At 31.7% G+C, this 52,705-nt stretch overlaps 5 protein-coding genes across 6 annotated transcripts in view; 2 read left to right on the top strand and 3 right to left on the bottom strand.

Annotated features, from left to right (window-relative positions):
* Positions 1-1,229: 1,229 nt before the first annotated feature.
* LOC111694704 (leucine-rich repeat-containing protein 26) lies at positions 1,230-18,474 on the bottom strand (the record flags this gene model as incomplete). Its single annotated transcript, XM_023463693.1, has 9 exons — positions 18,330-18,474; positions 10,263-10,325; positions 9,215-9,302; positions 7,951-8,031; positions 6,983-7,014; positions 6,633-6,750; positions 4,344-4,442; positions 3,515-3,595; positions 1,230-1,304 (listed from the first exon to the last, which is right to left on the bottom strand). Coding segments are annotated over exons 2-9 (579 nt in total), but the record flags the coding sequence as incomplete, so codon positions are not given.
* A 3,466-nt stretch (positions 18,475-21,940) lies between these two features.
* LOC111718483 (keratin-associated protein 10-4) lies at positions 21,941-35,090 on the top strand. Of its 2 annotated transcripts, none has more exons than XM_023494100.1 (12): positions 21,941-22,060; positions 23,493-23,539; positions 25,100-25,219; positions 26,260-26,442; positions 27,383-27,555; positions 28,222-28,485; positions 29,060-29,323; positions 29,893-30,156; positions 30,521-30,662; positions 31,162-31,280; positions 33,328-33,564; positions 33,878-35,090. In XM_023494100.1, the coding sequence occupies exons 1-12, from the start codon at positions 22,038-22,040 to the stop codon at positions 34,007-34,009; spliced, it is 1,968 nt and encodes a 655-aa protein (XP_023349868.1). In that variant the 5' UTR covers positions 21,941-22,037; the 3' UTR covers positions 34,010-35,090. The 2 variants fall into 2 exon arrangements, with proteins under 2 accessions (XP_023349868.1, XP_023349869.1); XM_023494101.1 differs by having other exon boundaries at positions 21,942-22,060; positions 25,103-25,219.
* Positions 35,091-37,439: 2,349 nt separating this feature from the next.
* On the top strand, positions 37,440-42,522 carry LOC111694710 (uncharacterized). Its single transcript, XM_023463699.1, has 7 exons — positions 37,440-37,667; positions 37,776-37,838; positions 38,982-39,136; positions 39,745-39,798; positions 40,129-40,204; positions 40,443-40,522; positions 41,309-42,522. The coding sequence occupies exons 1-7, from the start codon at positions 37,641-37,643 to the stop codon at positions 41,343-41,345; spliced, it is 492 nt and encodes a 163-aa protein (XP_023319467.1). The 5' UTR covers positions 37,440-37,640; the 3' UTR covers positions 41,346-42,522.
* A 2,933-nt stretch (positions 42,523-45,455) lies between these two features.
* On the bottom strand, positions 45,456-51,475 carry LOC111694703 (salivary glue protein Sgs-3). The gene is made up of 6 exons (XM_023463692.1): positions 51,350-51,475; positions 50,609-50,654; positions 49,367-49,476; positions 47,523-48,063; positions 46,596-46,647; positions 45,456-45,574 (listed from the first exon to the last, which is right to left on the bottom strand). Exons 1-6 carry the CDS (start codon positions 51,401-51,403, stop codon positions 45,511-45,513), a joined length of 867 nt encoding a protein of 288 aa, XP_023319460.1. The 5' UTR covers positions 51,404-51,475; the 3' UTR covers positions 45,456-45,510.
* An 86-nt stretch (positions 51,476-51,561) lies between these two features.
* The window catches only part of LOC111694702 (uncharacterized), a 12,513-nt gene continuing 11,369 nt past the window's right edge, over positions 51,562-52,705 (bottom strand). The window contains exons 15-16 of the mRNA XM_023463691.1: positions 52,322-52,394; positions 51,562-51,579 (exon numbers count right to left, since the gene is read on the bottom strand). Coding sequence (XP_023319459.1) covers positions 51,562-51,579; positions 52,322-52,394 — 91 coding nt within the window. The remainder of the gene's footprint in view (positions 51,580-52,321; positions 52,395-52,705) is intronic.

Raw genomic sequence — 52,705 nt, 5'->3', positions numbered from 1 at the left:
TCACTTTGGATTTTGAAATCTCACTTTTTATTTTTTTCATGAATCTCACTACCTTAGATCTTGACACTTTATACTTTTATTTTATAAAACTGGGGCATTTTATACCTACAGCCCACCCTTTCCCTACCCCTCCCCAACATCTCGGCTTCTGACCATCAAGAGAAATGAAACTTCGTAAGATCATTTTCATTTATTTCAACTTTAAATTTGGAACGGTTTAAACTTTAGTTATGTCTTTAAAGTATAGTGCTACTTTCCTTGTTCACAATAAACTTGGTTTTAAGTTTATTTTAAAGACGAGCGGGGAAAGGCAGACGGTCATAAGCCACAACATTTTCCCCTTCTATGCCACATAATAGCTTTTTTGTCTTCCGGCAGCCATAAGCAACAACTGTCCGGTCTTCCATGTCACAAATTTTGAGTCTTCTGGCAATTACTACGTTTTTAAAGGGGATAAATTTAGTGTTTTGAAATTGCGATTTTTTAAAAATACAACTGCATTACGCGAAAGATGTATAATATAAGTTAAAGATCAATGAATTGTGTATTCAGTTGATAAACTGCATTACATTTTACAAAGAAGATTTTACATCATTGGAGTATTTTAAAGAATAAGAAAAGATGAGAAAAATCAAAATATTTGTCATTACCTGCAGAGCTTTACAGATGTTCACAAAAAAATCTATTTTCTAATTTTCTTGCACTTTGAACTTTAAGAGTAAGTCATTGTGCATAATTTTTATTGTTCGAAAAATGTTTTAAAAAATAAACCATTTAAGAGGAAAGATTGAGTTTAGTTAAGTATAGCACTTCACATTAAGAGGAATCATCATTATTTCAATTTAAAACTTAAAAATAATGATCTTTATATATATATCTTTTGCATGACGTGATTGGATTTTTAAAATTTACCACTTGAAAACTTAACAATTACCAGGTAGATTCAAGTGTTGTGGCAGGGAAGACCGAACAGTTGTGGATTATGGCTGCTGGAGGACAAAAAAGCTATGATTTGTGGCATGGAAAAAAATTGATGTGGCTTATGACCGCCTGGCTTTTCCCGCTCTAAAGACATTGTTCACCCATTTGTTCACCTATCTATCTATCTATCTATCTATCTATCTATCTATCTATCTATCTATCTATCTATCTATCTATCTATCTATCTATCTATCTATCTATCTATCTGTCTATCTATCTATCTATCTATCTATCTATCTATCTATCACCTGTAATCCCTTCAGTTTATTTCCTTGAAGTTTAATGGCCTCAATGCTGTTTCCCAGATTACCAAAAGCAGAAGTCTAAACAAACATATCTGCAATATTTTTATGCAAAACTTCTTCATATATGCATTAATTTCTTATACAAATATTTCTATGTTTATACTATGCATGCACGTTTTTGCATCATATTTGCATGGCAAATGTAATATTGGGGAGAAGTGCGCTTATTCTTCGTTGCCGCATTAAATTAGAATATTGCTTAAAGAAATAGCTTTTTTGATTTTTTCCTATGTAGTATTATTTTAACTTTTACACAATATGGGTTGGGCACAATATTTAGTTAATGAGTTAAAATATAATTCTTACGTGAAGTATATTTCTATTTAATTATGCATTTTACCGTCTTTTCGACACCAACATTACAGACAGCTATGATTCCCCCAAAAAAGGGAGAGTCATGTACCCGTTCTGCGAAGTTTTCAGGAACAAATTTGCTCGTTTTTATCCCAAAAGACTATGAAATTGTGTACAGGTACTTTTTCGGGAAATTAAAATTTTACTTAACCACGGGGTCCCTCGACCAAAATTGGTTTTGGGAACCGTTGATAAAGTAAACTTCACTGTAAAGTAGAATTATAAATAATCATTAATTTCAGTATTAAAATTAACGACATTTAAAATAATAATGTAATCGTTTGTTCTTTTTATTTCCAGTTGTTATTTACGGTTATAACTGTTCTTTAAAGGGAGTGACCGGCTATGTAAGGTAGTTGAACTGAGTATGCAATGTTCTGGAAAACTTCTTTCGGATTCATTTGAGACATATTACACTTCTTAAAGATCTGTAAATCCGGAGTTTGAGCGCAAATTCGACGTTTAAAACTCCTACTTTGGGGGAGGATACTTGCTGGAAAGCATGTACTGCACGGGCAGCCGTAGTACATTTGAATTTCTGAGCCGGGTCAACCTTTCCGGTCCCAGTTTGTACTATATCGCCCTGACATTGGGTAAATAAAGCAGACACTCAATAGGACTAGCCGGTGCAACAAGGTTGACGCAGTCAGACTTTAAGTTGAATTTACTTTTACTAAAGAGTAAGGGGTGCGTGACTGTATGTATAGTGTATATTTAATCAGCCGTACTATCCAGTCTGAATTACCCAATGTAAAGTCGACCCAGCCCGTTTTATGCAAAAAATGTAACCTGGCAAGATAACAGTGAATGTACATTTATTCTTTTAGGCTTTTAGGGCGCTTCGCGCCCATCTGCCATTTGAAACATTTTTTCTTAGTATAAAATGAAAGACAATATAGAAAAGTTCGCAATTAAAAAAATTGTAGATTTTTAAAATTTAATGAAAATCAAATTTTGTTGGAAGCTACGTTTTGGAACTTTGATCATCCATAAACCTTCCCGGGGGTCACGTGAGGTCCCACACATAATCTGGGCTCTGTCAGTTCAGCCGTTTTGACGTTTAGTGGATACAAACACCCACAGTCCCACACGGATTAGCAAAGCAAATGTATAAATGAAATAAAGTTTCTAAGACCACCAACCCTGCAGGTTAAATTATTGAATAATGAATAAAATGAATGCAACCCCGGCTAGAAATTAGTTCACTAAATAGATATTGTCTCAGAAAGGAAATGGAACAAAACTTTCTTTGCTTCAATTACTTGCTGTAACTGAGTTTAAAATGTAATAAAAGTTTAAATATATTCCTCAATAGTATTACAAATACAAGAATTAGTTGTGTCACAAAAACAGACAATATTAAAGGGATTGTTTTGTTGCTTGAAAATACATAAAATGTTCAAATTGTTTAGATAATTGTAAATAATCTATAATTATTGACAACAATAAATATACAATAGAATATAAGTCTAACACGGGAAAACGGAATCCGGATTGCCAGTTGCGAATTTCCCGGGGGGGGGGGGTCCTGGACGAAATGACAAGTCGTTCTAGTTAGTTAACGGGTTAAAACTATCTATTTAAGAAATAAGAGCCTCTGCCATGAGCTAACGGAAATCATACTGTCTCTTTATCTTAAGTTTTTATTTTATCTTGTGGAACTCAATAACATTTTAGTGCAGTTTTAAATTTTGCTAGTCATTCAAATAAATGGAATATAATGTCACTATGAGCTTTTCAACCAAACTACATTTTTCTTGGTTGGAAAAGTTATAAGGTAAAATTTTGGAAAAAATGGATTGATTAGGAAATAACAAGATATAAAAAGAAGAAGAAAAATTACAAAATATAAAATTAAAAAAGGATTGGTATACCTGAATAGCGTTAATTTGGCAAAATGAAAAATCTATAGTTTTCAGGTGAGGTAGTACAGGAAACTGAAAACTTTCAAGAACCTAAATATTTATATACTTTTGACAAATTCTTAAACTTTTCTGTAAAATTATACTTTTTAATTTCTATAAGTTGTACAACTTGAACAATGCTTCAATCAAACATTGTCTAAAAAAAGAGCGTGCTTGAAAATACTTTTGTTTGTCTGTTAAAGGGACTGTAAGCTACATTTTAAGTGACCCTCCATGCAAAGATACCAATTCAGATTCACAACGGTACCCTTGAAATCTTTATCTGATGACTATTGTGGAGGATATTGTTGTTTTTCTAGGTTTACCAGTGTTTAATTCTGAGAATTTTATATGTTTTTTCTGCAGTACAAATGCGCAAGTTAATTTTGTGAAGTAACTATAATTGAACATAATAAGTTTTCAAGTTGTAAACATGGATAACTAGTTCATTCAAAAAAAGCTTTTAAGAGTACTTTTGTGAATCCGGCATTTCCATCTGTACCTACGTGCATGAAGAGTCATGTAAAAGGAATTGAGTCGTTGTAACAAACTCTGATTTTCTAATACCTATATTTTTTCCACCTGATGGTGTAAACCGTTGATATTTCAAACTTAGATTTTTTCATCTAACAGAATTCATAGTTTGAAATATCTAAGGTCTACGGCATTGGATTACAAAGATATAGAGATTAGAAAATCATAGTTTGTGAAAAAGACTCAATTCCTTTGTAAGCTGTTAAACTTTAGAATATCTTAAGTTTCCCATTTTAGAGGATTGACTTTTATTTTTTTCATTCACCTGAATCGGATTGTTTGCAAAAGAAACCATTTTCAGTCTTCCATTTCCATCAAATGTTTTTTTGTCCAGTTTTGTTATACTGTTGTAGCTTAAGTCAACCTAGTCCGGATAAGAATGTGATGGATTGAACAAGTTTGAATGAAAATAAAAATATTTCTTCAAATTGTAAATATTTCTAACATTTAACCCCGATTTCTAGAACTTGTTGTTGAGTTGTAGCCAAGGGGTGATAGAGAAAAACATAAAGATGAAACTGTTAACCTTATTGAATTGAATAAGAAATATGTTTTATGAAACTATTGTGTAATTATCGTTCTTCCTAACTTCATCGGGAATTTTATAATAAACGTGCTATATATTTTTTTCAATTAAATGAAAATAAAATTGGAATTAACTTTACTTGACTTCTGCTTTGTTTCAAATCTTATTTGATCTAGAAATAGCCATTGAAATAACACAAGTACACAAACGTTTCATAAATCAATTACATATAAAACTTTTATTTTGGACTTAAATTTTCTCTGTATCTTGCAGGTTCTCGCCTTTTATGATTATATTTTGTCCCTTGCTAAAGCTCGGGACAAAATTAAATCTGAAAAGGATTGAACCTTCTCGATAAAGAGAAAATTTCTGTCTAAAAACTTTATAACACTTATACGAACCAAAATCAAACTGCTAAAAATAGTTATTAACATTTCATTTTACTGTAGTGTGCACCGTACATGGTTTTAAACATTTGATCTTTTGTAATTTCCTTCCAAGATATTACTTCCTAAATTCTGTATCAATCTTCCAATTTCCAGCCAAACATCAAAAGAAGGAAGAAATTCAAAAGATACCGTTCTCAAATATTTCAGAATGTTAGGCCTAAACTTAATTTTAAAGGGATTGTTCGCGAAAAATGAAAGGGGGTATAGGCTTACGGCCGGCGATAAATAATCGCTTTTGATCGCTACTAATCTTACTTCCATCTGTTGCGTCTATAAGGTGAAAATTGTTAAAAACGACTCATACCGAAGAAATATAGTGTCCATACAATTGAGAAAGTTGCAACATACGACTAATATCGTAGAAAAATCAATTTACTTTCAAACAAATCATTTAAATATTAAAATCTTTAGACATCGACTATTTTTCGACGCATTCGAATATAGTTAATATTTCATAATATTTGTTATTTGTTTATATGCAATGCCCTTAAACCGACGTTTTTTCCGCTAGGTGTCTCTGCCACGTGAAATCATTCAAAGCATCGAGAGCAGAGACACCTGGCGGCCAACTATTTCGGCGTTTTAAGTGCATAAAAAATGAAAAAATATTATGAAATGTTAACTATAAAGAAACGCGTCGAAAAATAATCGATGACTGTAGGTTTTAATATCTGAATGGTTTGTTTGAAATAAAATGAATTTTTTTACAATCCGAGCCGTATGTTGCAACTTTCTTACTTTGTATGGACGTTATGTTCTTTACTATAAGTCGTTTTTAACAAATTCTTCCTTATAGGCGCATCAGATAGAAGAAAGATTAGCAGCGATCAAAAGCGCTTATTTTTCGCCGTAAGCCTATACCTTTCTTTCATTTTTCGCGAACACTCTCTTTAAGAGTGGCATTTTTTATTTACTAGGATTCATTAAACTGTACTTAATTAAAATTCATTCTTATATTTGGCGGGAATCACAGAAGATGAAAAAATGTTAAACTGACATAATTGGATAATTCTGTTTTCTTAGCTTAGGAGTTCGAGAACAATGTGACATAATTTGGATGAAGTGTATAGTTTTCTACTAGAAGACACGTTAGACAAATGTTTAAAGGATTCTCTTCTGCATCTTAAAAATTAATACAAAAGCTTCTTTAAAACTCGTTATCGCCAAATGAAAGTTACACTGGAGTCTTAAAACATAAAGATCAGAAATAACGCATCTAAATTAAGATTACTACAGAATAAACAAATTTTAACAGAAAATCCTAAAAAAGATTAGTGCGTTTGTTTCGTAAAAAACGTATTTTTTTATGCACTAAAAGCTAATTGAGTCTTAATTTTACAGAAGTTTATAAACAAAATCTGTATATTTTCAAAAAAGAGATAATGGAAGTTTATAAAAAGAATGTTTTGATAATAACTATAAAATCTATTTTTAGAAAAAATAATTTAAGTTCATAAACGGATTGTTTAGATAATAACTTAAAAACATATTTTCAAAAGAGATAACTGAAGTTAATAAACGAAAAGTTTAGATAATATACAAAAAAGAAGAATTGAAAAAAATGTATTTCACATCCTGCCTCGATTAGTATTTTAAGATTATAGAACGCAGTAGGATGGATAGTTCTCAACCCTGCGTGACGGATAAATATTTTCTGAAGGTTTGGTAGACTATCTTGGAATACGTTCTCTCCTAGCCTAATCAAACACAACCATTTTAAGAAATGTTTAACAAAAACCATGTGACATTGCAAAAAAAGAAAAGAATCAAGGTATGTTAAAATCTTATTTTTATTAAGGTGTTTATTTTTAACGTAAAACATGCGACATTGCGAAAAAATGTAAAAATTTAATCATTGCTTGAACATTTCGGAAGTATGTTAAAAATTTATATTTTGTTTTAATATTTATTGAATTTGTGTTTTTTTTCCTTGTTATAGTGTTATTGTCGAGAATGAGAACCTGAAAAATAAAGATTTCATTTTCAAGATAGTTTTCATATTAGAACGATTTGTACCATAATAAAATGAACTAGATAAGATACACGAACAAAATGATTTTAATTGAAAATATTGATCAATATCTTTTTAAAAAACCCAGAATTTAAGGTTGTGAACCTACAATGATGATTAACAAATTTATGAAGTGATTTTCCGCTTCGTTTTATTGTTCGAATTTGCCAACAATTAGTCCAGAGTTTTCTGGAAATTGCTGTATTATTATTTACAAATCTCTGATGAACATACTAAAATTAAAATATCAAATAAGTTAAAAGTAAGAAAACTTATAATAGTTTTAAAATTAGGGTATAAGGATTTTTTTGTTAATTTGGTTTTTACGGTATCATAGTCCTGCTAGATTATCAATTAAGATGATTAGGATTATAGGTCTCTGATATTGTAATATTATTCATTATAAATTATACCAGAAACTTGAAAACCAACTTAATAAGTCTATGTATAACAAATAGCAATGCACAATTTCAGTGTTTCTCGTTAGCTAGACTATATAAAATCCAAGGTTGTATAATAAGGTTGCTTACTCTCGATGCGCTCCAATGGACGGGAAATGTCGTCTCCTAAGCGTAGATAGATAACATCCGTATATGACATCACCGCGAGAGTGACAGCACATGCAAATTCTATCTATCCATGCCAAGAAGACAAAATTTTCAGTACATTGGCGCGTATTGGCGCGCCCGAGAGTAAGCAACCTTATTATATAGCCTTGATAAAACATAGATTGAATCATACAGTCGTCTTCCTGATTCAAATTTTTATAGATCACACACTATGATTATCGAAAAAGATTTGTTTAACTGACATATACCTAAGTTTTAGAAATATATAATTTAATCTGAAAATGACAGCTTTAATAAAGGAATGTTTGTTGACTGACCTGGATTTCTTTGTTTAGATTTGTTGGAACTTGAGTTAGTCCAGCACTACTACAGTTTGCAACCTTCTTACCCCCCATCCACTAAACAACACATTTTTAACTAATTTTCTTAAACGGCATGCTCGCAATTTAGGACATGTTCGCAAAACTGAATAAATCATAAAAACCTCCAAATTCTTTGCCTGCCCAGACACGGGACTAGGACTGGGTGTTTTCCTACTCGTTCTTTCCGTTCATCCCGAGAAAGAATGATCTTTCCCCAGATACGACGCTGCAGCCATGAGCTGGGCGTTTTCCTTCTTTTTTGAAATAGTTTGGTTCTGCTCCTTCTCGTGAAAGAACGATCGGCGCCCAGCCATAGGCAAGACGTGCAGAGACTACGCTGTCAGAACGCATTTGCTAATTTAGGATTTAAAAAATTCTTGTACACAGTTTCACAAGTAACATGGGCATTAGATTACAACGTTGATATGGTCTTTGATTTTGCAATTTTAAAAATAGTGATTGTATTTAACAATATTACGTCTCGTGATTTTTAATTAATTAAAATCTGAACATTTTGGTTGTTATATGGTCAAGATTTTTTTTGATAATTGTTCAAAATAAAAAAATAGTATAATCGATGTAAAGTCGCAATTTAATTTTCACGCATTTTGGGACAGTCAATGTTAAACATTTTATCGAAATTCATATTTTATTATCATAAGTCAAACGTAATCATATAATTTATTAATGAAAATGATAAATATTGAACAGTTTCTATCCTTTTTAAAGTTTTTTTTAAAGTTGATTTTGTCATTGTGGGTTTGAAATGTTTCTGGGAAAACTCTTTCTCAATTCTTAAATACTGCGGCAAACTTGCTTTCTGATATTACAACTTAAGTTTTACAGCAAATTATCATGAATCTAGTAAATATCCTTCATGTTTATTTTTTTTGACATATTTTAATAGAGGGGGGGGGGGGCGGTGAGGAGCCTTTACAATGAATATAATTCCTCACAAATATTCAATCTTTTTTTATATAGGAACCTCTTCAATTTTCACATTATATTCTTCATTTTGACCCAAAATAGCCGAAGCCAATATATGGGAAATTCTTGTAAACGGAAAATGAAAATCTATGAAAAAAGGCACAAAGTCAGACTCACAATTGGAACTAATTATACTGGCCGTAACTCTAATTTTCTAACTTACAACTTTTTGATGCAATCCTATGGTATAATTCTTTGATATTCGTTTGAAAAATTGTTCGCAGATTTTTACCTTGCATTCACAATGGTGGCAGGAATTCGCCCAGTCCGATCTACTTGGCCCTATTAAACTTGATAACAAGCAAATCAGAACAAGAAACCTTAAAAAAAGCATATTTTATCTTATTCATCATTCCTATAATTTTTTGTACGCATATTTAGCATATTAAAATGATATCTTGTTTTTATGATAAAATGTAGTTTTTAGTTTTAAAAGTTGTTTTGAAATACTTCGAACTTGTATCTTCTATATTTTCTTATTTAATTCTACAACAAAACATTTCAAGAATCTAGAATTTCAGAAAACTTTTAGAAATAAAAGTTATTGACAGAATTGTTCTACAATAAAATAAATACTACAATTATTGAATATTCAGGTATTAAAATCAAAGAGACGCAATTTCAAGAATTTTCCGGCCATTTGGTTATAGAGTGGCATGTCCGATTCGGAACGATACCCTTTAAATTTCTGTCTTATCAAGAATAACACAATTGGTCAAGGATAACTTTTAAAAAAATTCTTAACCTATATCTGAATACTAATTACTTTTAATTGTGAATTCTTTATTTTAAAATAGCCGTCTCTATAGTCTCTTCAAGATTAGTTGATATTTTTCAAATAGATCGCATAATCTAAGTTTAGAATATCAAAGGTTTATACCATGCTGTGTCAAAGATTAAAAGTTTCTGGCAGTGACTCTATTCCTTTGAAATTTAGGTGGTCGGCTTTTAAATCTATATAATAAAATAAAGCTCTTCGCTCATGTATATATATAATATATATGTGTGCAAAAGGCTGGATCGAATTAGCTAAAATTTGTTTAGAAAACCCGGAACCCGGTTGGTAACACAGGTTAAAATACTTTGAAATTATTTTTTTTCAAAAATCATTTTTAGATTCCACGGGGACGGGCAAAGCCGGGTACTCCACTTGTATGATATATTTGAATGAAAACAATGCCTCCAACTTGTTTAAGGCTGGTCTGACCCGGGTGGTGGTGTGTTCTCTGTAATTTTAAAAATGTAAACATTTTGTGAAAGTTTAAATTAGGTTTACTTGCCTCATCCTCTGCAGTATCCTGGAGCTTGTAAATACCGAGGTTAAATCTTCATTTTCTCTCTTTCTAAACAAGCACTTTTTTATTTCTTCATCCTTTTATCTACTTTTTGCACCAACACTATTTGTCTGTCTGAAAAATGGATTTTCTTTGACAATTTTATCTTAAATTACTAACAAAATTATACACAATGTGTCTCTAAAGTGTAATTTAGGCTCAAAGAATAATTTTAACTTTTTATTGTTGCTTTACTATCTGTGTGAATTTTCCGTTGTACATTATTTGCAGACTTTTCTGTTTTTATTGGTAAATTCAGAGAATACATTTGCTGAGCCCGTTCTCTCCATAGAAAGTGGACGTGCAGTTCACGTACTTTGGGGGACGATGTGTTAGTCGCTAGATGTCTCATGCTAAATTCTTATCTGATAGATAGATATTTCCCCGTACATTTGACGACCAATATAGGAGAAAGGTCAAGTTGTCGACCAATGTAGTCTATGGAAGGAACGGCCTCTGGGTGGATTTTCGAACATTCTGGATAAAAAGAAACCAACCTATTGCGAACGTTAAAAAAGTGTTTATTTTTGCTTAAAGGGACTTTAAGCGTGATTTCAATTGACCTTCCATTTATAGAGTGTCATATCCGATTCACAACGATACCCTTTAAACCTTTGTTTGATGAAGGATTTCGTAGAAAATTAAGAGCCAAGAAACCGCGCGAGTGTGCATTAGCACGGAGAGTACAGTGTACACTGTAACCTTAGGTCTCCCGGCACTCAATATTTAGCTATACAAATGAGGGTATCTACCCATGGAGAATAGAATATATATTAGAGGGGAATTTAAAGAATCTCTCGGTATGAATTTTTTCAGTCCCTTTCAGCCTGAAAGGGAGTTCAAAGTGTACAAATCATGTAAATGTTCACAAATTATATGCAGTAGAGTACATTAATACAGTATGTTCCCTAAGCCCAAAACTTAAGACAGGGTATCGTTATGGAAACCAGTTTTAAAACCCGGGTTTTACGAATGGAGTTTGGCAGTTTTGTGGATATCAATATTTTTGTTGTGAAATATTTTTTTATTTAGTTTCTTCATATTCTCCATTTTTTCGAATTTCTTAAATCAAAATCTACAAAATGTTAAGACCCCTAAAAGGAAACTCGAGAGTTTCGTTCAACGATACTCTTTTAAATTTCGGGCTCTAGACTCAAGGAGAATTGAATACAAGGAGGGGGCAAAAGGGTTTCCGTACACTGCTGTGACGTATTTGGACTGCTGGAGAACTAGTTTCAACCTTTAACAAAATTAATATTCTTTTGCATCCATAAGATAGATATTTTTTATTTTTCGAAATATTATAAGAAAGGATAACCTCAAAACTCTATTTTTGTTATTCTTTGAAGAACTAGTTTACGCCAATTAAGTTCTTTGAATAAAATATCCTAATTTAAATATATGAAAGGGTTTATTCAATATTTTGGGACTCATGAAATACATTTTTCCATCTTTAAAATTCTTAACTTAACTAATTTAAAACTTATGTTTCAGCTTTTTACATGCAATTAAAGATCTTTTACTTGAACAACAGAATATCTGCATTATCTCTCGACTTTTCCACAGTTTTTCCATGTTTTTGCGCATTTTCATTAGGATTATCTTAACATTGTTAAAAATATGCAAACTCGCAAATAAAGAAATATTTAGGCAAATGGACAAAAATGCACGAAAGGAAAAAGGCTGCATATTTAAAGTTAGACTTCAGATTGACTGTTAAAAAAGGGTGATCAAGTTTCATAATTAAAATGAAATTAGAAAGACATTTTCAGGGATCTTTTAAAGAAACAACGATTTTGCCACAAAACTAAATTTTGATACCCAATATCGAAGACCTTTGATATTTCAAACTTTGAATTTTATTAGATCAAAATAATTCAATTTTTAAATATTAAAGGGAGTGTTCGCGAAAAATGTAAGGGGGTATAGGCTTAATGCGATAAAAAAGCGCTTTTGATCGCTACTAATATTACTTCTATCTGTTGCGTCTATAAGGAGAAAATTGTTAAAGACGTCTCATACCGAATAACATGGAGTCCATACAAATTGAGAAAATTGCAACATACGACTTAGTCCGTAAAAAAATCAATTTAATTTCAAACAAATCATTCAGATATTACAACCTTTAGTCATCGATTATCTTTCGCCACATTTGTATATATTTGATATTTCATACTAGTTTTGATTTTGTTTTTTAAAATAATATTTAGCTTACAACTTTTTTTCGAACATTCCTGGAAAATATGGAAATGTCGTCTTCATTACCAAAAATCCTCGAAACAGGAATAAATGTTTTTATAAGTAACTCTCAGATCATAACAATTAAAACATATTATGAAAAATCAACTATATATAAATGTGGCGAAAGATAATCGATGACTATAGGTTGTAATATCTGAATGATTTGTTTGAAATTAAATTGATTTTTTTACGGTCTAAGCCGTATGTTGTAATTTTCTCAATTTGTATGGTCGCTACGTTCTTCGGTATGAGACGTCTTTAACAATTTCCTTCTTATAGACGCAACAGATAGAAGTAATATTAGTAGCGATCAAAAGCGCTTTTTTATCGCATTAAGCCTATACCCCCTTTCATTTTTCGCGAACACTCCCTTTAAAGGCTTACAACTTCAAGAAAGATTGCTAAATTTGAGTTTGTGGCAAACACTTAGTTTATTTTCTCCAGCTGCGTGCCTGTGATGTTTGTGTCCGCGAGTGTGTGTGTGTGTGTGTGTGAAGAGTTTGATTCATAAAAATTTAATCCAATCTAAGTTTTAGTTTGAGAAGGCCCTACAGTGTATAGGTTGGACGGATTATGCTGTTTGAAGAATAGGATCAAACCTAGAGGAACACTCAACCAGAAATTAGAATCAGAAAATCTCCGAATCATCATTGACTCTAAACTAGACAGAAAGAGAAGGTTCAATTTCTGTGACATTACTGAAACAACTTTGTGACCTCATGGACTCTAAACTAGACAGAAAGAGAAGAATAAATTTAGGTGACATTACTGAAATAACTTTGTGACCTCATGGACTCTGAACTAGACAGAAAGAGAAGATTAAATTTATGTGACATTACTGAAACAACTTTGTGACCTCGTAGCTCCTCTATATAAATTGAGAGAAATGTAAGAAATCAAATTTATTCAAAACATTTTGTTCCTCTCAATCTTCAATAAAAGAAGTTTTGATTGAAAACACTAAATATAGCATATTTTCACTAAAGGAAACTACATTTCATGCGATGTCTTCACTCCCAATACGGCAGCTATGCTACAATCTTTTTTATCTCTCAAACCTTATATATTTGCAACCTAATATTGTAACCTTTTTTTATTGCAAAGTCACCCCAGTTTGCAAAAATATCGGGATGAAAGCCGTTTATGAAATAAAAAAAATCGAAAACACGTTTTTCATTTTTCCTGGAGGAGAGAAAAACTAAGAAAATTAAGGTTATTTGATTCACGGTGATTTAAATGTCTTTGATTAAAATTTTCCTGGCATTTTAATATGTGACTGGATAAATTTGTTATTCTCATGTACATAAAATCAAAACTAGGGGAGCTACGATGTCACAAAGTCATAACAGAAATCCTGCGTGAATTTGACCTTCTCCTTCTGTCTAGTTTGCAGTGCTGAGCCTGCACTTTAAAATTAGTTACCCTCCTTTTGATGGCATTATTACTTAAATTTGAAGATTTGTTATAAAATACATATCAAGAGAATGATTCATTTGTTATACCGTCCCGAATAAGCTTAATTTCACCCTTATTATAACTTTACGGCAACATCTAATCCAATCAGAGCTCACTCACGTGCTTTGTGATTATTCAGAACCAATAGAGATAGGAATTTATTCACATCTTATAATCCTACAGTGAAAGAAAGGTGATGTATCTTGTAAACTGTGCAGTGTATACTACTTATTCTATAGCTGCTTAAAAATCGGGTCTGTACATTAACAGAACTGAAGTTTTCAGTGCATTTAACCAATTCATTTTTTAATTGTAAAGTCAAAGTCAAATCTTTGCAGAATATATTCCGATACAGCCAGGACATAACCAGCTCGTTCTAGTTTTGCGTGAGTAGAACTCTGTTTTTTTTTTCTTTTGTATGGTAACACCATTGTGGTTGAACAGTTAAACAGTTGTTGACAGATAACAGCAACACGCTAGACAAATCCGGATAATAGGCCGGTTAGGATTTTGAAAGGGGTGTTTATTATCCCCAGACGATTCTTTCCCGATGGCCGAACAATACACACACAACAGAGTAACCTGACCTAAAAATATGAGGAAATTGATCAAAAAAAAGAGGAAACCATTCAACTCTAAATATTGGGAAACGGATACAAAATATTCGGAAATCCCTCAACAATTCTGAACTTTTGAGGGATTTCCTCGAATTTCTAAAAAAAACGGAAATGCCTCAAAAATAATTTTTGATCTGTTTCCGTGTTGAGTCGTTTCCGTGTTGAGGCGTTTCCATGTCACCACCTCACATGACCCCAGAAAAGGTTTATGGATGCTCAAAATTACAAAAATATGTTTTCAAAAGTACTCGACTTTTGTAAAAGTCTAAAGTTGCTCGAAAAAATGTTAGTAAATCCGCAAACTTTTGTTTGTTTTTGTTTTATATTCTTCAAAGAGAAGATGCTCACAGATTAAAAGTTGAAATATAATAGTTTTCTAAATATTGGCCGTATTATCTTTTTGGTTTAGTCTTTTTGCAAAGATGGCATTTTTGTAAAATTAGATTTTTAAAAGTTTTTTATTCAAATTTTAAACTTTGAAAACGGTAAATAATTCGAAAAATACCAAGTATAGTGTTCACATTGAAAGTTTGAAGATAAATGCATCACATGTTTCTCAAGTTTACCTTATGTAAATTTGTGACAAACAAGTTCTGCAAAAGTATATCTTTTCTCATCAAACATTATGTGAGCAAACTAAGTAGGAAATGAAATGTAATTTGTCTCGTCATTCTACAATATCGATTAAAAATGGTATGGAATGATTATCATTTTCTGACAGTTTTAAATTTTTTAATTCAATCAAATCTGGCCGATAGTTTTTACCTTTCACTCTATCCCGACTAGGCTATTACTTATTATCTGGTAATTATAATTTTCCTTATATTCGAGATAAAGGATGGATCACTCATCCTACTTTTTTCAAGCCAGCTTATTGAAAAAAAGACCTCTAACTTTAAATGTTAGGGTGCTAGACAGGTTAAAACTAATTAAAAAAAGTAGGCCAATAAATGTGAAAAATCAAAATAAACTGTTTTTGACCAATATTAATATGTAACTCACATGTTGGTACATACATTTTTAAGTACTTTAAAAATGTAAATGTTAGATCTGTAACTTAAATAGTAAACATGTGTTTTAAAAAAATCTCTCGATTGATAATGATTTGTATTCATCATAACGAAGATCGCCTTCGCATATGATATATCAAAACAGTAAAGACGACTTTCAATTTAATTTCGATTTATGATAAGTTATACAGCATGCAAAATGCAAATGAATAATCAAATAAAAAATTCGTCTTCATTGTGTTGATGTAATCGCCCACCACTGTAGAGTATCCAGCAACTATCTAGTAGTTATAGAAGTAATCTGGAGATTAAATTAATGCATTTGTTTACTTTGCCTGTTGTATGTTTTCCATCATTTTGTTTATTTCGCAATCATTTCAGACTATTCTTCTTTCTAGATAATACAAGGAGAATTGGCTCAAGAGCTGTATCCATAATGTTTCACTGCATCAGGCAGAGCCTTCCGAGCACCCTCCTGTGTATTTGAATGTCGAATTTGGATAGGCTTAAACTCTTTAGGGTTACCTTACGAGCACCCTCCTGTGTATTTGAATGTCGAATTCATATTGGATAGGCTTAAACTCTTTAGGGTTACCTTACGAGCACCCTCCTGTGTATTTGAATGTCGAATTCATATTGGATGGGCTTAAACTCTCTAGGGTTACCTTATGTCAGGTAAGGTAACCCTAAAGAGTTTAAGCCTATCAGTTAGAAATTTATAAAATATTTTGAAATTGTTTAAATAAACATAATTTGTTTTATTCAATTCTGAAATAAAAAAAATATAATTGTATAGACTCAATGATTCCTAGAGCTTCCCTTATTTAAATTTTGCACACCAATGTAGATCTTTTCTATTTTTTTTGCGTCGTTGTACGATTGTTTTATTTACTAAATACCCAACTATTTCTATGGAAATTCCTGAATTCATTAAATGACATATATACTTATATGTCCGTGTTGACATTGATAGCTGACGAGATCGTGCCCATTGGTTTGGAATTGATAGTTCAAGAGCGTATGTCCGTATGACATTGATATCTGAGAAGTTGTGTGTACCTGGATTAAAACGTGTCTGAAAGCAGTAGGGATTGGAAAATTTGGGTATGTGTCAAAGACTCAAATTAAATTTGATTTTATCAACAAACGAAGAAAACCTTTAAGCTGAAAGCTAAAAAGAAACGGAAAGATCTGAAAATAATCGACTTTTATAATATATTAGATTGATAGCAACATAGTGGGGCCGGCCAAGTTCTGTTGACTTTAATGAACGGAAAGAATAATATTTTGATAAATCTTAATAAATAAAGTTAACCGCCGAGAATTTAATGTTCAATCATGTCAATGTATAAATTATATATCACCTGTCAAACCGGCAAAGTGCTTGTTGCTTATATCGTGAAAAGGAGTATTTAGATAATTCTGATAGATTTTGTGTCAGATTGCAAATTATTTAAGTTTAAAATATCAAATGTTTACACAATCAGGTTGCAAATATTAAGGGATTAGAAAATTTGATTTTGTGGGATTTCTACTATACGTTACGATCGATGTTAGCTGTGATTAATGGGCTATTAAGGCAGAACACCTTAATCATTTCTCTAAAAAGAAATTGATATAAAAACATTTCCTTTCAACCAGATAAACTAACATGTCGTAAACTGTGCACAGATTTAAATTACATATGGAATTATTCAATAAATACTAAACTGGTTCTATACTGTGCTGTGGGACTCATAAAACTGTGGAATACGACTCAAGGTTTTCTTTATATAGAAAACTAAACGTAAACATGTAAAAAGAAATTGTAGTGTACAATGGCCAATGTTACTCTACAAGTGGGTTTAAAGCTATTGGTAAAGTATTAAAAGTAAAAGTAAAACAACATTAAAAACTCAGAAAATTGCGTTAATATCGTCTTCATTTTCCACGGTTTATATATAGAAACTTGCCCAGAACATTTGGTAAAATTGATCTATGATATTTATAACAATTACAAATTACTAAATCCTTGCATATGCATAAACGAAAGTAGGCCATCACAATAGTACCCTTCATCTGACCAATTATATGGAAGATATCATCGTTTTTGTTGCTTGAAAAGTGTTGAAATCTTACAATTTCCTCTTTATAATAAAACCATAATAAAACATTGAAGTCCAGCTCTTCCATTCACGATCAGAAATCTATTAAAGTGTAAACCGGATTAGAATGGATGATTTCCCTTTAAGCATATACCACACGAACTGGTGCTCTAGAGACATTTTCTCTACTATTCATTACTTTGTTAGTGCTTAAACTTTACAAATTCTCATTTTAATTCTTTTAAATCCTTTCAACAAAGTTGTTCCAAGTAATTTAAATCAAATTTATTGTGATTATACGTACATTATATACACAATCATGAAAAGGTTCCGAATAGGGCACACATACACACTTTATAGAGTTAAATCATACAACCTGGAAAATATTAGCTAAATAATTAATTTATATACACTATATAAACAGTTTTCAGGAATCAAATATTAATCCCGTAACGAACCCATTGGCTTATAAACACATTTTATGATAATAAAACCTCAAATATCTTAATTTTACGCTTGCAGTGAATAAAAAATCCTCTCAAGTCTTCTTATTTTAATGTTTAGTATGCACATTAAAAATGTCTATAATGGGATTAAATAGCGTACCGGCCTCGGAACAGATTGGAGGTTTCACGGAGACTGAAGTGCTGTGCGAAGCTGAGATAGAGGGATGGAGGAGGGAGGCCAGGCCCGACCTCTGGTGCTGGTATAATCAGTTCTAGAAAAGAAACTATGTCTAAAATGGGAAGAATTATTAATCTTTAAATCGTCTGTCACAAACATTAAAACTGAAATGTCGAACGATATTGAACAAGTTCTGGTCAACAGTGGGATCCACAAAGAGATTCAGCCTGCTTTGAAATGTTGCATCAATTGTCAGGACAAGGTCGTCTTTGAAGTGTCGCACATTTTTTGCCTTCAACACAGTTAAACATATACATTTTAAAGCATTACACCAAATGTTTTAAGCTCTAGTCATTGAGAAGAAATTGGCAAAATTTGCATCGATTTTGGCTTAAGATTGCTTCCAACCTTTAGATTAAAAAGCCCATAAAACTGTGCACCAGTGTGATGAATTTTATAATCTAATAATAATTTTGCATGTACTGTGTAATGTGCATAGAGGCCGAATTTAAAGAATTTGAGCCGCGGCTCAAATATTGTTTGTTCCACTTAAAATTGTGTTCAATTGAAACCGGATTTAAAACGTGGCTCAAATTCAATAAACTCAGACTCAAACCTATTTATTTAAAAAAAAACTATAAAATGCACATAAAATTGCTGACACATCCTCTTCCCTTTTTCATAGTTTTTTTTGTGAGGTCTCACTGTGTTTTTAGAAAATATTTGCTGCCTTTGTGACCAAACAGACCGTTAAGTTCTCATGTTTAGCACTATCTAGGGATTTTTGTTGTTTTAACAGTAAACTAACAAAATTCATAATTACTAAATTTATCTAAAAAAAAATTTCTTTAACTGTCATATCATATTATGATTTCAATTAATAAAGTTATAAACGTTTTTCTATTAACACACTTTAACGTAATTTGTGGGTTTACATTGGGAGTAAATTAAACTTTAGTGATGAAAGTGTATAAGAGTCAGAGATCAAAACCCAGTATTCATATCTTTTTGAAATCGAGATAATACCAGTTATATCGCATAAATTTGACCTTTTTCTTCTGCATAAAGTTTATTTTGTGATTTGTGCCTACGGATGGGCAGTAGCTTGATTGTTTTACAGAAACTTTAAATGTTTTTAAACGGGTTTTACGACAATATGATATGAGAAGGTTCCAACATTTTAAACTTTTTTCTGTAGAAGTTTGCTTTTATCAAACATGCAAATTAGGAAAAAAATATAAGAAAAAAACGAAAATTTTAAAACGATAGCTTTGGGGTTTTAAAAACGATAGTTTTTGTTTCGTTTTTACACTTTATTTCACCTATAATAACAAATTTGCATGTTTAATTAAAGGAAACTTCTACAGAAACAATTTCAAAATGTTGGAACCTTCTCAGATTGTCGTAAAATATTTAAAAGTCTAAAAATATAAAAAATTTCTGCAAAATGAATAACTATTGCCCATCACTTTTTGTACCATTTTTAATTTCTATCAAGCGATCTAAAACTATTAAACTATTATGCAAAACTATTATGTAAAACTATTATTTTAAACTATTATGTAAAACTGTATAACTTTTATGTAAAACTATTATGTAAAACTATTATGTAAAACTATTATGTAAAACAGTTATGTAAAACTATTATGTAAAACTATTATGTAAAATTGTTATGTAAAACTATTATGTACAACTGTTTTGTAAAACTGTTATGTAAAACTATTATGTAAAACTGTTTTGTAAAACTGTTATGTAAAACTATTATGTAAAACTGTTTTGTAAAACTGTTATGTAAAACTATTATGTAAAAGGGGGAGGGGAATCACGCTTATTTTGTGACTTATGAACCTAAAATTGAATTACACTGAACACGTGTAGTGTGTATGTATACTACAGAGTACAGCGTGAGTTAGTAAAAAGAAAGAATCCTAGAAATTCCTAGTTATTATCAGGTATATCCAATAAATGTTATTTGTACGTATTAATAGAAAAATAATTACAATTCATGTTAGGTTTAGGAATTAACAAAAACAAGGCAATTTAATATCTACAGGACCGTTTTTTCTCGAACTTTTTGTTAATTCGTCGGTTTCAACGATGATAACAATAGAACTGTTCTGTGGTTAAGGATTATATCTTGTAAAAACCTTTCTTAAAGTCGTCGTTTTTAATGATAACACTGGAATTGTTGCGTCAATACCAAAAGTCCAGGTAAGTACAGATCGTTAACGCTCGTTAAAAACGAAGTCCTTTAGGTTTAACAACTTAGACTTTTACATAATTTTTAAAGTACTTCTATAATTTAAAAACTTTCAGACCAACAGTTAAAATTCAAACTTAAGTAGATTTTTTAATCCTTTTATTTTATTAAGGGACTGAACTTGTCTGGAATTCAAGTTTTTACACCAGCATGCACCAACAATCTCTGTATTTATCTATATATATATATAGATTGATTTGCATAATAGCAGATATAGAAGCCATACAACAGAAGTTTGAAAGGATTTTTCAAATATTAGAGAATAAGGGTTATACAACTTTCGGATTACTAGGAAAGAAAAAAACCCGATACGCAGATTTACATATAACAGATTTTACTACTTAAATAATAATAATAATTATCATATTCAGAATTTTGGTAAGTTTTGTCATTTTTCAACTTAAATTAAATTTAGACTTTAAAAAACTGAAATTCTAAAATAATCAAGATAACAAAACATTACGGATTCAAGACAGGAAGTGTATTGTTCACTAGAATATTTGATATCTCTGCAATGCGCAATTTCACCCTCTTCCCTTGATATAAATCTTTAGATTTAAACTACTAATTAAAAAAACATGGTTTTCTCATCCCTTGGCCCATGATATATATATATATCTTTATATCTGCATCATGTATAGAACCGGGTCATGCACATCTTTTAACCCTAAACATAGATAAAAGATATATATATATATATTTATATAAACATAAATTTGCAATACCTGACAATGTACATTGTACAATGTAAACAGATTATTTTTTACAAAATATTTCTTATCTTAATTCTCTTATCATCAGACAGGGATTTAAATACTTCTCAAAACCCTTCAAAGTTTACCTTACCATTAAAATTGAAGAAAGGGGGGAATCATTTATGTTATCCAAACATATTTTTGAGCAATGTTCAACCTTAATTTTTTCAAGAGTTTTGCTTAAAATCGAGTTAATTCTAAATTTTTGTACTTTTGCAATCGTTGCGTTCTACTCCTATTTTACACTTATTCATCGTATCATCGTATACCAGGCACAAATTAGTTTCATTAACAAATTTTTTACATTTTTTTCACAGAGGAAAAATTACTTCAACCCTGTATTGGATACAAAAATTTACTCTAAATCAGATAATTTGTAAGCAAAAAAGCACAAGAAGCAAATAAAAGTTAAAGCTAAAAAAAGAAATTGCTTTATTTATGCAATTTAAAAAAATCATCTTTTGTGCTGATAATGTAAAACACGACAAGATGTGTCAAAAATGTTCAGAATTGTCATTTTTCAGATCTTTAAAAATAAATTTAAATTTGCATGTCTCACAGTGATCCGATCTAATCCTATAGTGTCAAAACAATTATATTAGTTTCCAGTTGAAAACCCATAATCTACACATCACGCTAAATCTTACATAAAATAAGCACAGAGGGAGGGGTAAAATGACCCTCCTGAAAAGAATCATGTGAGTGCATTTTCAAGCGACCCTCTTTACAAAGATGGCAATACCCGATTTACAACGGTACCCTTAAAATCTTAATCTGATCAAAAACATGTGGAAGATACCGTTGTTTTTCTGAATCAAGAAGTGTTTCTTCTTGTAAGCAAGAAATGAGCAAATCACTTTTGCAGAACACCTAATAATAAAAATAAACAGTGGTACCGTTGTTAATTGGGCATTGCCATCTTTGCATGCTCACTTGAAGTTACACCAAAGCAAAAAACATTTTTTTTTCAAAAAAAATGAGTTTTAAAAGAATTTCTAATACAGTATCTTCGCTGATACGCAGAGATATACATTTAATTTTTAACTTAAAATTATGAATTATTCCTATTTTTAAACTATAAAGATATAAATGTTATTAATGTCTAAAAAACATTGATGTAGACGTTTCTTGGTATACATACTCTTAGATTTTCCTTCTTCTAAAAAATGTTTACTATTTCCAACAGTTTTGTATTTATACCATATATATTTGTGCCAGCTTGGGAACCCAGCTTTGCCTGAAAACCAAATGCTCTCTTATAAGTCAACTCACGTACTATAGAATTTTAAATAAAAATTAAAACATTCCCGTGGGTTTACAGAATTACCCAATCAAAATTTTAGGCAAGTTGATCAACAGGTTTACAAGTTATGATCGGACAAACAAGAAAACAGAGATTACTAAATAATTGTCGTAAAACATTTTTTAAAAAGTGAATATTTGCAAATTATCTTTTTTCTATCTCATGATCCATTTGACAGTCCATTTTTTTGTTAATCTTTTTTTTCTTGTGGTTTTAAACAATTCTTTTTCGATTTTGATGGTTATTATATCGTTAAAACTGACGAGGGTCAACCCAGACCGAAATATATTTTCAATAAATGTGGAACTAACATCTATTTTTTTACTCTACAGAGGTTTAGTTCATCACCATCACCGAATTTTAGAAATTACTACTTCATATTTTTAGATATCTTTAGATAACTATGCTTGTTAACCCACCTTTGCCTTGAAAACAAATTTCGCTATAAAATTTTATTAAATCAAATGTAAATGTTTAAACCAAGCTAGAGGAATAATCCTGTGATTCTACCAAAATATTGTTTACGAGTTATGTAAAGATCTGGGTTAATCTAATTCAATTCCATGCAAGATTAAAATCCTTCCTGTTTCACTCATAGCTCCTCTTATTGAATTGAGAGATATTAACCCTATTCCAGCTGGGGGGGGGGGGGCCCCTAGGGTGCCTCTGAAAAAAACCCCAGGTGTGCGACACATTTTTAGTAAGCATTGGGGTAAACGAGCTCAAATACGAAATTTTAGCATTTAATAATGTTTTTTTAGATATTAATTTTTAGGAGTTATAATTTGTATACTGTGAAAAAATGCAATAATTTCTTTTCTTTTCAGAATGGTTTTTTGGCTGAAATTTATTTTCTTTACTTTTTTATCATCAGGTAACCCCTTTTCAATATAATAAAGCTTTATTCTAATATACATATATTTGTATGTATATCAGGCTGAACCGAATTGGCAGAAACCTTTGAGGGAATAAAATCGTGCACTTCAGCTAGTTATTCATAAAAGAAGAAGACAGACTATAGTACAGGGTGACCTAATAAACATGTGAATTAAGTGAAGATTCCTTTATCGTCTTTTTTTCACGCGGCATTGTTTTGTCAACAAGATTAACACTCTGGTCTCAACTTTTTATGCACCTGAAAAATTGATAGAGATGTTGAGAAATTTGTCCAAATTCCATATTTAAAAAACATGTTCAATATAGTTGATATTAAAACCATCAATTGTAAAGTTAATAAGATGGAATACTACTTTTTTGAAATCTCATAAGACGTACACTTCTTTTTTACTTATAGTACAGTCAAATTTTGAAACACTATGTCAATTGTCAATTATCAAAAATTTAAGACGAATTTCGAGTGGCCTATTAATGCTCGTGTTTTTTGGGACACCCGTCACCAGCAGGGAAAATGTGCCAATTCCCTTTAAATACGTCTGTGCAAAAATTGTGCTAACTGATTGCTTTTGTTATCGGCTTTCTAAAGAGCTGTAAAATGTTAAAATTCAATGACTGAAAGTAGGTCTAAATATACAGATATAGTCTGGTATAGTTAAAATAAGGCATTTAGGCAGCATGCTTGGGCAGTAGGTATAAAAGCCCAGTAGGTATAAAGGCTGGGGGGTCTGAATCTATGCTTAGCCTGGGGGGGGCGTTTGGCGCCACCCCCTCCCTAGAAAAAGGCCTTCGAGAATAGGTATTGAATAGGTATTGGATTGAACGGAATGTTCATAGCCCCATTTTTCATCGCCAGCTCAAAGAAAAAAAAAATAGACCGATAACTTTAATAGTTTGGAGGGTGGAAATAGGGGAGGGTGTAAAAATATGCCAAAAAAGAGTTTTAAAAATTAAAAAATACTTTTTTTGTTTTAAGTAAATATCAAAGTGTGACACATGTTTCTTCATGCATTTTTCACGAACTTTTTAGAATATAGTGTTTAGATCTGTAGCTTCAGTCATTAAAATTCACAAAATTTCACGATGAAAGTGTCAAAAATGAGAGTGCGAACACAAAAAACTACAGGGGGGGTGGCGTCAAACGCCCCCCCCCAGCTTGTTTAGGGTTAAGTAAGGTGCATGGGTTAGTTGGAAAAGCCAGAAAATTTGAGCTTCCTAGCTAAAATACTTTTTAAGTTATCGCAAAAAAATTAGGAGTGGGGTCAAATTGACCCCCCCCCCTCAGGCCAAATAGAGTTAAAAAAGTTTACAAAAATTCCTTCAACCGTAAAGTCAGGTTTAAGGAATTACGGCTCAAGCCCCAGTTTTAAATCGTGGGCTCTGATTTCTGATTTTTATTTGCCAGACACGGACGATTTGTTTGCAGAACACAAACAGAAAAATAAAATACTGATCGGTTGCTACACATTTAAAGTTAATTCTTAAACAATCTTTTTATGCAAAGAAGAATTTTACAAGATTAAATATTTGTTTGATTAAGCAGGCCTGGGATTACAAGCTCCTGGAGATGATCCTAATCCCGGATGTTTGCCTGATGATAATGCTGAACCTCCGGCTTGTGATGATTACACAGAGCAAACATTCATCCCTCATCCATACAGTAAGCTCACAAATATGTTAAAATAATTACTAAATAACTTGTTCTTACGTTTGCTTATAGATATTGCACTGATTATAAAACTAATTTTAAGCAGAATGCTCCCTTTAAAGGAATTGATGATTTGCCACAAACTCTGATTTCTAATCCATATAACTTAGCAACCCAATGTCGTAGACCTGAGATATTTCAAACTATGAATTTTGTTAGATCAAATAATCTATGTTTGAATTATCAAAGGGTGACGCCATTAGGTTGCAAATATACAGGGTTTCTTTGATTCGAGTTTGTGGGAAAGACTCCGATTCTTTAGACTATCAGACTATAGTGACTTAAGTCAATGCTGGACTGGAATCATCCCATTGAGCACTTCATTAAGATACAATAGTTTCTAAAAGTGAATAGTTAACAATTAGATAAATTGAACGTAAAGAAGAACAAAAATAAACAATTGAATATTGAATGGCTTAATGGTAACATTTTGTGACACTGTTAATTTTATTTTGGCCATACTAATGATTAAAAATCGGTCAACTTGTTGACAGCGCTGCTGACAGAGCCTGTCCACTACGTTAATTCAGCCAACGTTCTTAATCGTTTATCCAGTCCCTAACTGAAAAAATATTTTCAAATCTGTAACTAAAAACGTATCTTTTTAATTGAATAAAACTTAAAACTTAGTTTAAAATAACAATATACTACAGTGAAACCCTTAATAACGAATACATCGAAAGAATTCATCAAATGTCATATTCTTAACTTTCCGATAATGGAATGTTGCAGATATTTAGTTTTTTAATTAAATGAGTATATGGAAATCTTTAAAACTGTTTCCACATATTCATGGCTATTTATTTATGTTCTCAAATACTGAAATTTATGTAATGTAGTATAAAACTCATTGAAAAATTGTCAAGACGACATTTGATAAATTCTTCCGATGTATTCCGTTGTATATAGAATGTTAGGCTTCTTAAATCCTCCATTTTATATCTTCCAATTTGGCTTGCGAAGTGGAATACTAACTGTATATTTTGTTTTAGACTGTAGTCGTTTTTGGGAATGTGAACCCCAAAGGGGGCATTGCCTGCTGGACTGTCCTCCTATTAACCCCTCTGAAAATCTTTATTTCAACCCAACAATTAACATTTGTGACTGGCCTGAGAATGTTGACTGTGAAATGTCCGTGGATTGTGATTGTGAGGCATGGCAAGCATGTGTATTAGGTAAACAAACACACTCCTCTTCTTCCATCAATTATTAAGAACTGTCTAGGGAGTAGAGATGTCAACGATAGTGTAACGTAACGTAAAATGTACGTTTTTGTACGTTACGTTACAATAATGTGTAACGTTTAGATATATTCTATATAACGTGAACGTTAAACGTTAACGTTATAGGACCTCATACCTAACGTTAACGTTAGAGGAATATACCCCCAACGTTATCGTTTTGTGGAAATGTAACGTTATTTTTCTAATATCTACAACTTTTTTGATCATAACGTAAAGTAATGTTTTGTTTCCAAAGGGAGCTTGAAAGTCTAAAGTTTGAAAAATGAATTGTGATTTGATTGAATATCGTAACGAAAGGATTTCTATTTCAAAGTTCAACTTATAAAAAGTGTAACGTTGTATAACTGAAAAATTTTTTTCAATAACATTTACTAAAGCTTAACGTTGTATAAGGTATTCAAGTGCAGAAAATTCGTTACGTAACGTTACTCTATACCATAAAATTTTAAAATGTGCAACATAACGTTTCAAACGTTAATACTTTTGATGAACACGATCGTAACGAAAGCTAAAATCTAGAAAAATCAAAACGTTGACATCTCTACTAGGGAGATGGATGGACAGTATTAATTCAACTTTGCTTGCCCAGAATAAAGGAATTGTTTTTTGTATAAAAACAATTTTTTTAGTGTATTCAAGCCAAACCAGCTTAAATGATCTGTTTGAAAAGTTGGGCTGAAAAAAATGCCAAGAAGCAATTAACGCACACATTTAAATCATTGACCTTTTTTCATCATACTTTAAAATGAACAAGCTAATTTTTACTCTGGAAGTTTCATAAATAATAGTATTTTTGATCATTTTATCATTTATAAACGATGGAAATAAGTGATCTTTAATTTTTATAAAAATAAAAGAGGATTATTTAAAGGTAAATGTACACCTGAATGTAAACAAGACTCCCACTGTACTGCTGAGGAGTACTGTAATGAAGGGGGAAACTGTGTTAAAGGATGCAGAGAATCAGATGTTTGTGGATCATGTGGTCAATGTGTTGATCATGTTTGCCAAGAGCCAGAGTGTTGTCTAGATTCAGATTGTCAGGTACATTACAACATTCTTTATACTAAGAACAATAATTTGATTGACCATTAAACACATTTTTTATTTGAGAAGAAACCTGGCGGCTACAAGAGCCATTATGCTATCAACCTTAAAAGTTTCTTCACAGATGGAAAATGTGTTGGCAAGATTTAGATTTTTTATAAAATATAGATTTTTATAGAAAAATGATGGCTCCGTACAGGCAATTTTTTTTAATCTTTGCTTAAACATCAAAATTTATGGGCTATAATTTGCCAGCTCTCTCTTCTTGTGCTCCTTATTTTTCATGGGGGGGGGGGGACATCCCCAAATTTTCCAAGGAAGGAGGCTTCCCTCCAATTTTCCAGGGTGGGAGACGTCCCCCCATTTTTCAAGAGAGGAAGACTTTCCCCTTCCCCCCCATAAGCCCCTTCTGCTTATTCGTATTGGCTTGAGTTAAAAACTAACCAACAGCAGACCAACAGGGCAAACAGAGAGACATTATGAAGAGTAGGCACATGAATTATCTTTATTTGCAAATATTAGTACTCTGGTTTTAATTTGAAAGAAATCTAAATACTTATATCTATGTTAATAGTTTAAACACAATAAAAGGATTTCTTCAAACAGTGAATGTAATAAAATGTGTCTCTTAAACTCTTTGTAAATAATTGTTTATATCTGTAGGATGCATCCACTTGTGTGGGAGGGATCTGCACTGAACCTCTGTGTAGTGTAGATGCAGACTGTAATGAAGGAGAATACTGTAGTACTGAAGGTTGTATTCCTGGGTGTACTAGTGATACTAGTTGTCCAACAGATGAGTACTGTGATACTTCTGAACACCAATGTAAGGAAGGATGCAGGGGAGGAAATAACTGTGGAACATGTGGAGAATGTGTCAACCATATTTGCCAGGAGCCAGAATGCTGTCAGGATTCAGATTGCAAGGTAAATTAAGCCGCACTGTGAGTCAAGGGTTTCACAAGTTTTCAAAGCCTTCTAGGAAAAAATGAAGAATTGAACAGCAAAAGGCAAGTTGTTTTCTCCATTTTTTGATACTTTGACCCAAATTTTATTTATATATACCCCTTAAAATCATCTTATTTACCCCAAAATCTGCAAATTTACCCCAAAATCTGTAAGTTTACCCCTAATATCTGTAAGGAATCAAGAAAATATATACCGAGCTGTGTGTATTCTTTGAAATTAGTAATTTAAGCGTCTTGGTCTTTTAAATGGATGTGTAAAAATATTTCAGGAATCAACAAGAAATAAGTGGCAAACCCTTTTTTGTATTTTCATCACAGTGGATAAATGTATTCTGTTTTAAACATACCTGCTCAATGTAGTAAGTTAAGAGCTTGCACAGTTTCACCAAATGCAGAAATCTTAATATTTTTAATTTCGAGATAAGCGTTATGCAACCAATTCAGGTAAAGGGAGGCAAATCAAATTTTTGCTTCTCTGTATCCATTGCAATTATGCTGCATTAATATTTATAAAAACAAAAACTTTTACATAGAATGAATTCACCTGTGTGGAAGGGGTCTGCACTGAACCTCTGTGTAGTGTGGATGCAGACTGTGATGAAGGAGAATACTGTAGTACTGAAGGTTGTATTCCTGGGTGTACTAGTGATACTGGTTGTCCAGCAGATGAGTACTGTGATACTTCTGAACACCAATGTAAGGAAGGATGCAGGGGAGGAAATAACTGTGGAACATGTGGAGAATGTTTCAACCATATTTGCCAAGAGCCAGAATGCTGTCAGGATTCAGATTGCAAGGTAAATTTAGCTGAGTCAAGGTTTTACATTTTCACAAGTTTTTGAAGCGTTCTGGTGAAAAATGAAAAATTGAACAGTAAAAGGCAAGTTGTTTTCTTCCATTTTTAATACTTTGACCCAAAATTTCATTTTTTTACCCCTTAAAATCATCTTATTTACCCCAAAATCTGTAAATTTACCCCGAAATCCGTAAGTTTACCCCTAATATCTGTAAGGAATCAAGAAAATATATATCAAGCTGTGTGTAATTAAAAATTAGTAATTTAAGCGTCTTGGTTTTTAAATGGATGTGTAAAAATATTTCAGGGAGCAACAAGAAAAAAGTGGCAAACCCTTTTTGTATTTTCATCACAGTAGATAAATGTATTCTGTTTTAAACATATCTGCTCAATGTAGTAAGTTAAGAGCTTCCACAGTCTCACCAAATGCAGAAATCTTAATATTTTTAATTTCGAGATAAGCGTTATGCAACAAATTCAGGTAAAGGGAGGCAAATCAAATTTTTGCTTCTCGATATGCATTGCAATTATGCTGCATTAATATTTATAAAAACAACAACTTTTACATAGAATGAATTCACCTGTGTGGAAGGGGTCTGCACTGAACCTCTGTGTAGTGTGGATGCAGACTGTAATGAAGGAGAATACTGTAGTACTGAAGGTTGTATTCCTGGGTGTACTAGTGATACTAGTTGTCCAACAGATGAGTACTGTAATGTCTCTGAACACCAATGTAAGGAAGGATGCAGGGGAGGAAATAACTGTGGAACATGTGGAGAATGTGTCAACCATATTTGCCAGGAGCCAGAATGCTGTCAGGATTCAGATTGTGAAGTAAGTTATATAAACTATTAAAGTTCTGGTCATTTAATGAATTACCTGTAAACAAACATAACATAAATATAGTAGCTTGAGAACACAACATTGCCCAGGGTACTCATAGTTACTCTTGCCGTTTCCCCAGACTTGGTTGTTAATTACTATTTTAGCTATATTTCCCTGCAAAAGTTTACCTACTCAACTTAGAATCTCGAAACCAAAGTAAGAACATTTCCATGATTCTCCTGAGTTCCCAATTTTGAGGTTAATTGGTCTAGGGGTCCTGGAGTTATTATTGGACATCAAAACAAACAGAGATTACTACTTTTTATTAAAGAATGATTGTTATTTATTATGAAAATATATATTTTTATGCTAGGATGGAACTGTTTGTTCAACTGCTAATGTGTGCATACCTGGATGCCGATCTAGTGAAGATTGTCCTGGTTGGGATCAAATCTGTAATAGTTCCCTCAGCAATTGCTTCTACTGCAACCAGATTACTCACCAGTGTACTCAAGGCAGGACCAATATAATTTCACAACTAATTCTCATTTTCTGGGAAATAGATTTTGGAATTATCAGAGTTATTGTTATTGTTATTCTGTTCATCATAAACTAAACTGTTTCATTTGGGGTGCAAAATGATGCAATTTTTTTAACATTTTGTATAAACTTTATAAAAATATAATGTTTAACAGTTTAACTGTGCCAATATGAGGGATAGAGGCTGAAACTTCCACGCACCTCGGACCCTTCAGTAAAAGTAAATTAAAACTAAAGTCTGACGGCGTCAATATTTGTTGCTCTAGCTAGTCCTATTGAGTGTCTCCTTCATTTACCCACTGACCGGTTGATACAGTAAAATCTGGAAAAGTTGACTGGGCTCGGAAATTCAAATGTACTAAAGCTGCCCATTCTTCAGGAGTAATAGGGATGTTCTGTCAAAAAAAGCTTGCTTTTCATTATTTTATCGGAATGGAATTTTAGAGATGGCATTTTATTGACTCTTGATTGGAGGTTGTGATGCAAGCCCTAACTGTGGAGGATATGCTTGTAACAATGATCATGAATGTCTTGTTGGACTCCAGAGTATAACATTAAAGACTCAATCCTGTACTGGATGCCAGGGGGCCCAGGTAATAACAACTTGAAATTCACCATCATTTAACTGAACATATTATGCCAACTAAATAACAAAATTGCTTTATTAAATAAATAATGAGAAGTAGAAATAAGAAATTTAGTTAGTAGAGTTCTGCACTACAAATAATAGAAAATAGATTGAGAATTGAAATATTGCATTAAACAATTCTATTAATGTGGTAGTTTCCATTTCTTACAGAAGTTTTTTCAAATATTTAGAAAAGTTTTAGAAATTAAAGTGACAGTTGAAAACTCATCTATTCTCAATATGCTTGGAAGTCGAAAAAACAAATATACTTAGGATCTTTCGTTGTAATTTCAAATGACATCCATTGTTTCTGAAGGAGACATCTGTATGAGAAATCATAATTGAAAACAATCCATTTTTAAAGAGGACTGATTTTTATATGTAATGAATTCTTGACCAGAAATAGCTGTGAAGGGTACTGTTATGAATTGAACCAGCAACTCTAAAAATGCAGAGTTACTTCAAATCAAATCTGTGATAGTTCCCTCAGCAATTGCTTCTACTGCAACCAGATCACTCACCAGTGTACTCAAGGCAGGGAGCAATATAATTTCACATCTAATCCTCCTTTTCTGGGAAATAGATTTTAGAATTATCAGAGTTATTGTGAAATTTATTCTGTCCATCATGAATTAAATGTTAGAAATGTTTATTAAATTTGGGGTGCAAAATGCTGCAAATTTTTTAAACATTTATTATTATATAAAAATTTTAAAGTTTGACTGTGCCAATATGAGGGATAGAGATTGAAACTTTTGTGTCCGAATTTAATAAATAAATTAAGGCCGCATCTCAAATCCCCAAAGGCCGGGTTGAAATAAGGGCGGGCCAGCTTGAATCTTGAAAAATTTAATACAATTTTATGTGGAACCAATCATATTTGAGCCGCGGCTTGAATTTAAGCCACGGCTAACATTCTTTAAATTCGGCCTCAGGAGTAATAAGGATTCTCTGTCAAAAATAGCTTGCTTTTCATTATTTGTATGTGCTTACCACAATCTGAATGGAATTTTAGAGATGGCATTTTATTGACTCTTGATTGGAGGTTGTGATGCAAGCACTAACTGTGAAGGATATGCTTGTAACAATGATCATGAATGTCTTGTTGGACTCCAGAGTGTAACATTAAAGACTCAATCCTGTACTGGATGCCTGGGGGCCCAGGTAATAAAAACTTGAAATTCACCATCATTTATATGTTTCTTAACTAAACATGTTACGCCAACTTGTTCAACTTCAACAAATTTTTAGTTAATGATATGCTAAAATAGCAAAACTCTTTCCTTGCAATAGATTTAGATCTTTAATGTTTCTTGTCTTGTATATATATATGTACATGAAATATATATGCTGCTGAAGAATGTCCAATATGAAACACAGTGTCCAGCAATAATCAATCTTAATAAACAATAAAACATGCTTTAGACTTATTTTATATATATTGCAGTTGCCCAAGAAGTTACATGCACTTGCCGGGTTAAATTACAAGAAAGAGAGAGATAAGTATACCTTTCTGAGTCGAGCGCTAGGCTAGAACAGGCTAGGGGGCTGAACACCATCGCTAGAACAGGCTCTTGCTCTGTCTTGTAAATCAATGCAGCATGTGCATGAACTTCCTTTAGCTTTTGCCTATATATTATACATCATATTTTATGAAGAAAATTTCCCTGATTTTTGGTCGACTTTTAAAATTGTTGACAAATAAAAAAATGAATGAGGGAAACATTTAAAATTTGACCGGCTATAAACCTGGAGAGTTTCTGAATAATTTTAGTTTTTTTGACGTTCCAAGAGGTTTAAAAAAAATTAAAATTTTCGTTTCTGTTTTAAAAATGTTGTAGCTCAGATAGCAACAAGACCATAGGCTCTACCTAGATTTGATTCATACATCTACCACCTAATACTCCTTTAAAAGAGTGTTTAAAACTGTGTTCCTAATTCCTCAAATTGAATGTTTGTGTTCAAATAAATAAGTAATCTTTTTGTAATAATTTTCATTTTTATATATTTAGGGATCAGCAAAAGAAGATGGACCATTTATTATTCTTCTGGGAGGTGGAGGGCAGACCTGTAATACAAAGCAACTAGATAATCCAGACAAAATAGATTTTGACAACGGCAAAGTTGCATTGTTTTCTGATTCAGACCTCCTCCAGTCATGTGATAAAGCTGATCTAGGAGATCATATTATTGGTGGATCTGTACACTGGACTGCTAATCAAGGGCTTTGGCAGCCGGCTAAAAATCAGGTAATACTTTTATTCAGTCGATCATTGTTTAGTGACAGGGGGTGAAAGGGGTGAGAAAAGTGAAAGGAGTGAAAAGGACTAAATAGTGGGGTAAAGACTGGAAGACTTGAGGGGTGATGAAGGTGAAGAACTGAGGGTCGGGTGAAGGGGGTATCAGGAAGAACTGAGGGTGGAGTGAAGGGGGTGTCAAGAAGAATTAAGTTGGATGAAGGTGACATTTGGAGGGCTGAGTATGACTTTACTTTTCTTGATAAATTTTCATATTCTCACAAAAATGTGAATTCAAAAACTATAATTAAGAATAAATATTTAGATCCAGATAAACTGGAGCGATAGTTCTGTAGGAGGTGAATGTTGTTGTATGAAAGGACCCTCCTTGAGTTCTCAGAACAGGATTGGAAGCCTGTATACCTGTACAAAATGTTCTTCACATCCTGGATGTTAGATACGTTCTAGACAGAAATATTATTTTTCTGCAACGCTAATCCAAAAAGCCGGACATTTTCCCTTTCATGCTTTTTTTGTCTTCCGCAGCCATAAGCCACGACCGTTGAGTCTTCCATGCCACAACATTTGAGTCATCTGGTAGTTTTTACATGTTCAAATGGTAAATTTAGTGTCTTGAAATAGTATTTTTTTAATTCAGCCGTGTCATTCAAAAGATATAAATATAAAAAACGTTATATTTAAGTTGTAACTGGAAACACAATTAGATTCCTTTTGATGTATAAACTGCCAAAGGTATTTTCCTCTTAAACTAAATTCAAACTTCCCTCTAAAATGGCTTATTTTTGAAAACATTATAAACAATAAAATGATGCATCATATTATACTCTTTAAGTTCAAAGGGCGCCCATAACCGAAAAAGTGCACTATTTAACGAGGAAATTGCAAAAATAGATTTTTTTTGTGGAAATCTGTAACACTTAGTTGTAATTGTAATATTTCTCATCTTTTCTTTTTCTATAGACTCCCACAAACAATTTGTTTTGGTGCACACAATTGGCACACTATGATATAACATCTTCTTTGTATAATGAAAAGCAGTTCATTGATCTTTAAATTTATCATTTAAAAACGCAAATACTGCCAAAAGAATCAAATGTTGTGGCATTGAAGAACGAACGGTTGTGGCTTAGGCAGAAGGTTAGGGAAGTTACGTGCGAATGCCAAGTTGAATTACAAGACAGAGAGAGAATCTGTTCTAGCCGGGCGCTTGGCCCCCCAGCCTGTCTTAGCTGTGGCGCTTGGCCCCCCAGCCTGTCTTAGCTGGGGTGCTCGGCAAGTGCATGTATCTTCCTTGGGCAACTGCCTTTGGCTTATGGCTGCCAGAAGACAAAAAAAGCTAATATGTGACAAGGAAGGGTAAAATTTTGTGGCTTATGGCCGCTTGCCTTCCCCCACTCATCCAAACAAAAGATTTAAATGCGTAAAAGATTCTTTGCCAAGAATTCTAAAAATCAAATTACAGAAAAGTTTTTAAACAAATTAACAGTTCAGGCGAAAATATATTTGATATAAATTCTTTTTATCGTGATTCAAAATATACATAATATACACTATTGCTCAATTATTTATGCATAAGTATGAGAAAGTTCTCATGAAATAACAAAATTGCTTTATTAAATAAATAATGAGAAGTAGAAATAAGAAATTTAGTTAGTAGAGTTCTGCACTACAAATAATAGAAAATAGATTAAGAATTGAAATATTGCATTAAACAATTCTATAGAGGTAGTAGTTTCCATTTCTTACAGAAGTTTTTTCAAATATTTAGAAAAGTTTTAAAAATTGAAATGACAGTTGAAAACTCATCTATTCTCATCTATGCTAGGAAGTCTAGAAATCTATAAAAAATAATTAAACCTAACGTCAACTGTTTTCAGTTTATTTACACGAAAACAAATAAACTTAGGATCTTTTGTTGTAATTTCAAACGACATCCATTCTTTCTGAAGGAGACATCTGTATGAGAAATCATAATTGAAAACAATCCATTCTTAAAGAGGACTGATTTCTATATGTAATGAATTCTTGACCAGAAATAGCTGTGAAGGGTACTGTTGTGAATTGAACCAGCAACTCTAAAAATGCAGAGTTACTTAAAAAAAGTCTAATTCTTTTTAAAGTTAGTAAATAAATGTACTTTTTGTAATTAGAGACTTGCGCATTATGACTTGTTCAGTTACTTGATACTAAAATTTTCTTTTTGATATCTAAACTTTATTGTTCAGTTTACCATTTTTCAAAAGTTTAAATACTTGTAAAATTCTACAACAAAGGAATTCAGTTTCTGCCACAAAGTCGAATTTTGTTTTCCCTAAATCTGTACAGCCCATTGTCGTAGACCTTTGATATTTCAAACTTTGATATCTGTTAAATAAAAAAATCTGCGTTTGAAATATCAAAGTTTATTAAACCCAGTTGCAGAGATATAGCTGGGTTTGAAAAATAGAGTTAGTGGCAAAAACTCAGTTCCTTTGTATAGGTTTATTTTAAAACTATTTATATATTTCATACATTTTGCAGAGAGGATGTTCTTTACCCAAGCATTCTGGTCCTTTCTTCTAGCATATTTTGTTGTACATGTATTAGTGTTCATTTTAATAAAAGTACATTCTTAATATCAATCAAACATGACTTAATTGGAGAAAATGTCAGTGTTGTTATAAAAAAAAATCTTTAAAACTAGAAGTTTTGAATAAATTAAATAGTAAATTACAATTTCCATATCAATGTAAAACATTCATGAATAACCGGTGTCCAAATTTAATGAATTTAAGCCGGATCTCAAATCCCCCAAAAACCGGTTTCAATTGAGTGCCGGCTTAAATCTTGAAAAATTGAATACAATTTTAAGTGGAACCAATTATATTTGAGCCGCGGCTTAAATTTAAACAACAGCTCAAATTCTTTAAATTCGGCCTTGGGTTAACATAATTAGTTTTCTTGCAAATTAAGCCGAAGTCATACTTTTAAGACCAAATTATGTCTGAGAAGCTTTCTAAGTCACAACTTTTTCTAAGACTTATTCCAATGCACAACTAAGACTCATTTTAAGGCACCATTTAAAGACAAACTCATTAGACCTAATTATCTCTAAGACACTTTTCTTAGTCACAGCTTTAAGACACATTCTTAGTCACAATTCTAACTCAAACCCATGTGTCTATAAGTCATGGTAAGATATACATGGTAAGTTAAAAACACAGTTACATCTAAGATTGTACGCTCGGTTCGAGGACTATTATAATTTTTCCACATTTTTGCGGACAGTCTGATAAAACTAAATTCCCTTCAAGTATCTCAGGTCGATGATAAACCAGAAAATACAAGTAAGGTGTTTTTCCCTAGCACTCTCATATTTGATAGTATCATCGTGAACTTGTAAATGGTGGATATCGGTATTAATGCAAGATCCAGTGTCTTTCGTAATCTCGAGATTAAATACTGATTGTTCTCTTGCTGTTTATCTCTGCAGATTAGTTAACCGATCTGGATTCAGGATATCGCATTCTAAAGTTTTTAGTTCAGCACATTTTTCCATTTGAATCTTCTCATTTTTTCACTCTCAACTTCAAGAGTGATTCAGGTCATTCTTTCATTTGCACTTTTCATTGAGAAACAGGGTTCCCCACAGAGAATGAGACTTCAGAAACAACTAAACAGAATCATAATAGATTGTTTCTGTATATTAATAATTCTCTTCATCTGTACTTGGTAATTTCTTTGCTAAATCATATTATAAGCTATTTCATTACTTAATAGAATAGAAGACTAAATTTAAGTTTGTGATCATAATATTTAAGAGTGTCAGGTCCTCTTTGTAGTATCATCCTTTGTGGGTAACCCTGTACATAGGTAGAAACCTTTGCGTTAAAATTTTTATTCACAGCGTCAAAAGTCTCATTTTATGTGGATAAATCTTTTATAGACTAATCTAAAGTCTAATGTTGGAATTCTGGTCTTTATAAAATAGTTGATTACTGTAGAAGAACAGGAAATAATCTTATTATCTCATTATATTCTTCAGTCAAGATCAAACTTTCCACTGAAAACTTGTAATTCTGGTTTTCATGAAGAATAATTCTTCTCTAACTGAGGTATGTAATTCCTTCTTAAGCTGAGCTTATTTAAGAATTAAATATATAAATATCCAATAAGATCCTTGGAAACCTGATGTTGAATAATAACATTAACAATACCTTCAGCCTGATAAACTGGGTTCTAGAAGTCCCTGGGATGTGTCTCTGATTTTTACACCTGAAATGAAGGTAAAAAAAAGTCTCTTTTTGAATTTGAATATTATCCCTTTTTAATGGATTCTCAGAATAAAAACTTTTCTTACACATTTAGTATTGATGTCTATTGAGGTTGGTTTGAAACAAATCCCCTTCTCAGAAACATTAAATAGAAATGAAAGTTTTACCTCAAATAATTTAAGTCTTTGTCGCAAAATCCTTTGATTCTAATCCTTTTTCTTTGCAACCCAATGCTGTAAACCTTAGATAAAGGAACTGAGTCTTTGCCACAAACTCAGATTTTCTAACCCCGGATTTTTTTACCCCGATGTCGTAGACTTTTGATATTTCAGACTATGAAAATATCAAAATCAAATCCTTATAAACTATAAATTCCTTTATGATCGAATTATCTAAGTTAACCCTGTTCCTGCTAGCACACTGCCTGAATGACTGCTTTTGCCTGTAACAAACTAAATCTTTGTTTTGACCCACTTTCACTTGTCAGATTTGATAAAATTTAGCTTTTTGGAAAGACTATGACATAAGGAAACGGATTGCACAAGTTTTGCGAAAAAAATTGCAAATTTTTTGCAAACAACTTGTCAAAGGAAATTTGCACATTTTTAGTTTTCTTGATTAAAAATCAGGATATTTAAAATTTTGAAAATTTTTTATGCATATTTGAAATGGCATGGTGAAGGGCCTTTTAAAAATGTATAATTTTTCATTTTTTGGACAAATTTTTTTTTGCAAACATTTTTACTATATAACTGGATTTTGCGTTAAAAAATTCTATTTTTGCAAATTTGCAAATTTTTTTGCAGATTCTAAAAGTAAAGCACAAGAGCTTTCTAATGATGTATCATTTGTCATATTTGGACATAAAACATGGGATTTAGAGGGGGGGGTCAAATTGACCCCCCAAGCATATCCTGGTTTTCAAGTACCCCAGCAGGGATAGGGTTAAAAATATCAAAGGTTTGCACACCTTTCATTTTCACTTAAATAGTCATGTTAATTACAGTTTAACTAGTTAATCAATTGTAGAATGATTAAGGTTCATATTATTCTATATAAAATATATCAAAATTGTTCGTATTCTGTTATATGTTTTTTTTATTTCTTTTTCTGCAGATCTACAGAAAAACATTACTAAAATTTTTGCTATCTTAGGTTTACTGTGCAGTTCTCTTCATTCTATTCCTCGTCACTTTCCTGTTGGTCGTAGCAGTGGTTCTTTGTGTCAAGTCCTGTTTAGCTCAGAGAGGATTTGGAGCTGAATGTTTTGGGATTGCAAAATATGATTTCACATGCCAACACATCTGCAGGTAGATTCTACCTCCAGTTGGGGATTCATATACAAAGTGTTTAATCACGATAGAAAATTTTTTTTTTCTGTGAATTAAAAATCCGTTAGCCAAAATTGAGAATAAAAAAAAACCTTGAATATCTTAATAATTTTTAATTTTACGAAGGGTAATATTGAAAATTGAACATGCCACTCACTTTGAGGTTACGTGTACAGTCCCTTTAATAAGTTTTTTTTTATAAATTTCATATCAATGATATGCTAAAAGGCCTTGGGAGGTGACAAAGGAAATGAGTTAGTGTGAAAAAACGAAATCTAGACTTCTATTTGACTAATTACTAATGTATGATTAAACGATTCTTTCCGCTCGGCAACAGCATTTACCGTTCTTTTTCAACCTTTTCTTATCAAATTCTTTTTCATGGCGGAACTTTTCTTTTCTACTTTTCTTATTCATAGAAAGTTGCATTAAGCTTGTCTATTCAGAAGGAAAACTAAAGGATCCTGAATATCAAACTATTTGTATTCTCTTTTTACAGAATTTCAATTACAAGTTATTCTGACAATCAAAAAGAATTTGAAAAATTCAAGAACTTTGATTTCATTTTTCTTTTTTTTATTTTTCAGCGAATTATCTTATTTCTCTGAAACACTAAAATCAGCCAACACACCCTGGTTTAGGTAAGAAATAAGCTTCTATAAAGAGAGTTTACTAGAATTTGACCAGAGGAAGGGACTAAACAAATGAATTTCTAATTGTTTAAACAGTAATCATAATTTTAGATGTATATTTTTCATGATAGAAACTATAGGAGGGGGGTAGGGGGATCTTTTTCAATTTGCTATGAGAGTGTTTGTTTAAGAAATTATATCTTTTAAAATCTTTTAAACTTCTTAACTATTAAATTCAATATGTTCATTGTTCACCTTAAAATTGAATATTCTGTTTTGTTAAAAAAGATTCAGCTATTCATATCTTTATATTTTAAAATTGAAATTCTTTAATTCAAGGACAAAAGACGGGTTGTGTGGAAAAGAATTCTGCCGGAGTTTAGATTGTAGTTGCTGGAATATTTCTTTCAAAAAGGTAACAACATTATTAAGTATTATACCAGATGATTTACAAATTATTGAAAGATGCTTAAAGCTAATATTTATAGCTGAAAAGGACTTCAAAGTTTAATTTTAAGTGACCTTCCATTTTAAAGGGACTTGCCTGATTCACAACGGTACCATTACAACCATTGACTGATAATCAAGTTTTTGGGTTTAAAATTAAAACTAATGAGGAGTAAAGAAGTCACAACAAATCAACTTATATTAAGGTTGTAGATTGTAATTGTGACTATGGGGACCCATATTGTGGAAACTGGAACTGCTTTTGTATTCAATTAAAAATCAGAAGGTAATAATTTTATAAGATAAAAATATATGTTGTGTCAATCATCTTTTTTTTTCTGAGCAAGCGATTTAAAAAATTCTGGAAAATACGGCTCGGGTCTAAGCTGTCGTTGGGCCTCATTCATGGCTTAAGCTTCCGGATTCAAGCTGCATCTTATTTTCCACAGAGTTCCCCATAGTCACAATTACAATCTACAACCTTATTATAAGTTGATTTGTTGTGACAGGCGGATTTTTACGATTGGAATTTGAAATTGACGCATTCCGGGTTTTGATGAGAACAAGACTTAACTTGAGCCTTATTCTACACTAAAACCAACCAAGGTTGGTTTTATTTTCATTGGGCCTAACTCCTAATTCGAGCCTAAGATCTTGCAGCTATCAATCACGTGACAAAAGATGTTGTTAGCGTTGGGTCGAAGATCGGGTCTCAAAGTCGGGTTTACGGAATTACGGCTCGAGTCGAAGTTTTTTAATCGCGGGCTCTGATATATTTCTTTGCCAGAAGATGTAAGGCTGTAAAACAGGGACCGAATTTAATGAATTTGAACTGTCTACCACAGGTTCAAATTTAAATCACCGCTTACTTCCTAAATCCTTAACTTTGTATCGGTGGGTTCAAATTTGAACCGGCAGTAGCTCAAAGTAATTAAATTGATTCGATTCCAGAACTACTACTAATTCTAATTAAAAACAAATAATATTAATTGAATCATTTTTTCTTTCAAACACGTTACAAAACAATCTATTTTAATTTAAAATTAGATTAATAAGAAATATTTAAATTAAGGTTTGGTTGTCAAACAAATGAAGTCGCGATTGCTTAGAAGAAAATTGTGAAGTTTGAATTCAAAGTTCTACATACCTTAATTTTCTAATCTCTGCGTCTTTTGAACCTGATTGTGTGAACCGTTGATATTTTAAACAATTAGATCTGAAACACCTTTAAAATATCAAAGCTTTACGAGTACTACGACATCGGGTTAACAGATACGAGGAATGCCCATTAAAGTTTACGAATTTTGTTTAAAAGTACTTTTAGACATCTCAGCCATCTATTTTTTTCTTAAAAGGCACACTTATATTTATACCGGTTTAATTTTCTGACCAGCTATTGTCAATCAGATAATTATGTTGGACGCAATTAGATTTCTCCTAAGAGACGTAAACGTTGCTTGCTTATAAAAGATTTTACCTATAAACTCCAACTTTACCCATTGATGCGTGTTCTAGAGGTTGGGTATATTTAAGATCAAAGCCTTTTTTGTAGAAAAGGTCCGTGAGGGCTTTTATAGTTGTAATATACGTTTCAACAAACTAATAGCTTTTCCCAACACCTCTTTGGAGCAAATGTTGTCCAAATCTTTGCCATTTTTCAAATCTTGCTTTACAACATTGTCTGCAGCAGCATTTCACTTGATAGACTTATTTAACTTTATCAACTAAGAATCATCGCGAATTTAGCCCGAGAAACTTTGAATTTTTCAACTGTTTGTGAGGTTGTTGTGAATTTTTCCTGCTCAGACATTTCCTCTTTCTGCCAACACTCTCCACTATACTTTTCCTCTTTTAGTCCGCACGTAGACTGTTGCCGTGTCCATATTAATTCCTCTAATGCATTGTCCTCTTTCCCATGTTGGTATCAAAAACGTTCCCGTACTGTGACAGCGGAGCTGAACAATCTCTGGGAAAATGCGAATTACATAGAAATAAAAGGTTTGACGAATAAAGTCCATTGTAGGAGACAAGCGTGTGATATGCTGAGACGACTAGAAGTACATTAAAAAATATTTTCGCAAAACTTTTTGGGTATTAGGGTAAGAAAAATAAGAATTTGAGCTAAAAGTGTGCTGTTCCTTTTGATCTCAATTTGATTTTGGATTCAATCTTAATAAATATAAATGTAAATATACATATATATATTATGTGTGCTGCAAATTGATATGTGTACATATGTAATGATGCCTTTTAGTATTTTTTATACAAAGGAACTGTAGACATAAATCTAAGCTATCCTACATTTTAAAGTAAGGGTAAATTTTAAAAATTTACTTGTATCAATAAAATAAAAAAGGTATTTTTGTATTAATTGTGGTATCTGTACAAAAGTAACAGCTGCGAAAAGGAAGACAATTGATATCCTTGAGTAAAGAGGCTAAAGGTTGCTCGCCACCATTATTAGTTATATCTATCTGATGTCCCTGTCTCGAGAATATCATATAAAACTGTGTTTAAGTTATACGCCAACTCATCTCTATGTGACATGGTATTGGAATCAAAGTAATTAAACAGATCATATTCAGAAAATACGGAACAAATCTAAACATTAATTATAACACACTCTCAGAGGTAACCAGAAATTTTAGGTAAATATAATACTTATATTCATTTTTAATAGATATAATTGGTTTTAAATTTATTTCGTCTGTATCAGGTTACCAGAATTTCCACCAATGTCAGTGCCATGCAGTATCTGTTCATGTGGCTCTGTCGACCATATAGCTCATATAAATGAGTTTTTTTTTCAGCCTATTCATTCTTTCATTTTACCCTAACAAGCCCTTGAACGATAGAAAGATTATACTGAACAATTAAAGATTAAGTTTTACCGATTTGATTTTAGCTTAGAACTCTTTCCATGGAGGGTCACTTCGATTTACAATTACAGTTTTCTTTTACATTAAAGAGAAAACTTTGATTTTAGATTTAAAATAAAAAGTTTTAATAAATTTCGTAGATAATATTTAGAGAAAGAAAAGGGGTGTAAGGAATATAAAAAGATAATTCATTTCCCTTGTTTTTAGATAAATAGAATATAGAATAATTTGTGAATTGGGCGGGTGAATGGTTCATATATTCTCATAGAAAATCTAATATAGGCTTTATGCCTCCCCCTGGATCCATATCTGAAGTTAGAGGAAACTTTCTCATACCAGCAAACATATATATATACAGAGTGTCTCAATAAAAGTTATCTTGTAGGAATTGAAAGTGGTTTTTCAAATTGGAATTCTTTCCAAAAAAGCAATTCTTTTAGGAATTATAACATTTTTTTTAAAAAATGTTATATATTTGCCCTTTTCATCTAAAATAAATAAGGTAGTCTAGCTGAAAACTTAAGGATTGGATACTTTTAATCCCGATCTCTTAATCTGGATATCCAATGAGGACACTTTTAATTGCCTTCATTCTTTTTCTCGCCCTGCTTGTTTCCGACCAATGAGAGTTCACTATTAAGTGACACACACAATTTCAAATTTAACAGCTTCTCTGATTTGCTGTTCTGGTTTCTCCATCCCCACTTGATATCCATAATTCTAAAGCTTTCAGCTCTTTTCTGTGATAGGTCTGATAGGTTATAGGTCTATTGATTTCAAATACACCCTGAATATATTGTATTCTTTTCATTTTTAAATAAAAGAGTAGATTTATATAGGCTTTAATTTACAAAAAAGCAAATACAAAATCTTCATCTGGAAAAGTTACCTCCAACCTTTTTAAGAGCCTAGCTTGGGTGCCTTAACGGTGGGTCATCAAAAAAGTCAAATCGATCCATCCCCACTGGATGTTTATTTTAACTGATTAAAAATATTTTTAAAAAAACATTTACTTCAATTATTCCAATGTCCTACATCTTTATTGTTTGTCCAACGGATATTCAATACAAAATTTCCAAGCTCAGGTTTAAGGGTCATGCGAAAGGAACTGATTTCTTTACACAAACTTAGATTTTATAATTCGTTTATCTTTTTCAACCAAATGTCGAAGCCTTTAATATGATATTCCAAATTATTGTTCATGTTTGAAATATAAGGTTTACATCGTCAGGTTGCAAAGATAAGTTATAGGGCTACGAAAACTTGATTTTGTGGCAAAAACTGAGTTACTTGAACTAAAGTTTAGTGTTGCCGTCATCTATTTTAAATTTTATTCGTGAAGATTCAAACAGTAAAGAAAATATAAAATAGTTTTGATAAAAATAGAATATCTTTATGTTTATTTCTAGAAATACTCTTTTGTTCTTGTTCTCTATGTGAAATTATATCTCCAGTGAGGCATGATATCAGATATTCTTCTTAACTTATGCAATACCGAGTAACATGCAATACATTTCTGTATATATTTCATGTTAGATTTTTAAAAAACATTGTTATAATTTTATAAAATTAGGTTGCTCACCCTTTTCAATTTAAATCTTTATAAAACCTCCCGAGACTATATTTATATTATTCGAGGGTTAGATTAGATTGAGAAACTATCTGGACTGAGCGCTGCGTATAGGAAAGGCTGGGGGGGGGGCGAGCTCAGCAGCTCAAACAGGTTATGGGGACAAGCGCTGCGGCTTTAACAGGCTATAGGGGACCAACCGTCGCGGCTTGGCAAGTCGCGCGAGGTAACGCTGTGAATCGGCCTTGCCCATGTTACCCTGTTTATGAAGAGTAACTTGAAATTAGGTCTGAAGTCCCTTTAAGTAAAGGTAAACTTTAACTTTAACTCAAAAATTATATTCAAACCGTTAAAAAGGTGGTTTAGATATTTTTATCAATGTTTAATGCATGTCTAATGGAAATTTATTATTCTATGGTAGAAAATAAAATTATATGATATGATATATGATATATAATATATGATATATGATATATGATATATGATGATTAAAGTTTATATGATGTATGATATATAATATATGATATATGATATATGATATATGTTACATGATATATGATATATTAAAGTTTATATGGAGTATTCATGCGAATAACAAACTTGATAGAATTATTTTGCTAAAATCTATTTTCTTCCACAAAAAAATATGTCTAAATAAGTTATTTCTTTGCATCTATTCGAATAAAAAAACATCGTAAAAAATGGGTACCGAAATACCAACATTTTCATTCTAAATCTCCACATTTCGTTAGAAATAAAGTTCCAGAGTATATAAATAATTTCATTTTTTATTGTTTTTACAAATTTATCAGCATTGCTCAGGTTTCATGCATCCATAGGCTGTTCATCATTTTGATTTACAAGAGGTCTGTACAATACTGATAGAAACCTGAAATTTATAAACCATATTTTAAAAATAAATTTGAAAACAAACAATTTTTATGAATTTGATAGACCAATGGCGAGCCTCCCGAATCACCAATTATATTTATATAATTTGTTTATATTATGAATGTTGCTTGCGCTTCATAGGCTAGTTCAAAGATAATGATTACCTTGTCTATGATCCGACAAAGATAATTACCTTGTGATGATCTGACAAAGAAAATTACCTTGTGAATGATCTGACAAAGATGATTACCTTGTGTATGATTTGACAAAGATGATTACCGTGTGATGATCTGACAAAGATGATTACCTTGTGATGATCTGACAAAGATAATTACCTTGTGAATGATCTGACAAAGATGATTACCTTGTGTATGATTTGACAAAGATGATTACCTTGTGAATGATTTGACAAAGGTGATCACCTTGTGATGATCTGACAAAGGTGATCACCTTGTGATGATCTGACAAAGATGATTACCTTGTGATGATATGACAAAGATGATTACCTTGTGTATGATCTTACAAAGAGAATTACCTTGTGTATGATCTGACAAAGGTGATCACCTTGTGATGATCTGACAAAGATAATTTGCTTGTGTATAATCTGACAGAGATAATTACCTTGTGTATGACTGACAAATATGATTACCTTGTGTATGATCTTACAAAGAGAATTACCTTGTGTATGATCTGAAAAAGATGATTACCTTGTGTATGATCTGAAAAAGATGATTACTTGTCTATGATTCGACAAAAATAGTTACCTTGTGTATGATATGACGACGATACTATACTATACTATACTATACTATATGACAAAGATGATTACCTTTTGTATGATGTGAAAAAAGATGATTACCTTGTGATGATCTGAAAAAGATGATTACTTGTCTATGATTCGACAAAAATAGTTACCTTGTGTATGATATGGCGACGATACTATACTATACTATACTATACTATACTATACTATATGACAAAGATGATTACCTTGTGTATGATGTGACAAAGATGATTACCTTGTGTATGATCTGACGAAGATAATTACGAAAACTAAGCAGAATCCTCCTCCTTAATATATGGTTTCCAAACAAAATACACGTGCCACGTCAAACTTAAGTAAATTGTAGTAACTTTGAACTCTTATTTGTTTTCAATAAAAACTTATTTTACTAAAAAGCTATTCAGAAACACAAAAATGTTTTGAATTTCTTATATGTAACTCAATAAATGTTTTTCTTTTACTAAAGCTTAAATTCAAACTTAGAGGAGCTACGAGGTCACAAAGGCGCATTAATGTCGCATTATTTGACCAAAGGAACACTTCATTAAAAATTTAATTGCCTAATCTTTATATCTATGAAGGATGCAAGCTGAGGTTGGAAAATCTTATATTGTGGATCTGGAGATTAATACTTGATCTCTATCTCGAATTGATTTAATATTTATTCAATATCCCACATGGTAATCATACCCTTTCAGGGGTTGACGGGAGAGCATTGATCAGGGGAGGAATAATTAAAGTCAGATGTGGAATGGCATCGTTTTCTATAGATCCTCAAATTAAAAGTGCCGTAAGTGATTATCGAGATCAAGCGATCAACATTATGAGTATCCAACACAAAGGTTCCCAGGTCTGAGCTGAAAACTTTAGAATGGTGGATATTGAGATTAATGCTTAATCTTCTCTTTTTCTTAATCTCCAGATTAAATATTGCTTGTTCTCCTTTTGTTATTAATCTCCAGATTAATTAACCGATCGGGATTAAGGATATCCCATTCTAAAGTTTTCAGCTCTGATTGTTTAAATATTAGATATTTAAAACCTCAACTATTTGGTCTAAAGCAAAATTTATAGTTTAAAATACCAAATTTCTAGGACAATAGATTGTAAAGATGTAAGGTTCTTATAATTAAACTTTGTGGCTATAGTTTGGAAACCCTTCCTATAGATCCAACCACAGAGAATAGCGCTGTTGAGTAACCACCATAATCAGAAGGTTTTAAAGTGGGCGTTGTTGGTTCTATTGACGTGGGTTCTGATGTTGTTGTTGTTGTTGTAGAAACTGCTGTTGTGGTAGTAATAGGAACTGATGTTGTTGTCGATGTTGTGGTTGGCATTGTGGTAGTTTTTTTGGTAGTAGATGATGTTGTGGTTGGCATTGTGGTAGTTTTTTTGGTAGTAGATGATGTTGTGGTTGTAGAAGTTGTTGTTTTATAAGTTGTTGATTTTGGAGTAGTTGTTTTTGTTGTTGTGGTAGAAGTGGCTGTAGTTGTAGTTTTTGTGGTTGTAGTAGTAGTTTTTGTTGTTGTAGTAGTAGTTTTTGTAGTTGTAGTAGTAGAAGTAGTAGTAGTAGTTGTTGTAGTTTTAGTTGTTGTAGTCGTTGTAGGGATGGTTGTTGTAGTCGTCATTGTGGTTGTTGTTTTTGGTTTTGTGGTTGTTGTGGTGAAGGAAGCAGGACAATAGTGAAGAGCTTCAGAGCAAATCTAAAATAAATCATTGAAAATTTAATAAAGTATGTTGGCTCAAACATAAAGTTTGTTGGCTCAAACATAAAGTATGTTGGCTCAAACATAAAGTCTCAAACATAAAGTTTGTTGGCTCAAACATAAAGTTTGTTGGCTCAAACATAAAGTTTGTTGGCTCAAACATAAAGTTTGTTGGCTCAAACATAAAGTACAAACATAAAGTATGTTGGCTCAAACATAAAGTATGTTGGCTCAAACATAAAGTATGTTGGCTCAAACAAAAAGTATGTTGGCTCAAACATAAAGTATGTTGGCTCAAACATAAAGTATGTTGGCTCAAACAAAATGACAATTTTATTCAAATGTTCTCTTCTGGCCATCTTCCAATTTCTTCACGAAAAAATGTTCGCCGATTAGATTAAAAGGAATTGATCAACTATGCTTAATCTTCAAATTGACAATAATTACAAAACGAAAAAGCTAGAGATAGGGAGTAGTTGCCTGCAATAGTGTTCACAATCCTTAACACGAAATACGATAAAAATATAAAAATAGGTTTAATTCATAATCGTTAATTTTGTAAAAATAACGCCAGCCTGTATATTTGAAACATTTAGAACGTGATCTTTAAACTTAAACTGCTTTTTAAGAGCAAACTAGTTTTTTTAAACCAGAAACTTTGTAAACCAATTTTATATAAAATTTTCAAATTCCCCGACTACAAACAAGAAAAGTAGAAACAAAATGAGATAACAACATTTGTGGCTTGGGCTGTATATTGTTGCAGATGATTTTCAATTCCTTGAAAATAACAAAATTTCTTTTCTGTCAAATAAAAATCAAAAAGAGAAAAGAGAAATATTTTTTTTAGAATTGTAGATTCAAAAATCTGCAAAACAACAAGAAGAATTAAGGAACTACACCTTTTTTTACAAACCCTGAATCATATTTTTTTTTAAAGACCTGAATGATGGTGGGGGTGCAGGGCCGCCATGAGTCCTGCAAAATGATCTCAAAGCCTTAGTATTTGCAGATTAGTATTTAAAAAATGACCTGGCGTTAGAATAGATATAATAGAAGTAATAAATATTACTTTTAAAAGAAAAAGGTTAAAAATTCAATTAGTTATGTAGTGTATTGACAATCCAAAAAACATTGCATAACTATTAACGTATACAAATATTTTTTCAATCATTTTTTATAAATTACTTGCAATAAAATCTATTTTAAAGTGCCAGGTCATTTTATATACTCATCTGCAAATCCAGAGGCTTGGAGACCATTTGACGGGGCTCATGGCGTCCCTGGACCCCCTCCCTACCTGAACCGGATCAAACTGTCTTTTTATCACCATTTTGAAGACACTGATCAAATCAGGACGAAGAACATCAAGTCCTTTTTTAACAGCAATTCTGCAACCACTCACAACAACTGTAAAAATAATATTTTCTAACACAATTTGAGAGGTAATTACAACACGCATGGTACATTTTTGATTGCCGAGAATCTATTTTACAAAAAATAAAACGTGTATTTTACATTTTTAAATTTCAATTATCTTAATACATTTTCTCAAGGGATTATTTTTGGAAGGAACCTGAGCTGAAAACTTTAGAATGGGATACCTTTGATCCCGACTGCTTAATCCGAATATCCAATGTGGACATAGAAAAAAGTACAGAATAAAGTACAGAAAAATCAAAAACCGGTTTTTCAAAATTATAGAGTCCCTCCCGTTTCTGTATGTTAATCTTAAATGGCGCCTAAAATTTGAAATTGACCGGCTTCTGATACTGGACTCTGATTGGTTGAATTTTATAAACTTTTCAGGATACAAGTACAAGATTAGTTTAGTCTCGAGATTGAATAAAAGAGAGGATCAAGCATTGATCTCGATATCTACCATTCTAAAGTTCTCAGCTCTGATCACATTTTTAATAAAATTATTTGTAAGTATAGTTAATGAAAGATTTTAAACTTCTCGTAAAAACTATTTAATATTAAGTTCGGAGAAATTTCAATTCATGAAGAGCTCTGAGAGCAAAATTTTACATTCCAGTTTCAAAAGAAATTTAATTTTTCATTTTGAAAGGTCCCAAAATTATTGATTTCAATAAAGAGAAAAGATACTTAAGTCTTTTGAATACTAAATGCTAATTCACCCATAAAATTGTGGAATTTGAAGACGACATAAAAGTTATCTTATTTCTATATTGTAATACGGAAAACGGTTTTATTAAGTTATTAAGTAAAACTGGTTGATCAATTTTATACTTAAGTTATTGGACTACTTGAAATCATAGTTTGAGTCTAACAGTTGTCTCCCCACACTTGTATGCCTATTCCATTAGCGCCTGATCCAATCAGGGTTCAGTAATGTGTTTGTTGCCTATTCTGAACCAATAGAAATTGTATGGCGGTAACATATATCTTTCTATATATCTCATTATCCAATTAGAGTTATGAATCCTTTAATCGGCGCTAACAGTAAATGGAAATATTTACTTCTAGGAAATCAATATATATTCTTGCAGTTTACGGGTACCAGTGTAAGTACGTATACCTGGAAATATAACCACTTCACAGGCACTCAGAACCTCCTCTTCAAACTATAAAAGGAATATTATTTATGTTTAAATTTTGCACCCACCTCGGGCTCTACCCCCCCCCCCCTATGTACATTGTATTCAAATTAGCCATTATAATACATTTGTATTAATCATATGCGTGCTCAAGTGCCCGAAAGTATGCCAAATTACGCAAATTTCGTTCGAAATTTAAAAAAAAATTTTATGGAGATTCTCAACTTTTTTATCCCTGGCATTCGGTTTTTAAACAAAATAAGGACGTAAATTTAAATGCCTTAGTTGAGCTTAACATTTGGAACAAAATATGATCAGAATTTTTCTAGCAGTGCAAGTAAAGTAACTCTCCTTTTTTAGATTTGGCTGCTTTGCTCATTTTAGATGTACTGAAATATCAACGATTTGTATTAATCATTTATCATGGCAGTAATAAAAATAGAGTTTAGCTCATAAGAATTGATTTCCCTTTTATACAATTTAAAGTTTCAAACTTTAGATGATTACAGTAATAACCAGAAAACTCTTGAATAGGATTTTGACTTTTAAACTCAGGTTAGGCTTTAATTCGTCCATTGAACGTGTGAGGGAGGCACAGAAATTGTGCAGTGTAAACGGACCCATTTCTCAAGTGATTTAATAATTTTCTGGTAAAGCTGTCAAATGTACTTCAGTATTGCTCTAATGTCGTCTTCCTATTCTGGTTATCACCGAGTGTTTACCTGATCTACCACTAAATCAGAGTTATTTAAAACTTGTTTTTCAACCATCGACATAATCACCAGGCATTGACTACATTCTTTATCCTTATCAGCATCAGGATTAAATGTATCATCATCATCATCATTGTAATCCTAAAAAATTAGAAAAAAATAAAAAATTAAAGTGATAAAAACTTGTGTATTAGTAAAGGCTGCAAGTTGATTTAATTATATCATCTTGTACAGACAATCTGATTAATATTAATAATTTTTCATTTTCAGAAGTATTTTCTGAAAATCCATAATTATAATAAAAATACTAATGAAAGTAAACAATATATGAAGAAATGTAGATAAGTTGTAGAAGATATACTTGCTAATTAATACCTTTTTCATCTGCATTGATTTAGATTTCGAAATAAAAAGTCCAGCTTAATCGCGATTAAAATCTTTAGTATGTAACTTATAATAAAGTCTAAAAAATCTAAGAATAATCTTTAAAAGTGAGGAAAATTAAACTACAACCATAACTCTTAAAAAATGGAAAGAAAAGTCGACTTTCAATTAAACCCATTCAAAATAAAAATATTTAACCTTATTGCTTATCTAAAGCACCAACCCTATCACTACTTTGGTACTTAACAACCAGGATACGCTGAATCCTTATTCCTATGTTTGATGTCCAAATATGACAAATGATATATCATTGGAAAGCTGTTATGCTTTACTTTTGCATCTGCTTTGATATTTCAAACTTTTATTATTTGATCTAACAAAAGTCATAGTTTGAAATGTCAAAGGTTTACGACGTTGGAATCCAAAGATATAGGGATTCGGAAATCAGAGTTTGTGGCAAAGACTCATTTCCTTTCCAGAAAATACATCAATGTATAGACTCATATTATTCATCTTAGACTGTCTTTGATTTGACTTTTGGGCTTATTTTTCCAAAATAAAGAAACATCTCATAATGCAATAATTAAAATGGCTTACCCTAATCAGTCCAGCCAAAATTTTTGGCCCAAGATTAGAAATTGCAGTAGTACAAACAGTGGAATCCTTAAACCTAAAAGAAAGAAATATAATTAACTCAAACACTATCAAACATATGGTCTAACAATTGCAGTAGTATCTACTTGAGACATAATAAACCATATTTTAGATCTAAAAAAAAATTATATTTCTTATTTAAATCGATTTAAGTTTTTTTGTAGACCCGGGTCAAAAAAACAGGATGTTGAATAAAGACGTAAAAATGGCAATATTGGTGACACAAATAAAAACAAAGCTGAACGAATTCAATTTTATAGACTTAGTTGTTTCATCGAAAATAAAACGAAGAATATCTTTTGCGGGTAACGCTGAACATTGGGAGGG

The sequence above is a fragment of the Eurytemora carolleeae genome, unplaced genomic scaffold (assembly GCF_000591075.1).
Source record: "Eurytemora carolleeae unplaced genomic scaffold, Eaff_2.0 scaffold68, whole genome shotgun sequence".
Lineage (NCBI taxonomy): Eukaryota > Metazoa > Arthropoda > Copepoda > Calanoida > Temoridae > Eurytemora > Eurytemora carolleeae.
The sequence above is the reverse complement of the archived record's forward strand: the minus strand, read 5'-3'. Positions and strand labels throughout refer to the sequence as shown.

Bases quoted from the DNA above. Each gene is read 5' to 3' on its own strand.
- LOC111694703 (XM_023463692.1), bottom strand. From the start codon at position 51,403: ATGTCGATGGTTGAAAAACAAGTTTTAAATAACTCTGATTTAGTGGTA. The intron at 50,655-51,349 runs GTAAACACTCGG...TTCCTTTTATAG, and splicing joins CTGATTTAGTGGTAGATCAG to TTTGAAGAGGAGGTTCTGAG. The intron at 49,477-50,608 runs GTATACGTACTT...TTATTTTTACAG, and splicing joins TGAAGTGGTTATATTTCCAG to TTGTTGTGAGTGGTTGCAGA.
- LOC111694710 (XM_023463699.1), top strand. From the start codon at position 37,641: ATGAAGAATAATTCTTCTCTAACTGAG. The intron at 39,137-39,744 runs GTAGATTCTACC...TTTATTTTTCAG, and splicing joins ACATGCCAACACATCTGCAG to CGAATTATCTTATTTCTCTG. The intron at 40,205-40,442 runs GTAACAACATTA...ACTTATATTAAG, and splicing joins GGAATATTTCTTTCAAAAAG to GTTGTAGATTGTAATTGTGA.
- LOC111718483 (XM_023494100.1), top strand. From the start codon at position 22,038: ATGACCCTCCTGAAAAGAATCAT. The intron at 25,220-26,259 runs GTAAGCTCACAA...ATTTTGTTTTAG, and splicing joins ATTCATCCCTCATCCATACA to ACTGTAGTCGTTTTTGGGAA. The intron at 30,157-30,520 runs GTAAGTTATATA...TTTTTATGCTAG, and splicing joins GTCAGGATTCAGATTGTGAA to GATGGAACTGTTTGTTCAAC.